The sequence below is a fragment of the Acinonyx jubatus genome, chromosome A1 (assembly GCF_027475565.1).
Source record: "Acinonyx jubatus isolate Ajub_Pintada_27869175 chromosome A1, VMU_Ajub_asm_v1.0, whole genome shotgun sequence".
NCBI classification, from domain to species: Eukaryota; Metazoa; Chordata; class Mammalia; order Carnivora; family Felidae; genus Acinonyx; species Acinonyx jubatus.
This window is the reverse complement of record NC_069380.1, coordinates 181,027,090-181,099,178: the sequence shown is the minus strand read 5'-3', so window position 1 is coordinate 181,099,178 and position 72,089 is coordinate 181,027,090.

Here is a 72,089-nt window from a genome sequence, read left to right as displayed (position 1 = left end):
ATATTATACTTTTAACACTTTTGTCGAAACACCTATTTCACTTTTATAAAGGTAATTCTCATAGAAATTAGCAGTGAACCATGAATAAAGCAAGCAACAGTGAAAAGGAAAGAGGAAGAATATTGAAGAAGCAACGAGAGAGCACTGTTTGAATTGGACTGTGGATGAGACAGGAAACCTCTCTGTGACTCAGTTTCTTCATCTACCAGATAGAGATAATAATAGTACCATGTTCAGAGGTTTCTAATGAGGATTCAATGTGTTAACTCCTGTAAAGTCCCTGGAATAGTTTCTATCTTATAATAATTACTCACTAAATTTAAGTTACTATTAAGTGCTATTAAATGTTGTTTTTGTTGCTATTCTTATAACTCTTCTGGTATGGGTGACAGATGAACTCAAAAAATATGTAAATAACATAATTTCAGAAAGGGATAAGAACCACAAAAATAGTAATGGGACAGAAAATAGAAAACTGGAGTTTATGTTAATGAAGGTGAAGTGGTCACATGATTTGAAACAGGATTATTTTCATAAATATGATATAAAGATTTGAGTAATGTTACATAACAACTCTCAGTATAGATTTATAAATTAGTCTGGAGCAAAATTTAAACAAAATTAAAGAAAACATAGCTATTATACCTAATGTGTTTGCTATTTACATATTTAAATAATATTCTAATATGCCTTTACGTATATAGTTCAGATATTGAATATAAAACAGGAATTAAAATGTTGAAGAGATTTTTTCTTTGTTTGGTTTTTGGTTTTTGGTTTTTGGTTTTGTTTTGTTTTTTGTATTTGTTTGTTTTTTAAATTTAAATTTTTTTTAATTTATCCTGAGAGGGAGACAAAGAGAGAGTGGGAGGGGCAGAGAGACAGGGAGAGAAAGAGAATTCAAGGTAGACTCTGAATGAGTAGTGCAGAGCCCAGCATGGGGCTCAAACTCATGATCATGACCTGAGCTAAAATCCAGAGTCCAATGCTTAATCGACTGAGCCACTCAAACACCCACCGGTTGTTTGTTTGTTTGTTTTATAAAATGCTGAAGAGTTTTAAATGAACATGTTAGTTATCCATAAAAGTGTGGAGAGATCATTGTTTCAACTTTATTATAGTAATGAAAATGGATCTGTGAAGTTAGCCAAGCTATATATGCTGTATGGAAATAAGCATTCATTGTGCTAGCCATAAACTCATGTAAGGAGCTCACCTTTTTATGTATCAGTAGGTACAAATGTACAAGATATTTATTATTTCACACTCTAATGTGTTCCAGATAGACTCAGACTACATTTGTGTTTATGCAAATGTGAAAGTTCGATTGAATTCCTCATATTTAGGTGTTTGGTGACCAAATACAAACCAACAACAACAACAAAACCCCCTCCTTTTTAACAGTGTTGAGACTTGAATTCACTAGTTTTGTTTTCTATGTTCATCTAGTTGATTACTTTAATAAAAAATGAATATAGCTAACTTAGATTCATTCTTAATAGTCAGTAAATAATATATAAACCACAGCACTTTATTTTTAATATTTAGGAAATGTGAGCATGGCAATAATGAACATACCTATCTGTAGGAAAGATTAAGAAATCTATCCTGTGAGAAGCAGGCTCATAAGTACTTAGAAATACAAATGTTAAATCAGAATAAAAGTGTCTCAGCAGTTTAACCTGGAAATGTGTATCTGGAGGTTCTTTCTTCTTTTTTATAAATAACTGTTTTGATGGTTTTAAGACACAGTTGTGTAATAATTGCATGTCTATGATGACTGAAAATATGAGTAAAACAAAATCTGTGCAAGCAAGGGCACTCCCCCAACCCCATAGTAAATTGCACATTCTGTCATGTCTGATTGCTTAAGAGTACAAAATGTAAAAGCAAAAATAGACTCCACAAATCACTTATACTCAGAAAAATTTGAAATGAAATCATAGTAAGTAAATATTACTAGAATAGTCTCATATTTTTCATGAATTACAAAGAATAAACAATGCATATATTCCTGCTTTACTTATTAGCTAGTATTGATTGACACCTTACTAAAATGTAGAAGAGTTATCAATCGATAGAATTTAACACTGCCTTAGAACTTTTTGCTACAAAGAATTTTAAGAAATAATGTCTGACTTCAAGGAGTTTATAGTTAAGTTCAAATAAAATTTTAGTCCTCACTATTACATGAAAGCAATTTACAGATTCAATGCAATTCTTACCAAAATTCCAATCACCTTTTTCATAAAAATGGAATCCACAATTCTAAAATGTATATAGGACTAGAAAAGATAGCCAAAGCAATCTTGATAAAGAACAAAACTTGAGGTATCATGGTACCTAATTTCAAATTAAATTACAAAGCTACAGCAATTATAATAGTATGGCTTTGGTATAAAAACAGGCACATAGTTCAGTGGAGCAGAATAGAGAGTCCAGAAATAAACTCATGCATACATGGTTAAGTAATTAATGACAAAAGGACCAAAATGTAAATGGCGAAAGGACAGTCCTTTCAATAAACGGTGGTGTGAAAACTGGACAGCCACGTGCAAAAGAATGAAACTCAATCACCATCTTTCACCATACACAAATATTAACTCAAAGGATTAAAGACTTGAACATAAGACTTGAAACCATAAAACTGCTAGAAGAAAACATAGGTGGTAAGCTTTTTTGACACAGGACATAGTGATGATTTTTTTGAATCTGACACCAAAAGCAAAAGCAATTGAAAGCAAAAAATAAACAAGTGGAGTACAGCAAACTAAAAAGCTTCTGCACAGCAAAGGAAACTATCAAACAAAATGGCAGCCTACTGAATGGGGAAAAAATTTGCATATCATACAACTGGTAAAAAGCTAGTGTCCAGGGGTGTCTGGGTGGCTCAGTTGGTTTAGTATCTGACTCTTGATTTTGGCTCAGGTCATGATCTCACAGTTTTGTGGGTTGGAGTTCCATGTCGAGCTCTATACTGATGGCAGGGAGACTTCCTGGGATTTTCCCTCTCCTCTCTCTCTCACCCTCCTCTTCTCTTTCTGTCTCTCTCAAAATAAATAATAAAATTTTAAAATAAGAAGCTAGTATCCAAGATGTATAAAGAACTCATACAACTCAGTAGTAAAAAACCAAACAATGTATGTAAAAAATAAGCAGAAGATATGAATAGACATTTTTCCAAATGAAAAATAAATGGCCGTAGGCACATGAAAAGATGCTCAACATCACTAATCATCAGGGGAGTGCAAATCAAAATCACAATGAGAGAGCACCTCTCACCTGTTAGAATGTCTGTTATCAGAAAGACAAGAAAAAAACAAGTGTTGCCAAGGATGTGGAGAAAAGGAAATCCTAATACACTATTGGTTGGAATGTAAATTGGTGCTGCCACTATGGTTTATCAAAAAATTTAAAATAGAACTACCATATGATCCAAGAATTTCGCTTCTGGATATTTATCTGAAGAGAATGAAAACACTAACTCAAAAAGATATATGCACACCTATATTCATTGCAGGATTATTTACAATAGCCTAGATATGGAAACAGTCTAAATGTCCACCAAGAAATGAATGGACAAAGAAACTGTAATATATATGTGTGTATATATATATGCATATATGTATATATATGTGTGTGTATATGTATATGTATATATATATATATATATTCAGCCCTTATAAAGAATGAATTCTTACAATTTACAACAACATGGATGGACATTGAGGGCATTGTTCTAAGTGAAATATGTCAAAGAAAGATAACCATATGATTTCTCATATATGTGGAATGTTAAAAAAAATCATATACACAGGGAACAGAGGCAGGGAGGATAGTGTTGGGAGTGGGAGAAATGGGTGAAGGGATTCAAAAGGTAAAAACATTCAAATGAAAGAATGAATATTATGTCTAGATTGCCTAAAATAAATTACAATTTTAATCTTCAGTATTACATTAATGCTTTTTAAGGGAGCAGACATTAGTCTAATTAAAAAAATTATCATGATTGAGTGCTTTAGAAACTATAGAAACAGTGTTTTAGAAATGGAAGGGACAATGTCCATACACATATGTATATGGACATAAACTTGTGTTCTCATAACATTACTGTTAGTTAGAGTTGAAGTCCAAAGACATAGAATGTGGTATTTTTGAGTCTGTTAAAAGCATCTCCCTTATATTTTGATGATTAAAGAAATTCAGGCATAGAATATAATCGTGTTTAGTTTTTCCAAAGGAAGAAAACATCTCTAATAATGTGACCCAAATAAGTTCAATTTTATGAAAACCATTGTTTTCTAATATGGAAAATATCACCCATTGTGTTTTCAGAAGCAGAAAAAAAATATTTATTTGGCTAAGTTTATTTTCTTATATAAACTTGCTATGAGTGAACATATTCTAACATTATATCCCAGTAATGGAAGCTGCATGACAGCATGTTACAAAAAGACACGTGCATTATTAAGTGAATGAAAACAAAATGAAAACTTCCCTGGCACTTGCCTTGATTCTCTGCTAACGTGTAGTCTATTATCTATCAGTAGATTCCTCTTGTCACTTTTATGTTGGTATGGAGCTATTTTTTTAAGTTTATTTATTTATTTTGAGAGAGAGCAAGGAGGGAGGTGCAGAGAGAGAAGGGGAGAGAAGAATCCCATGGAGACTCCATGATGTCAGTACAGAGCCTGACTCAGCTCGAACTCACGAACAATGAAATCATGACCTGAGCTGAAACCAAGAGTCAGGCACTTAACCAACTGAGCCACCCAGGTGCCCCTGTAGTCAATTCTTAGTGTATAACTTGACAAGATAAAGTAATGGGTCCAAAACTTAATAGAAGACCCAATTCATGTTCTAAAATAATCTATAAAATATAAGTAGGAAGAAAGATTATTCATTTATAATTGAAACATCCAAATATGGAGTCAATAAGAAGTGTGTGCGCTAAATACTCTCAAGCCAAGAGAGAGCAGGAGACACAAGAGTGGAGCTGAGTAGAAGTTTAAAAAATAAAAAAGCCTTCTGGAAATTGCTGGATTTAAGCTACTCTTGAAAACAGGAAACCATCAGAGTTCACATGGGATTGACGTACACTAAATACCATGCCAAGGAGAAAAAAATATATTTAAAACTATGAAGATAGCAGTAAGGCTAGCTTTTTGCACAAAGGATAGCATGCTGATTACAGTTGCTGCTAAGGAGCATTGTAGAGAAGAGAAATATGAATCAATTCGAAGAACTCAAATAATATAAATAATAGTGAAAATAAAGGAATAACACTTTGGTGATATTAAGGCACTTATTTAACTATCAGACTTTAGTTGAAAAACTATTATGACATTTTTGTAACATTTATGCCCTAAAATTGATCGATGGTGTTGTTGTTGTTGTTGTTGTTGTTGTTATTGTTTTATCTATGGTTTTTGTAAAGGGAGAATTAGACTTTTTATGTATAGCATAAGGGTTAGAAATAGAATCTCTGGTTGAAAGTAATTCAATAGTTGCAGAAAAGCAACTATATTAATTAAAACAATAGTATTCACAGATAAAGCTGGATGACCTATTTGGTCTCCAGAGTTCCCTTTTTCTGGAAGAGTTCATTCAATAACAGCATTTTTTCAGAGATACTCTCCAAAAGGCTCTCATATTGCACAATATATGTAAATAAATCAAAGAATACCCAGAAATATATAATGCTTGCGTATGAAAAAGCTATTTGGATGTAGTTTTCTATTAAAAGTAAAGAGATTTATTCATTTTTCTTTCTATATCATTGGAATAGTGCTCAAGAATTCTGAATCACTGTGACATTGAAATAGAATATGATTTCAATTTATTAATTAACTGTGGAATTAGTTCAGGTTATTTTAGTTGCAACAACTCAAATAGCATACAAAGTAAAATAAGATAAAAAAAAAAGTTGGTTCATGGAGTTGCAAGTTCCAAGGTTAGAGATGACTCAGGAAATTTGTGAACTTTAATGATGCTATTGGTCTAGAATTAGTCTCTTTTTTTTCTTCTCCTTTTCCCTCCCAAATCCTATCAAAATCCATCGTTTTCTTGTTTTGTTTTGGTGTGTGTGGGGTTTTTTTTTGTTGTTTGTTTGTTTGTTTTCCTCTTGACTAATTTTGTTTGTTTGTTTGTTTGTTTTAGTCATATTTTACTTTGACCACACACTGGTCAAAGGAAGGAGTTCCACATCTTTAGAGTTGGTAATCTAAGAGGAAAGGGAAAACTTCTCTTTCCCTTTATTCAAATGTAGTATCCTAAGGGGAGACGTACTTGTCCTGGATTGGATTATTTCCAACCCAGAAATAATCACTGTGGCCAGAAAAATGAAGTACTATGATTGATCTAGTCTGTGTCATATGTTAACCACACGAAGGGGAGACTGGGACTCAGGAGGACAAGGTGGGATGGTGATTGGTAGTTGCTGTGGGACCACAAATATTTTTGGGGGAAGACAGTTCCCCAAGAAAGTAAAGTAAACACTATCAGAGTAATTGAGCAAGGGATGCTATCTGGGTCAGAACAGTATATGTTTTTTGCCATATCTATCTGTCTATCTGTCAATCAATCAATCTATCCACCTATCTGTAGGTCTATCCCTATAGAGAAATTTACTAGAAAATTTACTAGGAAATTAACTAAAAAAAATATTAAGTAGTAACAAGGAATTATTTTCTAAGAGGTCTAAAGTCCCAAGAATGCAGGAATAGTAGATGTAATGGATAACTGTTACCTCTAATGTTGAGGCAGGAGTATCCAAGGAAGGAATCAAGTTGGAGGAGCTCCATATCCTCCACAAAACTGAGATTTAAACTTTGTTGCGAGGGGTGTGTCTCTCCTCCTTTCAGTGGTGGAAATGGTTGCTGAGGTGTTCTTGACCAGGAATGACAACAAGAAACCCCACACTAGGTTGCTTGAGGTACTTTTCGACCAGTGGTGACACTAATATTGAAGACTCACCAAGATACTGGTGAAACTTACATGGAAGTATCCCTTTCAACTATGATTAAAACTTACTGGGAGACTTCTAGTAGGATGCTGGAAAAAGTCACTGGAATTTGAACACCTCTGAATCTCCTGCACACTTTTTTTTTTTTTTTTTTTGGCAAGAAAGCAGCATCTTAGGTGCAAGAAAACAAGTACCACACCAGGAAGAGAAGCCCCTTCATTTTGCCCTACTCTGTTGGTCTAACATTGTGCCAGCTGGTAAAGGGGGAATGTGTACAATATCTAGCTTCAGGTGCACAGAGTTGTATAAGAAAGGATAGAGTTCGAGCCAAGAGGCAGTAAGTTGATAACTGGTACATGTCGTTTTTTCCTGATCAGTCTATTTCCCTTGTATGATCAAACAACATGGAAAGCTGAATCATACCTGAAAAACAGTTTACTAATTTTCCTTAAAACCTCGCTGTCATAGAACAAAATAAATACTCAATTCCCATGAAATATTACCACTATTACTACTACTACTTCTAATAATAGTAACAGTTCCTGTTTTTAATATATGCCAATTTTTGGAGCAAATGCTTTATATGCATTATTTTATTTAATATTCAAAACAGCTTTATGAACAGCTATAGTTATTAATCCCATATGAATAATTAGTAAACTTAGATATAAAGGGCTTGAGGTCAAGGAGTCAAAGAACCAAGATTAAAATGTAGGATTGTCCATATACTACAAATGCATACACCATAAATAGCTTCTCATGAGAACCCCTAGATTAGTAAGCATGGAATCAGAAATATGGGACATAATGACCTAAATGTTAAGTAGAATCTGATGCAGAAAGCTCAGGCAGTTATTTTATCCCATGTGTAATGAATGCTTTTGTAGGCATAGTATGGAGCAAACCACATCAGTTGTCACAAAATGCCTACTGGAGCCAGGCTGACAATGCTGAACATTGAAATTATACTGTAATAAACTGTTAACCCTTCCTGGAGACTGCAGAGCGTGTGCCACTATCTAAAGGAGCAGCTGCCCCTCAGTGTACTTGAATGACGACACTGGAAAATAAAACCAAATCATCTTGATTTTTTAGGAGAGGTTAAAAAAAATGTTTATGTGAAAAGTAAAACAGGTTTAAAAAGACAATATGTGGGGGAACCTGGGTAGCTGAGTCAGTTGAGCATCCAACTTCCCTCGGGTCATGATCTCACATGCTTTGTGGGTTCTAATCCCACAATGGCTTGCTGCTGTCAGCACAGAGCCCACTTTAGATCCTCTGTTCCCCTCTCTCTGCCCCTCCCCTGCTTGCACTCTCTCAAAAATAAATAAAAACATTAAAAAAACACACTATGAGGACCAAATAAGACCTGCCAGCAATCTTGTAGTCAACCAGTTTGATGCCTCTGTTCTTTAGTCATCTCAGGATAGAAAACATATTGTCACTGAGAAAAGAAATACTGAGGATCTGATGTCGAAGACTTCCTGATATCTTGATAATGACTGGATAGGCACTGTCAGTGTCTGTCTCTCTGAATCCTCTTAATTTTACAGCCTTGCTCATGAGTGCCATATTCTTTGGTTTGATAATCCAGTCCATCAGGATATAGAGGACTCTGGCTGGCTTGGAAATGATTCTGTCTTCTAATGGCTTTGCAAAGCTTTGGACTGATTCACTTGATATTGTCCTTTGAGCTTGGCTTCCTCATTTTGTCATCATGAAAAACTTTAAATATAAAATGTCTGAAAACTAGAACAGCCCCTATATATTCATTATCCAGATTCAGAATCATTAAGGGTTTGTCACATTAGCTTCATGTGTATCTTTGCTTACTTTTACTGCATCGTTTTAACATAAAATCCAGACATTATGATACTTAAGCCTTACATATTCCAGTGTATCTCTTTAAAAAGTCATGTTTTCTTACAGAAATCATTGTCTCAGTGCCATTAGCCCAATTATCAAAATTAATATTTCATTCATTCCAGAATGCCCCGTGTTCTGCTTTTGTCTCTTTGCTTCCTTGTAGCGTTATTTACTATGTTCTTTTCCCCTCCTGGTTCTTGGTAATGGTTGTTATTGCTAGAAAGTTTGATGGTTTAAGTTTAGTAAGAATACTTCAAGGATTCCTGGGTGCGGGTGGGCTTTTTGACAGCACTCCTATTGCTCTCCTCTCCAGTTTGTGGCACAGCAGTTCAGGGTATCCCTAAAGTGTCAATAACCACTTTACTTTCTTACAATGCTGAGAATGTCTTATTTGAAATCACAAGCAAACAAAGCAAATTTGCAGTGGCCAGTTTGCTTTTGATCTTTCCTTCCTTCTTGTCTGTGACCATCAGTCATCCCGTGCTTTTTCAGAGTCTTCTTCTAGGACATATTCCATGCTCCCTTCTGAAATGTCTTGAAAATTGCCTTTCTCCATTCCCAGATAACAGATGCCTCTGGAATACATGTATTACAGGAATGCATCTAGCAGGGTATATAATTACAAATGACTACCCATCTCAAAACAGCTCAGCATATATTCATCCCCTTCATCTATAGTCACTTTTACTTTTATATTTGCTAGTATACAGGAAAACAGTATGATAGGATCCTTTTATCTTCACTGAAATGTCCTTTGCTATAGAGAAAAGTCTTGGGAGATTAAACTGCATGTTTTAACAGCTCGGTTGATGTTGGTATGTAGATACCAACTGACCTCACTACTTTTCAATGAGGGTGATTACTGTTACCCATTAATTACAGTGGAGGAGGCTTATCCTAACTATTCCTTTTAGAGCCTATCTTATTTTTGTGACTTTGTTAGGTTAAAAGAACATTGCTCTTTCCTTTGTTAATTATAATGCAACTGCTTTGGGTAATTATTTTAGACCATTTTCTCAAATAGATAAACATCACCATTTTTCCCTTAATTGTTCCCAACTATCCATCTTTTGATTCCTGAATTACCAATTTGAATACCATTCTAAACCCTGTATTTAATAAAAGACTTCATTGTTTCTCTGGCATCTTCTCGGTATTATCTGTTCTTTATGTTAATCTGTGTGTACAGTGTGAGAAAGGTACAGAATGTGCCTAAGGAATTTTGAGAAAAGAGATGACATCCTGTATTAGCTAGTTCATGCTGCGATAACAAAATACCACACACTGGGAGGCTTAAACAACAGAAATTTATTTTCTCGCAGTTCTAGAGGCTAGAAATCCAAGATCAAGGTGTTGGCAGATTTTTTTTTTCCTGAGGCCCCTTTTCTTGGCTTGCAGATGATCACCTTCTCACTGGGCCCTCACATGGCCTTGCCACTGTGCACACACATCCCTGATGTCTCTTCCTCTTCCTTTAAGGACCCTGGGATTGGATTAGGGCCCTACTCTTATGACTTCATTTAATAAGTATGTCTTTAAAGGCTCTATTTCCAAAGGTAGTCACAGTGAGGATTAAGTCTTCAACATATGAATTTGGAGGAACACAATTTAGTTCATAACCCATTTTAAGAGTATTTTTTCTGGTCTATAAGTGTTTGTATAAAATAAACCATCTAAACCATACTGTATTAACTTCAAATTCTGAATATGTATGCAAAAGTCTGAATATAATAAATATGCATTTATTAGCAGACGTGGATCACAGTCTGTCTAATTGTTTGCAACTGAATCATTTAATTTGATCATAGTTGATTGGGGAAACAATTCAGGTGTTATCCTGGTGTGTGTGTGTGTGTGTGTGTATTCACACAGGTGTGTGTACACGATCATTCACTTACGTATATAGACATTGATTTAACTATTTCTGGTTTTGATGATTCAGTAAAATAATCCCCTCTACACTATTACTCTTACCCCCTCACAAAGAATGTGCAAAACAGATATTTGGATCTGTCTTTATGTCTGAAAATCTACTCTCATATTTTTTTAATAGCACTACTCCTCTAAAGGGTAGCACTTTTTTAGCCATTTGCCTCTGTGTTTACGTTTTAAATCCTTTCTTAGTGCATGTACAATGAGTTAGAAAAGTGATTGGTAGTTTCCATAGTTCCTCGAAATACAAAGGAAAAGGAGGCTCAGATATGAGCAAGAAATTAAATCAAAGAAAGTCACACTGATAATGAAGACATAAAATAGGACAGTGACCTACATATAAAAATCTGAATGAAAAATGAGTGAATTGATGATTGAATTTTACTAAAATTATGTCCATTCCACATGTAAGTAATATTCCTAATTGAAAAATGGTCTAGAAGACTCTTAAAAGTTTTGGGGAATCAATTCATGTTATGATTCAGGTTGTATATAATATTCATTTTTCAATGTCAACTATGTAAAAAAGCTATGTGGGTTGTTTAGGGCCCAAACTGTATTTTTTTGAAAAAAGTTTTTATTCCTACTGAAGAATCTTGCTAAACATAGCTCACATTCATAAATTCTGATGATTATTCCAAGTTTGCAACTTAGGACAAAACTAAATCCCAAACTGTCTCCTGTCTACCATGGGTTAAGACAATTAGTAACAATTTAGAGTAATGAAATGAGACACTACTCAGGATAAATGGATGTCTTTGGTTTGCATGATAAGCTGTGACTCTGTGATTGAGTGTGAAAGTTTATATGCCAGACAGAGGATATTGTCACCTTGGGTTTTTTTGTTTTTTTGTTTTTTTTCCTGTTTTGAAGTCTTTCCTAGACCAGTTCAACTGTTAAATTTCAATTAAACTAAATTTGGTCAAAAAAACAACACACAAAAAAGGTTGGAAATTTAAGTCTATTTCTTTTATCTAGCCTGAGCTGTTGGCAAAGCAAACTGGCTTTTCCATACTTGGCATTTATTAATAATATTTTGAATACCATTGCGCTTTTTAAGCTGAGTGTGGTGGAATTCTCTTGTGGGATTATTAAATGAGTCGATTTGCATTCTAATGAGAACAAATGTTTGGGATTGCATTGTTAAAATGCTAAAACGGTGTGTGTATAATTATTTTGCAGCTTAGATTCGCAGAACTCATTTCCCCAAACTCCTTTTTTTAAATAACTAAAGAGTCAGAGCCTACTGACGGCTGGAGGGGAGGTGATTAGGGTAATTTAAACTGTTCACAAATGACTTTGCTACGGAATGAAAGCATTTCTTTGGCTTTGCCGGGGCTCCTTTCATTATCTTTAAGCGGCCGCAGTGTTGAGTCCCATAAGAAGTCTCACCAAGCTCTCTTTCCTTGTACAGTTTCTCATTTGTATTGATTAATCATTTTGTAATTCCATTCTAGGTTGACTTGCTCATCTTTAAGGCATTCGCTGCTTTTTCTTTGCTTGTCTATCCTGTAACGGTTATGTTGTCTGTTCTAATACCTTAGCTTTATCACTGCAAGTCAAGCTTTAAAACATTAATCCCTTCATGCTTTAATTTCATATTCTATTACCAGAATGAATGCAAATACTGCTTCCTCTTTCTCCTTTTTAATCATCTTTACTACAGCTTTTGCATATGGGGCAATAGTGAAGCAAGCTTTTATTATTTAGAGTGTATCTCGTTTTTTAGTAGTTTTTCAACTCCCTTTCTTTCATTAGTTTTAAATTCTGTTGACAAAATACACATGTTTACTGTGTATGTTTGTAGCCTCAGAACTTAATTTGTTTTTGCCAATTTTTAATAAAATATACATGTTATAAATTAACAGTCTTAAGCTACTAATAGTAACAATTGAAATGTTTTATTGTCACATTTCCAAGTATTTTCATTATTAGGCTTGACCTGAGGAGTTCATTCTTATGGCAAAGCATTGGAGAAGTGATAATTTTAGATTCCTTACATCAACAACTTGAAGTTGGGGAAGAAACTAGCGGGGATATAGTTCACCCTTCTCTTCTTGTAGATAATGCTTATGAATCCAGAAAATGTAAGTGATTTTACTACAGACACAAATAATTATTTTATACATGTTTATTTAAAAAAAGAATAGAGCTGAGTCTTGTTTGTAAGTTTATATTGTGATGATCAATGCTTTATTAGGCTAAATGATACTCTATATATATTGCATAAATATGTATTTTATAAATGTATACATAAGACAAATAGAGTTATATTGATAAGGATATTACTTTGAAAAACACAAATGTTTGAAAATCGTTCAGTAAAACTTTATTTTATGCCTGTTGCTAATGAATTCAATGGAAGCAGGTGGCTTTATTTAAAGCAAATGTTAAAATTTGATAATATTCAACTATGAAGAAAATGCCAATTAAGTAATGTGCTGATGGCTATTCCCTGCTTGAGACATTAATTAAAAGCTCGTGATAATTGATGTCAAGACATTTTGTAATCTAAAAATTGGTACTTTTGTTCAAAGTCAATCTTTGATGATTTCAATTCAAGAACTTAAAAAATTTCAGAATATAGCATAATATATTTTAAAATAGTAATATAGTTACAAAAATGGAGAAGTTTAAATAACACTAATTTAGCTATTCCTAAAGGTTTACACTGAGAGATCAGTTAGGATTCATTTGTTTGCAGCAGGTAGCCAGAAACATGACACAGACAAATTTAAACAAAAAAAAATGGAAGTTTTTTAGCCCAAATAAATGACAAGACCAGAGATGGAATTAGTTCAAGCTTATTGGTTTATATAGGTTATATGAATAACAGATAAATAAATATTATATAATTGATATTGGGTCGATCTAGGTTAGTTATCTCAGCCTAAGACAGCCTGCTTGGATCATGTGGTTTTCTAAAAAATATCAGTAGTTATTGAGAAGGACTGGGAATGGATGCTAGCAAGGAAGCCCCAAAATATCTACTATATAGAATTATCGGCCAAAGTTTCTAGATTATTATATATTCTCCAAATTATTATGCAGAACATAGCTGTAAAAACAATGGGCTCCACTTCCCCACTTTCTCTTGTTTCTTCAATTCTTTTACTGTTTTTTTCCCATGTGCTTTCATGTTGGGATTCATAGGGTATGTGAAGGAAAGGGGACTTGAAAAAATGATTGAAGGGAATGCAATTATTCCATACTAATTTCGTTGTGTTTTCAGATTTAAGGTACATGGTAGGTATATGCATCACAAACAAACCTTCTCTTGTATACAGAAAAATTACAAACTTTGTTCTCTACAACTTTGAATCCTTTAATCTTTCTGTGGATGAATAGCTTCCTCCTCCTGCCCCCCGAAGCCTTAGTCTGTCATGACCTTTCATACCTGTTTTGTCTTTAGAAACAGCTTTGTAAATGTCACAAGCTTAGGATTCTTTTCAGGGGCTTTGGGTTTCAGCTCTATAACCACTGAGTAATCAAATTCAAGTTGGCTGTGGTTCATGATATTTATTGACTGCTAGTTTGGCTTTAGGACCCTAATGCCATGGGTTGAAGTGCCATATTGTCCTATTATCAAAGAAAAGTCAAAGGCTGTAGATCTTGTTAGAATCTTTTGTTTTTGTCATTTTCTATATATATTTTTTAAATTTCCTAACTTACTGCAATCTTAATAGTTTTAACTTTATGATTTTTCTTCTATTGATATGTAAGAAAACGAAAAGAAACATAGGCTTTCACCAGTTTGCACCAGGATAGTATAATCCAAAGATTGAACTAAAGAATGATGACCAAAACTAGGCCCTCAAATGAAATTGGCAGGAGGGAAGAGCCACTAGGTATTTATACAGTCATAGGGAAAGCTCTTAACTTAGATCATAAGCAAAGACACAACTGAAAATTAAAGGACCACTGACTGCAAAATTGCACTACTGTGGGTGATGTTAATATTTCAGAATGGCTTAGAAAAATTATTATTCTTACAAGCACTAATCTAATTTTTGAAATATAATAAATTAAGATGAAATCTTTAAAAGTAGTGATAATCCAGGTAATTGTATAAAATATACTAAAAGCTTCATGGTTGAGAAATTTTACTCAAAAGCCAGAGCCTGTTCATATTTGGCAAAAATCATGATTAGACTGGAGCAAACAGTATTGGAGTTGATTAAGCAGCTCACCCATTGTATGATTGTAGTGAAATCTGTTGCCCTGAACTTGTTTTGTTGGTGTTTTCTGAGCAGGTGTGCTGTTCAAAGGTTGTTCATTAAGTGTATTTCATATTGTGTGCGTGTATGTGTGTGTGTGTGTGTGTGTGTGTGTGTGTGTGTGTGTTTGTGTGTGGTTGAATCCATATTTCAGGTTTGCCAAATGGCTCCTGATATTTTTGCGTTTAAAAATAAACATAAATTTCCTGGAAAACATGTAAATCGTATAATATTTAGAGGAAATTTTGTTTCTGTTCCTTTTACACCTAAAAAAATAGAGAAGCTTGTCTTAAGAGCATTCATATCTTTATTTTTCCTGGCTTTGGGGCCTTTAAAAATTATAATTTTGCCAAAACAGGGCTAATAAATTTACTAAAATATTTAAGTGAATTCAGAACTCTGACGATGCTGATTTGCAATGGGTATTTATCTTGGCAAAGCATATTTTTCTAGTTGTAATAAATCCAATTACTCAAAAGTACATTTATTATGCTTTTCTCTTTTTAAAAATTTCTCTTTGCTTCTTTCTATCCAGGATTAAAATGCTTAGTAACACTATAAAGGTATTTAGCTAGCTTTAGGAATCCCCTACTAGTCTGTAAAACATGGAAAAATAAAGCTTCAGTGTAGACAAGCAAATTAATATACTTAGGAAAAATTAATCCCAAGTGGTTTTCTAAGTTACTGGACTCAAAACTATAAATTATGAGCTATGAGGGGATTTTAAAAGCTATTGTGAACCATTGGCACAATGTTCTACTTTAGTCAAAGTCAAAAAAATTAGGCAGCTTATCGAAAGCAAAACAAATAACATAACCACATTTTTTTTTTTTGCTTTACAACTTAGAAAATGCTTTGACATACATTTTTATATTGTGCTTGCAAAATCCTTTTGTGGCAGGAAATTTATGAATACTTGTCTTTGTTTACAGATTAAGAATCACAGTTACAATGAGATTAAGTTACTACCTGAAGCCATACAGATTGCCGCAGGTAGATCCAAGACTATAGCACATGTGTATCTGTGTTGTTTCTATTATACTGAACTGCTTTCCAGATCATTACAATCATGGCTGATCAGATAAAAGCTCAGCAGATCTAAAGAAAGAGTACAATGAAAAGATCAGGAAATTAACAGAGGTTATAAAGTCTAACATATGTCTTACTCAAGTGATACATACTAAACACTAAATTAGGTGTGTAGTATAGATAAAAAAAAAAAACTGGTAAGTAAATAAGGATATCAACTTATCTTTAGATAATTCATATGTAATAGTGAGGAAAATGCACATGCAAGAGAAGAAAACACTCACGAGGTTTGGGTGTAAAATTTTGGGGGTAGGGCCTTGAGGAAGATAAGTTGATTGCATAACAGAGTCAGGCTATTGAATATAGTAGTCACACGTGATTATTGAATACTTGAAATGTGGCTAGTGTAAATTGAGATGTACTGTGTGAAATACATAAAGATTTTGAAGACTTAGTGTGAAATATAAAATATTTTATTAATTTGATATTATAAATGTTGAAATATTAATATTTTGGATATGTTGGGTTAAATGAAATATTCATTAAAGTCAATTGCATCCCCTTTATAAAATTCTTTAAAATATGGCTCCTAGAAGATTTAAAATTTCGCCTATTGCTCACATTATAATCTTACTGGGCAGGAACTGATATAGAGAGAGTAGAGAGCTCCCCACAGCTGGTGGGAAGCATGAGAGGAGGAACAGATATGGGAGGAGGAGAAAAGCAAGGAATCAATAGACGACTCTTTGACGACACCTTCCATATCTCTAAATCTTCAATCCAGACTACTAATCACAAACCTTTCTTGTGAACACTTTTGTGAAAAAGCTCAGTTTTGTATTTAAGACAAAGGGGGTTAACTATTCAGTATTACATGAAAACATAGGAAGCCATGGTTGAGGGGGCTAGAAGAGTATAACCTAATCTCTGTCCACATCTTGAATTAAATTAATAGGAAGAGCTTTGGGATGTCATCCCATTATAAAATAAAAATTTAGTTGATTGAAGAATTACACGACCACTTTCTAGCCTCTGGGCTAAAAACACATTCTTAAGAAATATAAATATCAATTTAAATACCAGGTTAAGGAATACATTCAATAACATATATTATATACTTACCAAGTATTTTATGTAGTTAAAACAGAAATGAACTCCACATCAGTGATGTCATGGCAGCTGATTTAATATCTACACTACATAGATGAGCAGTGAATGAACACAAATCTAAAGGAAGTGATAGTGAAATAGAGAAAATAAGACTCATGAATCTATTACTGTAACATAAAGAGAAAGTGGCTACTGTTATGAGGGCTTAATGGAAAAAGAATTTCCATCTGGAGTTATGATGCAACTTCATAAAGAAGACAGCATTTAAATGATTCTTAAGGAAGGGCTTGGCTATAAATATGTATACATTTTTTGAAGAGTGTATTGTATATATGATTAACAAAGTTAACATAGAAGAGAAACCTTAATAGGAGTGAATAGTTTAAGTTGATCAAAAGAAGAGATTTTAAATTAGTGTTCAATATAGATAAATAAATTTGGGGCATATCTTAGAACGCATGTAGTAGTAAGGCAGTGAATTTCATTGAGGGGGGATAGGATCATATAGCAGAGATAGAATCATACAGTGGCAATGTTAAAAACATAGTAAATAATAATGACAATAATAATAATGGTTTATTTACATGTATGTAGAAAAATAAGCCAATGGTATGAACTTGTTTTGTGACTCCTGGATTAATTTAATGGAAGTTACAGTAATAGTCCAACAATAATGAAACAATTAATCAGCTAATATTTCACCTAATTTTAGATAATTCCAAAAGAATTACATTGAGAATGCAGCATTTGCTAGTAGTTTCTCAGATTTTTTTGTTCTTCTTAATTGGTCTAATACATACGGAATCATTCCTTCACTCTTAGACATGGTTGAGATATTGTACCACAAACCCTAGGGTCTGGCTTCTTGTGTAGCCCCTGGGGAAAAAGATGGAACAACCTACAAATGGAAAGGCCACTGAGAAACAGGAGACCAAATGTATCCATGCAGATCTATTTTTCTTCTGTTGTTCCCTTTGTGTACAGTATCCAAGTGTGGTTCTCTACAATGAACATTCCATTGAAATCCCACATGATGGCAAACATACTTATTTGCCGTGTGACATTTTGCATCTCTTTGCAGCTCATTGGAAAGGAATAGACATCACAGTAACATATTTCATACTTTTCCTTGCCTCACTGTCCTCACTCAGGGCTTATATTTTTTCAAATTAATTATCAGCATTTTAATTTTTGTGTCAGTGTGTTAATTTTTTTTAAGAAGATACAGGCTAAGGAGGGCAGGCATATTGACAAATGTGATTAATCAAAAAGGACAACAGCAACACTAACTTTTTTTAAGTGCTTTCTGTGTTCCAGAAATTTGTTTTTAGTACTTTTCACAAATTGTCTTTGGTAATATTCACAGTGAGTCCATTATTTCCATGAGGAAATAGTTCAAAAATGGTAAATATATTACTCAAGGTTAAATAGATAGTAAGGGAGAGAACAAACGCTCAGAGAGTTTAGGCAAGTTCTTTAAGGTCGTCGAGGTGGCAGAAGAAATAAAAGCTCAGAGAGGTGAAATAACCAGTTTCATCCAAACCCAAGTTAATGGGGGCAGAAAAGAGTTTCACAGTAAGACATGACTAACTCCATAGACTGAGATCTCAACTGCTGTCTTACTCCCTCTTCCAGAGAAAAAAAGGGAGATAAAGAAGTCTTAAAAAAAAAAAAAAAGAAAAAGAAAAAAGAAAACAAAAGACTAAAATGATTAAGATGTCTACAAAGAATAAAATATAACTTCAGGGGACAGAGGAGCTTTAAAATATATGAAGTGTTTTCTTATGAAAAAGGCATATCAGACTTAGTCTATATAACTCCTATAGCGAAAGAAAAGAACCCATTTTGACTCATTATGTGGAAAAACCTTTCTGAAAATTGGAATTACTTGAAAATGCCAAAGGCTTGTGATTTTTTCCCATCATTGATAGGGAGTTGGAGGGATCAAATTAGGTCTGAAAAATTTTCGTAAACCATACTCTGGAGACGTAGTTGGCCTAACTTATCTTTATAGTAGTCCTTCCTAATGCAGAGATTGCATGATCTTGTGATTTTTGAGTTTGACTAATGTTTGAATGCACTAACATTTTAAAAGCAAGGCATTCTAAATTGTTACTATGAATAGATACTATGACCATTTGCCCCCAAATTTCGGCTATGCAAAGATTTCCTTTTAATCATGCAAACGAATACTGGAAAATAGGCATCTCATTTACAGTGTCATGAGTTTTTAACCTTAAACTAATACAGAGCCCACATCATTTTGTGACTATTTTGGAAAGCATTAATTCTTCATTTTATAAAAATAATTGTATTAAGGTCAAGGTAAGGTTTTCATGCTTGATAAAGAATGTGTTGGCGTCAACTTTAACCCAATAATTGCCCTCTGTTACTAAGAGTATTACACATAAAACTTCAGTGACAAGTGAAACATATATTAGCTTTGAGTAGGTAGTAAAAATACCCAGGGAGAAAATGTAGCTTTTCAGATCTAGATTATATTAAAAGATCTCATTATTTAAAATATGATTGTCAAAACTAGATTTTCAATCAGATTTCATTATGGAATGACATAATAAGAAGAGTTTATAATTATCATTAGTATCAATAATTTGTTTATACCTCCAAATAAATTAAGGGCTCTTTCATCATAATTATTTCACATGTCACATAAAACATGAAGAAACATGAAGTTTTATAAAGTTGGCTATTCTGAGAGAAGCAGAATCTTTACAAAGAGATATCCCAAGAAGGTTATCCAGTAGGAGAAAAGAAGTCTGAATTGGAAAGAGCTTCTTACTATAAAAAGGGAAATTGATTTGGTTGAACACTTCTCTTAACTTTGAGGGAAAAAAAACACATTTATATAACTTGTGTCTTTTCCTAGGTTTATTAGGATATCTTAGAAAGTATGGCCTTACAAATTCACAAAGAACAATGTCTTACACACTGCCCACTGCATATGATTTAAACTTTCAATTTAATCACCTTCCTCTGATATTTTTGAAGGAGCAGTAAAAACAACCATAGCCTCATCTAAAAAGTTGCAGACATATCTGCTTTTTAAACCAAATGTCTCATGCACATAATGAGAGGGTCATAGTCTCTCCCACCCCCACCAAGGGTATTACTTGTCTTTACCAAAAGAATCTTTTAATGTTTTCTTTCAGTCCTTCCCCTACAAACATTTACTATTGAAAATTATTTGCTCAAAGTAGGATGCTTTTCCTCAAATCTTCACTTTCAGTTGATCGTGCATCATAGTCTTTCACCTTCACCCCCGCCTTTTCATGCATCTGATAACCAGAGTGAAAGAAATAGAATCCTGTCTCAGGGGTTTCCCCTTGAGTTCCTCAAAGTGTGTGGAGTATAGCTGTTTTATTATCTACCTCTCATGCCAACCTAATTCCAGTTGGTGGGTCTTCTGGAATGTGTCTGGCTTGTTGTGCAAGGCAGGTTACTGTTTGCAGGAAGTATATGAGTAGTTTGTATTCTCTTGGAGATCTGTATGCTCAGAGATGGTATGCCTATGAAATATAATAGGAACAGCCAGAAGCTGATGAAATAGATATCTACATTGGGTTATCTTGTCTTACAGCCCAACATTATAAAACATAGACACCTTCAAGGTGTCAAGTAACAAATGTTTCTATTGTTTATGGCTCTGTTTTCAGCAGGATCTGGATCACAGAGTTCTTTCATCCTGATTTGGTCTCTAGAAATTAATAAGTACGACATGACCTTTCTCACAGTGACGTTACAGTCTATTTGAAATAGATTTAAGATTTTACTATTCAAAGACTGAGAATAGCTACTCCTGTTTGGTTCCAGAGCACAAATTTAATATTGTAGGAGAGAATAGAAAATTTGAACAAAAATGGGTTTGTTAAGACTAAGTGACTTGAGAGTAATGTAATCCTGATGTAACTAATTTTTTTGGAAACCTACTCAAAAAATAAAATTATTTGACTTAGCTTACTACAGTTAGAACTTTTCCTTTTGAGTAACTGACAGTATTTTGACAAAAGTGATAACTTAAAGAATACAATACTCTCTATGGTAGGTAGGGTTTTAGGTTTTATGTTCTCTCCCCTTCCATTACTCCTGCATATGTTACCTTCCATTGCAAAAGGAACTTTGAAGATGGAACAAATGTTATGCACCTTAACATGGGGAGATTATCCCGAATTGTCCAGATGGGCCAATGTAATCACATGGGCCTGTAAAAAGCTTGAGAAGAAGACAGAAGTGTCAGAAAGAGAAATGAGTCTGTTAGATAAATGTGGCATGCAAAGTACCAAGCCTGCTATTACTGGCTTTGGAGATGGAGAAAGAAGGCCATGAACCAGGGAATATGGGAGGCCTTGAAAACTGGGAAAGGCCCTCAGCTGACGGTCAGCAAAGAAGTGGGGACTTCAGTGATACAACTGCATGAAATTGAATTCTGCTAATCGACCCAAATGAATGTGGAAATGAATTCTTCTCTGGAGCTTCCAGAAAGGAACACAACCCTTCAGACACCTGATTTCTGCTTGGGAGACTCCAAACAGAGACCCCTTTGAGCCTCCTAGACTTCTGATATACAGCAACTGTGAGATAATAAATGGATATTGTTTTCAACTGCTAAATTTGTGGAAATTTGTTAAGGCAACAGTCATATACGAATACACTATCCTACAGTTTTAGGCAGTCATATCACTGCCCCTATACTTAAACTGTGTGTGTGTGTGTGTATGTGCATACATGTTTTGGAGTAAATGCACTCAGATTGGAATGCATTGGAATAAATGTGTGTGTATTGGGATAAATACACTCAGATGTTACAGTTTCATTTCTTGAGTGTGCACCTGGGATTGGAAAATAGTTTCTGTGACTTCTTTTGCAATTTGGATTGAAAGTATAAACTTATGCTCCTATTTATGCTCGTTTTTAGACTATTTTGTATATGGGGAAGAAGAAGAATATAATCTATTTCATTGTGGCCTGACTTCACAGTTCAAGATCCTTCAAAAAAAAAGCAGATGCACCTAAATTTGCATATTGTTTCATATTAGAAGGATAATAGCAAGGCAAATACGCCAAAATAATGTCCTTATTTCCTTTTATGTAGACATACTGCTAACAATTTATTGGGACATTATTTTGAGGGTTGGATATGTTCTTATGAAACTATTAGCCACACATGAAAAGTTATAGATCTTGTTAGAATTCACTAATATTCTCACTCACTATAAGCCAACCACTCCAGGAAAAATTACCATAACAATATTAGTATTGTTAATGCAAAGTACTGTGCCTCTCTTGCCAAAATTCATATGTATGTCTTTTACATGTATCTCCCACTGGAAGTCTGTGGATTTAAAAAGAAAGAAGGAAAGCCATTCATGTCATTAAGCTACACTTGTGTTTGTTTCGCTCCGGTGCTATGAGCCAGGAATCTTGTGATATCCTTTTCTACCTATCTGCAGCATGTTTCCTAAGAGTTTCTCATGACCCTTAAGAGAACAAGGTATTTCTTCCTCATCTATTGGGAGATTCTGGGAGTTTGATTTGAGAATGTCTCGTTTCACATGGTGCGGTACTTCTGCTCACACTGGTAACTCACCAAGGGCCCAAGATTTTATTTCAGTCTGATCAAGCTGTAATCTACCACATGGTTCCATAAACCAGTGTTACAATGGTACACATTCAAGTAAAGCACCAAAACCATTAAGGCTAAAGAACTACTTAAATTAAAAAAAATGGGGGAAAATCTTTCTTCTTCCCCTGTTCTGTAAACAGCAGATTGATTCAGACATCTTCCTCATTAGCAAACCACCTAAAAACAATAGGCTATAAGGAGGTAAGTTGGCAGCTTCACATTGGAATATAGCTTGGGGGTGTGTGTACTTTTGGTAAAGGAGTGTATTATTACAGAAAAAAATTTAACTGTATCAAGTTAAAATCTCGGTGACAAACTAGTGCTAACTAGCACATGTCTCCATGTCACCATAGGTGGCTGTGCCTGACATTTCCTAAAGGACAGCCTATAGTTAAGTAGTATTGAAAGGCACCACAGGCATTATAGCAAATGTATAGGGGACAATGAACAACAATGGGGCATAATCAAGCTATTTGAGCTAATGGCTGATGCTGTGTTCAGTGTATTATACTTTTGCCATTCATATCACTATGGCTAAGGTTGTGTCAGTGTTTTCATAATAGAGCTACTATTTTAGAGGTTTATAACCTGGCAATAAAAATTGGCTTCCGGCAAAAACTTGACATACAGGACAAGACCTCAGCAAGAAAGTGATTTTTGAGAAATCAGATTTTCTTGAGGGGAGATGGTATGGAATAAGTTTCGTTGTTTCAGATTCCCAGAAACTCAGAATACAGCTCAGAATTCGAAAATGGCATTTGTAAGTTATTAAACTACAAGGAGGAATCAAATTGGTCACACAATACTAATGGGCTTAGTGCAGAACAGTTTTATCTTTGAAAATGTTCTTTCTAGACTTTTCAGTGGGAGTATATGTAATGATTCACAGCCCTTTATTTTGATGTATAGAAAGGCATGGTTGCGTGAAGATCGAGGAGTTAAAATGTATTTTCAAAAGATAATATATTATGATATGGTGCTTATTTTTTTTGAAGTTAAACTCCTTAATAACATCTAATTCATTAATCCTATTATTAAATGTCATAGATTTATTGCATCTAAACATTGGAAGGAATCCAGCTTCCGCACAGAGCTGGAAGATATATCACTGTTATCATTACCATCATCATCAGCTGTTCACTGCATCTTCAGTCTGTAACCTCTAGTGTGTGGGAGACTTGGATGCACTAACCTGACATCCAGTATTTGACCTCATGGATCTTAGATTCATATGTTGTCTTAGAGAGATATATACACAAAGAAGAGATAAGGTAAAACGGAATAAAATTTACAAATATATATGCTGTTGTATACTGAAACCTAAAGATAGTTTTCAGGCTAGACATTTTGAAGCATTTATTTTAAATGTTTACAGTAGGCATGGGCGTCAGTCATTAGCTTGTGTGAATTGAGTTACAAAACAAGAGAGAAGAGAAAACGTTGACAGATTTGGAAAAAGAGAATAATGTTCAAAGGGTAGAGAGGAGGATATTAGTAGAATAACTATTCTTGACATTGATGTTGGTATTTTAATAGCTATTATTAATATTTTATTAATAATAAATGGTATTAATTTTATCAGCCATTTTTACTGATGATCAATATGTGTTAGGCATTGAGCTGCTCTACAACTTTGATAGGGAACTATTGATAAACGATTGTAGTTTTCTCACAAACACTGTCATTTCACATTTCTCCTTAGACCATGTCTGTCAAGCTTCAGAGTATAGAACAGCAACAGGTATATCAGGCTGAACTTGAATCCCCATTCTATTTATATATCAGTGCACTTTCCAAAGGGAGTGAAGGAACTGGAGGGGCCTTAAGAAAGCCAGACCCCTGACTTTAGTCTAACTGACTAAAGAAGTTTTCTGAAAGGCCTCATAAAACATATTCTCTGTCGTATGATATGGTGTCATTATTGACACGTTAGCTCAATTGGTTTAAATAACGGGCATTTATTATTCCAGCTTATGTTAATATGAAATGGAAAAAATATTAGCAATCTTTCAAAAGTAGGATTGAAGAATTGAGATAGAACTGAAAATAAATTGATTTGACCCCCTTTCGTATTTGTTGAGAGTTGTAACAAAGACTTGACTAGATTAGAGAAAGCCCATTTGTAAATTATTTTCATGAAAGAGACAGAATCATCTCTGAGGTTATAGAATTTTTTTCCCTTCATTAATGAGAGCTATATCTTACCTTACTTTAAACTTTTCCACTTGTGTAAGTCTTTCAATGTGACTCTTTGTTTAACACTGAATCTCACATCAGAGACTTGACAAGTTGAGAGGTGAGTTATCTGGAGCAAAAAAAATTAAGCTTGTCAGAAGCAGTCCTCCCACACAGAATTAAGACAAGATCTCAAATTGTTAAGTTCTCATGATAATAGTTCTAAGGAGATATTTTTATCTGTACCACCAATACTGAGTAGATTGTGGAAAAAACAGGTTTTCTCTCTTCTGTTTGAGAGTCACTATTTATACAGAGACTCAGATTTTTTTGTTGTTGTTAAGTTTGCCCTAAAGATATCTATCTATATAGATAGATATAGATATAGATATAGATATAGATATAGATACACATACTTCTGGGATTCACAGTTATTAGAAGCTAGGAGGCAATGGGAAACACACACACACACATATACATGTACATATATGTATATACATATATCTATGTATTTCTTTTTTAACCACTACTTAGTGGTTCCCAAGAAGTGAATATATATATTTATTATAACACGGATTGAAAGGAGAATGGAAAATTCATTTAAAATGAATTGATCTACACATGGAAATGTGCAGTTCAAAAGGTAAAAAAGCAATACCAGGTAATCTCCAAGTTCCAGAAGGAAACTCAAACCTATAATAGTGAGCTAGAGTTGAAGCTGAAAAGACTCACAATCAGGCATTGATTTATTTTTTTAATGCTTATTTATTTTCTTGAGACAGAGAGAGAGAGAGACAGAGCATGAATGGGGGAAGCTCAGAGAGACAGGGAGACACAGAATCTGAAACAGGCTCTAGGCTCTGAGCTGTCAGCACAGAGCCTGATGCGGGGCTGGAACTCGAACTCCCGGACTGCGAGATCATGACCTGAGCTGAAGTTGGACTTGAGCTTAACCCAGGCACCCCAATCAGGCATTGATTTAAAAGCTGGATTCTCAAGACCCACACAGAAACCTAAACAGGGAAAATAGACCGTGTGCATAGCAGAAAATGGGAACTGGCCTCCCTCCATAATGGCTAACACCATATAGGAATTATCCTTTCTGTGAAACAAGAAAAATACATACATACATACATACATACATACATACATAGAAACAAACAAACAAACAAACAACCAGCCATGGGACTAGGCACAAAAGCAACTCATTCATCCTGCGTTTTGGATAATGCTGGGTTACATGTGTGACTAAATTCAAGCCTGCCAGTGTGAACATTGCAAATAAAAACTGGCCATGATGTAGTAAAACCCTTCATGTTCCAGCAATGGCAAATATGAAACCACTGTAATAAAGAAGCCTCTGCTATCCTTGACAGAGAAGGGAAAATGGTAGACAGAATACACAGAAACCCAGGAACCATATTGTAGACTTGAAAGTATTTAGAAGATTCCCAGGTGAACAATTCATCTGCATCGTATGTCTTCATTTGCCCCTTCCAGAATCCAGTGACAAAGATCAAGAGTGTAAGTAAGGAAAAGGCTAGCATCAATTCTAGATAAGAGGAAAAGCTTCCATGCATGTCTTAGAGATAGTAAAAACAGTGTAAGATTGAATAAAATGCTCACTTTTTAAAAAGTCACAAACTACCAAATCTCACTCAAGAAGAAATAGATAACCCAAATCATTCTGTAAACATACTGAATTTTTAGTTAAAAACTGTAAGCCTGTATACATACAATGAATAGATAAACAAACAAACAAAAATAAATTTACAGCGCTAGATGGATTCACTGGAGAATTTTCCAAAAACATTTAAAGAAGCAAAGATCATACTCTATCCAAACTCTTTAAAAAATAAAATAAATAAAGGAATAAGATGTGTTCCCCAAATTATTCTGTAAGGTCTCAATTACCCTGACACTAAAACCAGACCAGAATATTACAGGAAAACTACAGAGAAGTGTCCCTATGATATAGGTACAAAAATCTAAACAAAATTTTACGAAATAAAATCTTAAAAAAAGACAAACGATAACACATCATGACTAAGTAAAATGTAGCAAAGGAATGCAAAGTTGATTTAACATTAGAAAAATCACTCAATGTAATTCTGGATGAAGTAAAACCTATGTCGTCATCTGGATGGATAGAGAAAAAGCTCTTGAAAAAAACATTTCTTGATTAAAAAAACGATTAAAAATTCTCGACAAAGAAGAAAGAGATGGAAAATTGTTTGACTAAAAAACACATCTATGAAAAACCTACAGCTCAAATCATAAGTAATGAAGAAAGCTAAATATTTTTCCTCTAAAATCAGTAGTAAGGCAGAGAGGTCTGTTCTAGTCACTTCTATTCAACTTTACTCTGTACATTCTATCCAATGAAATAAAACAGTAAGGACTGATCAAGATAGTAAGGCAGTAGAGATATCTTAAAAAGTAAGCAGATTAGGAAGAATAAACTTTTATTAAAGTTGATCATCTATACAAGAAAACCTCATAGAATGTAATTAAAAAATAAATAGCCATCACTATTGAATTGTAGAATATAAGATCAGTATACAAAGATCAATTTAATTTCTACATACTGAAAACAAATAATTGGAAATTAAAATTTAAAATAGCCTTTAAATTAGATTTAAAATAGAATCAAATACATGGAACATTTATGGATGATATGAAAGAGATCTGCAAACATGTACTTTGAAAACTATAAAACCAATGAAGAAATTAAAGAAAAGCTAAATAAAAAGAGATATGCATCATAATCATAGATTTAATTATTAAATGCCAATTCTTTCTATATTCATAGATTTACTACGTATCAAAATCCCAAAAGTTTTGTTTTCTTTTGCATAAATTGACAGTCTGATTCTAACTTTTTTATGGAAATACAAATAACCTTCTCAGAACTTTGAAAAGAAAAAAATAGTATAGGACTTAATCTCATTTTAAGTCTTATTATAGACCTACAGTAATCAATGTCCTGTGCTATTGACACAAAGGTAAATAAATAGATGTTTTGAACAGAACAGATTCATAAATATATGGTCAGTTGAATTTCAACAGAAATGACAAAGTAATTGAATAATTAAAAGTAAAATAATGACACATTCAACAAATTATGCGGAAGGAATTTAATATCTATATGCAAAAACAAAAACAAAAATAAATGAAAACCTCCATCTTTATCTCATCCATATTCATGGCTTCAAGTGTAAAACCCAAAAGTAATATAGACCTAGATGTAGTACATACATACAATAAAAATATAAATCTCCTATCTTACCAGAAATAATTTAAATAATCAGGAAAATTATAAAGTCTCAGATATAGATATTACATATATTACAAACTTTTGATAATATAAAATGTTTATCTTTTAACTTTAGGATAAAACACAGTACTAACAATAGTCTAATGGCCAAAATAAATTGCAAACATCTAGTAAACCAATGAAGCCATGTTCACTCTCTTTTTGCCAGTAGTTCACCTCTAGGTATTCATTCTTTAAGAGTTGTCATGCATGTGCGTTCATGTGAATGAAATTATCATAGCATAATAGCAAAAAGCTGTATACAAATTAAACGTCTGATCTTGTAAGATTGGTTAAATTGTGGGCCATCCTTGCAATAGAATAAATAATGTCATTTCGTATATCTAAAGAGATAGGAAAATTATGGTGCCATATTTATTCTCACGTTGTTCCCAAATATAACTTTAAATACACATAGAAACAGGCTGGAGACTTGTAAAAAAATATGTTAATGATAGTTTTTTCTGACATTGTAATTATGGCTATTTTCACTTTCTTTTACTTTTTTTCCACACACTTCTACAATGACCTTGGGTTACTTCCTTAGTAATAAGTAAAAGAAAAGTGAATATGGGGAGTAGAAATAAAAGAAGGTTAGAGGTTAACAAGTGCCAGGTTATGACATTTTTAAAAATTTTATAAGCAATGGAAAACAATTGAAAGGACCAAAGAAGACTGTTTTCTCATGATTCATTGTTGAATTCTGTATGCGACCTTATATGTCACATATATATGACTCTTGGGATAACAATGAGATCGTTAAGCATTGGGGCTCTTACAGTCATCTTTCTACCCACAGAAACTTATACATAGTTAATGGTCAATACATACGGCAATTTTCTTTTTTTTTTCTTTTGTTAAAAATTTTTTTTCAATGTTTATATATTTTTGAGAGAGAGACAGAGCATCAGCAGAGGAGAGGCAGAGAGAGAGGGAGACAGAATCCGAAACAAGCTCCAGGCTCTGGACTGTTAGCACAGAGCCCGACGCAAGCTCGAACCCACCAACTGTGAGATCATGACCTGAGCTGAAGTTGGACCCTTAACCAACTGAGCCACCCAGGCACCTTTTTTTTTTTTTTTTAACAATTTTCATATTAAAAAAACACACAAGAAATCTGAGGAAAATGACCATATACGTGCATTTTGCAACTACTGCCAAACCCAATACTTGAAACCATGTTGAAATTGACTTACCAGAAGGTAAACTTGAAACGATATTATGAAACTAATGAGGCTAATAATTTCAGGTTATATTACATTGGAATGGTTATAATAAACCTTCTAATTAGTTAAAACATTTTACTGATATTGGCAATTCTAAGTGGATATATGATCATAAAGCATGTGGCAAGAGACATGTGTAATATTGGGGTTAATAGGGTGGAAAGTTCAATGAGAAAATAAAATTAAATAAAACCTGTAAGTGCATGAGACCAAACTAAAAAATGTATACTAGATTATATCTAAGAAAATTATGAAATTTTTTTATGGCAATGAGTTAAAATCGTTGGGATGAATGGAGAGGACAGGAGGGGGAGGGGACGGATATACAATATAATGGAAATGAATCAGTCTCTCTGACTTGAGGATAGAACTTCCCAATGAGTATTTTTTCCAAGGAAGTCAAATATTATAATCATGGACTGCCAACTAAGTATAGAGTATTCTTGTGATTTATTTCACCAAATCATGAGCATTAGGTTTAAAATACTTCAGCTCAGCAAATAAGCAAAATCTTTATTAGCATCCCTAGGTAGTCAGGTGAGTAACCTTAAATGCCATGGGAGACAGTAAGCAGTTTATCATGTTCATCATTAATCTAATAAGGGCCTTACAAGGAGGTAGAAAGTATTTAATTTGCAAAATTTCACATTTGTATTATAGACAAAAGAAGGACAAATATATATAGTTCTCTTAAACATAGAAAGGATGGCTCATTATAATTTTTATGGGTAAATAATTTACCTATAAGATAGAGATAAAATATTTGTTTACACATTTATAGTCTTATTCTGTCAGTTTTACTCAAATTATTTAAATTAGAAATAAGTACCCAGAATGCTAAGATATTACGTAGTATTTCATACCAGTAGACAGTGTTCTCTACTCTTTTATAAAACCTGATGTCTGTTCTTTAATTCGGTGAATATTTATTATGTACTAATGGAATACTCAGAATTTTATTAGATACTATGGAAAATGAAAATGGCAGAAAATACAAGCCTTGTTTTAAGTCAGGTTTCTGAGAAGCAAATCCTAAAAGTGACTGACTGAGGGAGTGATCTTTAGGAAAATCCTCTAGAAGCAAGGGAGTGATACCAAATGTGGTAGGAAAAGGGAACTGGGCAAGGATGTGGTCTCAGGCAAAATGTAGCCTTGGTCTGATCTACATATCAGAGCCTTACAAGTCTGTACTGCAGAGTTGTTCCCTCATGGGGCAAAAGGGCTGACTCTTTATTCCCCACTTCAGTCAATCATCAGCCTTGAGGAGGCTTTCAAAGGTGAGAAGCTTAGTATCATTTAGTCTAGGGATATTCTCCAGAGGAAGGGCAGGTGTGAGCCACAAACAGGAGAGTACACAACCTGCTAGAAGGAATAGACACCAGATCTACTACAAGTCTTTCCTTTTCTCTTTCTTTCACTTGGCTATTTACTTCTTAGTCTCCTATCTTTCCAACAGTCCCAACACACACTTTCTATAAAACATGCCACCATTTTCATGTTCCTCACCCACATATTAATATATCTTAGTGAGATGAACTGGTACCTAGTCCTTCATTACTCCATTAATGACACTTATGCTAATGAGATTGCTGATTGGAGTCAGTGCAACTCAGATATAGTTTGACTTTCTAATCCAAACCCTTGAATGACTTCTCAAATCATTAAGCATGGTCTATAAAACTCTACAGATGTATATCTCCTACATTTTTCTCGTGCTTTTTCTTGTCACCCAAAACCCAACACACCCATTCCACTCCAATCACATAGCCTCTTTGTTCAAACATGCTCAGCATGCTCCTGCTCAAGGTCATTGCAATTGCTGGGCATTCTATCTAGAACATTCTCCTTGTCCAGTAAGTTTACTCACTTTCTTTAGGTCTCTGATCAAATGTCATTTTGTCATTTGGGTTTTTCTAATTACATAATCCAAAATAACGCCCAACTTAAACATGTTTATCACCACCTGGAATATGATATATTTTTTATTGATTGAGTGGGTGGCTGTCTAACCAAATTAGAATGTAAGTATACCCATAAGAACAAGGACATTGTTCTGATCACCACTAGTTCCCCTATACTTGGAACAATGTAAAGGCCATAGCATGCTCTCAGTGAATATTTGGTTAATGAATAAATAGGTACTGAAGGAGCAAAAAAGATAAAATACTCTATAATTGTCAGAGAAAGTTTTGCTGGAATAACTTTGGTGCTTACACTTAACAGGTAAGGAGCATATTTATAGGTAGGAAAGTAGACAAGGAATTTTCAGGCAGAAAAGTGATCTGGTGCCTCTGAGTCAAGAAAACACAAATGTATCTGCAATAATTTGCCCATATTCTCTACTTTAGAGGGTTTATCAAATAATCATAGGAGTTTTCTCTATGAAGATATTTCTTGGAGCTATATTCTACTTTCTATTACACAGAAGGTGGCTGGGTATTTCCGCTTATATGGTCTGTTGTCACCTTAGGAAGACGACTCTTTTTGTATTTATTGCTGTCTTTGTGGCTGTGGTATTAAAATTACAAAATACACCTCATTATCCCTCATTTTCCTATTTCATTATTCATAACTTTCATTGATTCTTTTCTTATAATATCCTTTATTCTCCCCAAACCCACTGCCACAGCTATATCCTAATCTGTCATGCTGTCTTTGTCTATTGACTGTTTTCTGCGATTCTAAACTCTCCCTATTTAATTCATTCTGTGCAATAACACCCCCTGCACAACTATGCCACTCAATAAAGTCCTGGAGAGATCTACAATGTTTACTTCTAAAGTCGAAACCTGTAGTCAAGACCAACTTCCCACTTTGTTCTCTTTCTTCTTTCTATGAAGTCTCAATTTTTCTCACATTTGTTTTCACTTAAACTTGTCTACTGTTATACTTTTACCCACTGTTTCCCATCATCTTGAATGCTGTTCTATCCCTCTAAGTTTAACCTATCTTTTGAAACCTGGTTTGGATCCTCCTGCTACACAAACATAACTGCCCTGACAACCCATTCTAAATTCTTTGAATGTCTCAAATTTCATTTTTTATTATTCACTTAGGAAGTAATTATTTATTTCCATGGAATGTATTTCCATTATTTTATAGTGAAACATTATTTGAATTTATTATTTTATTTTACCATTTCACTTTACTTATTTATTTTTTTTTCCTCCAAGAGGATTTTAAATTGTCTTTGGGTCAGGGATAAAATCATGGTATAGTAACATGCTGCCTAGTCTTCCCTGCCCCAAGAACTCTTGTACAATATTATCAAATTAACCTCGCTAAATACAGCTTCTACCACCCACAACAACACCAGGACCACTTATAAGATAGAACTACAGTCAGTATTTATGTATGTTACCTTTTCAAATTGAAAGTTTACTTACTACTTTTACATGTCAATTTCCCACTTAGCCTTTAAGATTCACTCAGGAACCTCATTTAAGATTTAGCTAACCTTTCCAGGTAGCTTCTGTTTCTACTTCGTTTTTGTTGGCTCTGCACCATAAGATTCCTTCCATTATAGCTATGGATTATATGTCATTGAAGATTTGGATTTGCAGGAATTAAGAACATAGGCTGATTCAGAGTCAAACTTAGAGTCAAACTTGACTTTGCCCCTTTATTGTTGCTATAACTCAGACCGGCTACATTGTACTCACTCCAATAACTTTGGGCGGAAACCAAAATGTCTTGTTGTTATTCTATAGGCTCATTACAGTAAATGGATCCTGTGGCATTTTTTTCTTTTGTTTAAATTTAAAGGGTATATATAACCATGCACAAACTGGAAGGAAATGGATAGAGAGAGTGTTGTAGATTGGGATAGCTACTCTAATTAATTCTTCAGGGAAAACACTCTCAACTTTGTTTTACATAATTTTATTCTGATTAATTTTCATTGTCGTTCTCTTGTCTGACACTCATCTGATAACAATGTGTGGTCGTTTTCTATTGCCTTTGAGAGCTCTGGATGATATCTGGTTTCATTACAAAACTTTCTTACAAAAATAGCATCAAAATACATATTTATATTTAATGTTAGGAGAAGCAAATCTGGAATATTGTTACTCACCTTGCAGTTATCTTGCAATTAAACCTTTATTTTCCTAGAATATGCCAGCATAGGTAATGTTATTGAATTTTATTTTATGTCATATGATCTCTTTATCTTTTGAGAAGTAAGCTGACAACTTCTGTTATCCTAGATAATATTCATTTCTTCCAAGCATGCACAGCTCTAAAAATATTTAACAATGCAACAAATATTATTCACTGAAAAAGGGATACTTCTTTCAGCAAATTAGGTTGAAAGAGTATTATTTTTGTCAGTTGGAATGTTTCTGCCTTCTAATAATAAGACCTCTGGCTCAAATGACAAATAATAAGGAAAATGTATTATTGGTGTAACAGGAAGTCTTGATTCATGATGGCTGTCTGAGTTGTTTGATTTATTGGCACAAGAAAGTGATCACCTATACCACTTCTTTCTATTTCTTGTCTTTGCCATCATAAAAATTTGCTTCACTCAAGATGGATATAATATTTTGAGTCATCAAATCCGGAAAGAATAATAAGAGGAAGTAAAGTTATCATTTCTTTCTTCATCTTCTCTTAAGAAATAAGAAAATTTCCAGAAGCCAGTGAACAAACTTCCCCCTGTCCCCATGTCTTATTGATGAAATTTTGGCCTTATAACCATTCCTAGTATAATCAGGATAACTATTTAAGCTACCACAGGCCAAATTCCCAGGGCTAACCTCATGGTCATGAAGTCTGTACAGTAACATGGGACCTCTGGCTTAGTTTAATATGCTGCTAGTGCCATCTTGAAATTCTTAACAATTTTTAACAAAGATTGTGCATTTTCATTTTGCATTGAACCTTACAATATATGTAGCTGATTCTATGTCTTCCCCTGAGATAATTAGCTGTATGGAACAGGGGTGAATACCTATATAGAACTTGTAAGTCTCTAGGAAGGGAAGATGTGATATTGGGTAGGCAGCCAGCAGATTCTACTTCATTTATTATTTGATTTTAGAACTGGTTTGACTCCATTTTAAATCACCAAGAACAGCCACCATTGGTGAAACAACCAGTTTCATTCCTACTAGGGAATGAATTCCTTAGTTTAAAAAAGCTGCTGAGTACAAACTGGAAATTGTGGGGATTGAAAGGCAAGGGATTGAGTTAAAGCGTTCCTTTCTACATTGTTTAAAGCTCTGAATAGCACCTAAAAATCATATGTTTACCCTACCAAACTAATTGTCTTTCATTGATACCTCTTTCCCCTACTTGATGTATTATCCACATGTAAACACACACACACACACACACACACACACACACACACACACACACACACACATTTTTTAATGCTTCTCACTAATATAAAAGAAAAGCAGAAAATCCTTAGCCCATATTGCAGGGTCCAGCATTATTTCGTCATTCATTTCTCCTCTATTGTGTAGCACTTTTTGCTCCTGGGGTCTCTGAGTTCTGGCCACCTGGCCCTTTCAATTTCTTTAGAGCTTCATGTTGCCTGTAACTTAGGAACTTTTGTCATGGCTATTCTTTCTGCTTCCTTTCCCTTCCCTTCTCTTTATCATAGTGAACTTTTACTCATTATTAAAATCAGATTTGGAATAATTTCCTCAGAAAACCTTTCCTGCACCCAATTCCAGACCCAATTATTTTGTTATCAGAACCTATAAAATTACATTGCTTTTGTTCTAAACCGGTGTCTCAGTTTGTATGTATACTTTTATCAGTGTTTGCAATGTGTAGATAAATACCAAGAAAGCTTAAGCCTACGAGATCAAGGATGGCAATCAAAAATCAGCTTTATAAAGCTTTTTCAAAATTTGGCTCAAGTCCATTAGAACCACTAATGAATAATATGCAAAGATGGAATTTGGGTCACATCCATAACTAGAGATTTTTTTTGTGTAGAGGATGTGAGTTAGATTAACTAAGCTTCATAATTATAGTTAAATGACATTCCTGTTTTTTCACTCAAACATACAACTTTGAGTCACTTATTTTGTGATTTGGACCTAAACAATCACCTATTTTAATTTAGGTAGGAAAGTAACAAAGTATATCAGAGTATCATGATTCAGTGACAGACCCATCTATGTTCTTTTGGTTAAATAATTTCTAAGGTACTTTGAGGATTCTTTTAAACTGTGCCCTTTAACCTTACTACTTCACTGAGTGCCTTCCAGTCATTTTATTATCTTTTGAAGATTCTTCCATTGCTTACAAAACTCAAACGTTGAAGTGCTTATGGATCTGATGGGCTTGAGATACTTTCTAATGAAGGCTGGGGGATATATTTTTCTCTCTTGGCTCGTTGTCCTTCATTAATGACATTAGACACAACGTTGAATTCATGTTTTCATTAAGGCCTCTTTTCAAGTGCTAACAATATAGTTGGTGATCTGATTGCTAATTAAAGGTCTGGAGTTAAAACCACAAAATTTTAGTTTTAAAAATGCACTAAGTGTGTATGTTTGTTTTTTGTGTCTGTGTGTGTCTGTGTGTCTATGTCCACTCGTATAAACATTCTTAAATACACATTAGTGACTAACTTGTATTTTAGAACTCAGAAATTGTACTGAACTCATTTATTCATTCACTAGAAATTTTTTGAGTATCTACTATGAGTGCAGGTACTCATCTAAACATTAGAGATAGAGTAGCAAGCCAACAGATAAGGTAACACTGTCAAGTAACTGATATTCTAGTGAGGGAGAAAAGGTGACAAGTGAATCAATAAGTTAACATAATGGTAAGCATTATGGAGATGATATATTGGGTTAGTGTGGTAGTTATATAGTGGAATGATTGAGATAGGGAAGAGTTACTATTTAATATAAGAAGTCAGGGAAGATCTATCAGTAATGTGATGTTAGCAAAATGATTAGAAGGAATGAACAGTTTGAAAATTTCAAAAAAAAATTAGCTGGAAGTAAACTTAGCCCAACAATGAGGTTGAAATAAAAATACCTTTATCTATCTAGAAACGTTAATTGGTTGGGACGTATTTTCTAAGTTCAAGCAACTTTGGCATTATCTGTTTTTAATTGCATGGAAGGGCAACACCTGGCTGTTACTCACAAAAGTCAAAGACACTTCATTCTTCCTGGCTGAAATCCCTGACCTGGTTGCCTCCGACTGACTATGCCATCTTGTGCAAATTACTTATCTTCTTGGATGCTATTATTAAAAAAATACTCAAAAGTTTAAAACAACAACAAAAAAATAACAATGACACCTGTCCTGTTAACTTGTCAGAAGGTAAGTTGGTAAGAGAAACTACAGGGTCATGCTTAAGAAGATTTGGGAATAGGATATATAACTCAGTATCTGTGAAAGCTTGGACAAATTACTTAGCATTTCTGAACTCAGTTTTTGATCTGTAAATTATTGAAAAATAATAAAATCCACATAGGAGCTACTATGAGAGTTAAAGTAGACTATTTTTGGAAAGCAACCTAACATATAGTAAGCACTATCAATAAATCGTAGATATTATTACTATCATTTTAATCAGAAAAGGTAGTGACCATGAAAGTTTTTGTAACTGAAAGAAATTGTAAACAGAGGATATAATCATGTATTTGGTAATTAGTCATGCAACAAATGATTAGGTAGTCGCCTTAAGCATCTTGCTGAATAATTATATTTTTATCTTAATTTGCGATTATTTTGAATAGAGAATTGGGCTCTTTCAGAATCATTATATTCCACCATAATTCATCCCTGTTTTTCAGAATTGCCTCTCCATAAATATCCTTTTCACTTGGGGTACTAGACATATAATAAATCAACATATTTATTACCTCCAGGGAGTTAAGTATTTCTTGTCTTCTTATGGAGGAATGAATATTTTCATCTGACAATCCAGTCTCAAAAAGACAAAGAAGTATTCCATTCCTTATGCACTAGGTACAAGGTGAATGAAGATAAATGGAGACGTTTTTAGCTACTCAGAGGAATAAGTACAGTCAGAATAAAAGGGTCACTTCCATTTTTAAGCTTAAGAAAGCTAGCGAGGCCACAGTGAATAATTATATATTAAATGAAATGTGCAATTATTAATGGTACTGTCTCACTTCTAGCAATTTAATTGTCTACCAAAAGACTATCCAAAGATACTACATTATATTCTCTAGTATTTTACTTCTTTGCCTACTGAAGCTTTTATAATGATTTACATTAGTAATAGGCTTTCTCCAGTTCACTTAATTTAATCATTCTCAATTTATTCTTCCTTTGATGGAAAGTAACTAAGGGAGTGTAGAGTTCCCCCAAATCAGAGCCTTCACCTCTGTAGACACAGGTAGATGATATCATACACTTCTCAGCTGTGCTGTTTCTCTAGAAGTTCTGTCTATAAGGCAAGAACCATTGATTACACTCCTACTTTAAAGGCAGGAAAATGATCTTGTTTTGTAACATTAAAAAAAGTAATGGCAGACTAATGATAATAGTTAGCATTCCTCAGACACTCATTATATGTCACACACTGTGGTAATGTCTCTGGGTAGATTTCCTTATTTAATCCTCATTTCTAAACTATGAAAAAGGAATAACTATGATCCTTATACTAAATGGGCAAACTGAGGCCCTAGAAGTAAGGTAACTTGCCATGGCTTCATAGCCAGGATAGTTGCCATGCCATTCAAATGCAGGCACTTAGTCTGTCTTTAGAAATTGTGTGTGTGTGTGTGTGTGTGTGTGTTTTACATTTATTTATTTATTTATTTATTTATTTATTTATTTATTTAGATAAAGGGTTAGTGAGGAAGGGACAGAGAGAGAGGGAAAGAGAGAATCCCAAGTAGTCTCCATGTTCAGTGTGGAGCCTGATGCAGGGTTCATACTCAGGATGGCAAGATCATGACCTGAGCTGATATCGCGTCAGATGCTTAACCAACTGAGTCACCCAGGAGCCCCAGAAACTGTGCTTTTAACCACCATTGATCAATGTAAGTCAAATTATGTTATTCTCCCATACACGACTTTCCAAAAGTTTCCATTCAGACTTTGTACTTTTTGGCCTCAATGCCTAAAAACCATTTTTCAGGTGTTCATATATTTTACTTCCTCATTTCATTCAGGTCTCTGCTGAAATAGTAATTTCCTGGAGAAATCTTCCCTGACCATGCTGTCCAGAATAATAGCCCCTTCCTCTCTATCTCTTAGCTTGCATTATTTTTTTTTCCTTCATGGGTCTTCTTATTACTTGAAAGTATAATTATCTATTTGTTTAGTTAACATTCCCTCTACTACACCACAAGGAACTTGAAGACAATTTTTTCGGTGCTGAAAGCACTATACAAACCCAATAAATATTGATTGGAGAAAGGTATGAACAAATAGTAAATAATAAATAAATGAGTGACAATATTAAGCACAGTGCCTGGCACAAAGAAGACACTTAATAAAGGCTGGTTCATTTATTTTATAGTAAAAAACAGTAATAATAATTATCATGATAAAAAGTAATGAAAGAACACATATTAGAGGGTAAAGAATAAAATGCTACTTTCACATCCCCTGAAGGGATTTAGAAAGTTGAGATAGAGCCAATAATAGAGATAATTTTTGTTAAAGAACAAAAACACCATATTATTTTCCTGGAAAAGAAAAAAATATTTTAAGTCAAATCTTTTCCTTTTAAAATTATCAGTAATTAACACTCACTTCCAAATTTACACTGTAGACTCTAGGCACAGACAAAATTTTAACACATATATGACAATAACATTCTTCCTGGGATTGGAATTTTAAAACTTGAAGTATATCAGCCCTAGTTAAAGATATGTTCTGTAATTTAGTTTGAAATATGTATACATTCAAGTCATATGGTTAGATAAGATAGAACAATATAAACTAGAAGATAGAATGATTTATATGTATTTGTGATATACTTTCTTCAACAGAGAGTGTAATTAATTGTTCCTTATATTCCTATATTCTTAAAGAATTAGTTTAGTCAAATTATAATAAACACAGGGAAGACAACTCAGTGAATTACTAAAATGATGTTCACATCTTTTATGACACATCACTTCATTTATTACTTTTATGACAACCACACTGATTTTACTCCATACATTACTTTTTAAAGATGTTTTGCTAACCACAATGCCACTTGGTTGCCCACCACTATTTTCCATAGTATGCTAAAGTGAACTATAGATATTAAGTTATCACAATTTTCTGAAGAAGCAATAAAACACTAGTAAATTTCCTGAATCACAGAAATGTCACGTTCTATTTCCTCAATTCAGAAATACAGATGTATTATCTAGGGAAAGATGACTAGACTGTCTCTGACAACACTCTGAATTGTGAGAAAACATTATATGATTAACTTCTAGACTCCGGAGATGCAGTGATAAACAATGCCAACAAAATCCTTTCCATTGTGTAGTAAATTTCTAGTAGATATGAATGGCTATTGCTGCCTGGTACACCTACTTCTTTTATGGGAACAGAGGAAGTCTATAGTTGCCAGAGTCCTGCTCTATTATCTTTGATTCTCCCATAGCTGATGTTTCTAGAGATGGATTCTGAGAGTCATTCCCTGTAACTTTAAATACATATTTTTTAATATGTATTTAAAATATACATTCTTTTAATCTAAAACTAAGTTAAAATTCTCCCTTTCTTCTTTGATGGTACTAGCTAAGGGATATGAAGCTTCTTAACTGCCCACAGCTAAATCTCCATTTAATATGGATAGAGTGGTTAAAGCATTAAAGTGGTTAAAAAGTTAGAGATTTAAGCCACTGTGCATAGAAAATGGTTAATTGAAGCATCCCAGAAGCATAGAGATCCTGTGTCCAGTTAAACTTGAAATCCAGATGTACCTCTGACCTTGTAATGTTTTGATTATATGAGAGAGTACTTTTGATTTGTTTATTCTTAATATCTATCTATCTATCTATCTTTCTATCTATTTATTTACTTTAGTACTTTTAAAACCAGTATTCTTTGTCTGACCTGAACTAGTTTGAGTTAGGTTTCTATCACTTATAACCAAATAAGTTGTAACTAACATCATTAGATCTACCATGTACCTACTCACATCCACGTGTACAAATAAAGTTATAAGCATAATCAAGAAAGTAATTTTAAATGAAAAAAAATATTTTTTTTAAATACAGAAATCATGTGTAATCTTGGTCAGTAGGCATAATGGAAGTTGAAACAATTAACTACCAAAATAAGTGGCAAAATAAAGAAAAAAAAAAAAACTGAAGAAACCAGTATACAGAAACTGAAGGAAAAGCCTAAGACCTTTCAGTAAGAAAACATAAATATTGAAATGGGGAATAATGAGCATTTTTAAATTTAAAAAAAAAACACTTTTATTTATCTTCAAGAGACACAGAGAGACAGAGCATGGGGGAGACAGAGAATGGGGGAGGAGAAGAGAGAGAGGGAGACACAGAATCCGAAGCAGGCTCCAAGCTGTCAACACAGAGCCCGACATGGGGCTCAAACCCACGAACTGTGAGATCATGACCTGAGCCGAAGTCAGACACTTAACCATCTGAGCCATCCAGGCGCCCCAACATTTTTAAATTTTTGAAGGAGAGTGTAGATTTCTACTAGTCCACTCAGTGCATGGATGGTAAAAACTTAAGCACATAGAAAATAATTCAGAACTGAATTCATTGTGTACTATACTAACAAGATGAGTATAGTGGATAATGTATGTTGTCAAAAAAAATGTATTCATGGCTATGTAACATATGGTGACAGAGGTCTGATGGGGTACAACTGAAGCAATGGAAAGGTAACAAATTAGATTTAACTGTCAGAGTAGCACAGAACTAGTATAAAGAATTAAATTTGTATGGACCAACTAAAGTAGTCTGGTGGGACTTGAATAGAGAAAGATGAACTTGAACCCTACATAACATGGGGGGAGGTAGAAGGCAAACAGTTCAGGATGAGTAACGAGTCTTAAGTGCTCCTAGCTCATAGCACTAACATGGTGTACTTGGAGGATATCTGAGGAATTGACTGTCTGGCAAGGATGTTATTGGTAACAAGTAAAATTAAATCCCTCTCTTCCTCCAGTCAGGTCATTCATTTCTCTCTTTTCTCTTATCTGGGTAAGGTAGTCACTATTCACTATTCCCACCCCCTTTTTTATTTTGCTTTCTTCCCCCCAACTTCCTACAAGCCACTCTACTCATTTTCTTATTCAGAGGTCACTTGTGACTTTCTACCTGTGAAACCCAGAGATCTTTCATATACCACCCTCCTTGACTATCATGTTTGTCTATGAGAATGGGCAAAAGCACACCCTCAAAGGTAGACCTCTGGGATTTGGAAAGTGCAACAAAATCTCCTCCAAGGAAATTATTAAGAATCTCCACGTCTGAAGTCTAGCATTTATGCATCCTATCTGTTTTGATTCTGTCTAGTATAAATCCAAACTAACCCACTGTTTGCATTTTGTGTTGCCCCTAACGTACTCATAAAGCACTTTAAAACAACTGGTTCTATTTGAAGGGAAAGATGGGTTAAGGAAAGCTGCACATAGGAGATAAAACTTCCCTTAACTGACCTTTTCTCTTGAAACAGATTGAGTCAGTCCCTTTAATGGCCACATCTGTCTCAGGTTTTACTCCTTGCACTGTAATTATCTGTTTGTTTTCTATATTCTCCATCAGACTATGAGGAAGTGGAGAGCATTGACCAAGTTTCATTCATCTTTAAAATTTTTTTCTGATTTTTTTTATTTTGAGAGAGAGAGAGAGAGAGAGAGAGCAAGCAAGGGAGGAGCACAGAGTGAGAGAGAGAGAGAGAGAGAGAGAGAGAGAGAGAGAGAGGAGAGATAGAATCCCAAGCAGGCTCCGCACTGTCAGCACAGAGCCCAATGCAGGACTTGATCTTACAAACCATGAGATCATGACCTGAGCTGATATCAAGAGTCAGAGGCTTAACTGACTGAGCCTCCCAGGTGATCCTCATCCATCTTTAAATTCTTATTAATTAGCAGGCAACTTGCCACATTGTAGGTACATAGTGAATTTTGGCAAAACTGAGCAGAATTGTGTCGTTAGTCCTACAACATTCTTTACAACTTTCTATTATATATCTAATACCCTGTATTATAATTTATTTTCTGTGAATTTATCAAGAGAAAGCTTCCCAATTTATTCACATTTTTTTCTTTATTTCCTAGTACATAATAGGTATTTAAAATATTATTGCATGCCTGAATTAAATAAATGAATGGGCAAACAAATTAGTGAATAATAAATAAGAAGTCAAAATGATTATTGAATTTTGTGACATGAGAATTAAGAGAATGACTGGGAATTGGCAGATAATATATATCTTGCTGGAAAATATTCAGTTTGAGATACAAGGGAAATCCAAATGGACAGAAACTCTAGCTCAGAATCATCTGTACTCTTTCCACTGTAGTTCAGTTGCACATAAAACTGTTTCTGTAACTCTACTTGCATTATTCATCCACCTGGAATAACCCTAATTTTTCATTTTTTTTCTTTTTTTCCTTAAAGACTTTCCTTAAAGTCTTATTTGTCCTTCAAGATCCTATTCAGATCCCACATACTTTCCTGGCTTTGTCCAATGGCATGCATTTTTCCCTCATCTGGACTATTCATATATCAGATTGGTCTTTATAGAAACATTTAATACAGCTACCCTGCATGTGTTTATTTGTTCATGTGCTATCATCTGCAGTAAATACTGAGGCCTTGAAAAGCAGAAATCAGGTTTTAATTTTTATTTACAATTCCTAGACAGTTTTGCATAAAGAAGATATACCACATATGTAAATATATATCTTGCAATATATTATCTTTACATTTTTTTAATGTTTATTTATTTTTGAGAGAGACAGAGACAGAATGCAAGTGGGCTAGGGGCAGAGAGAGAGGAAGGCACAGAATCGGAAGCAGGCTCCAGGCTCTGAGCTGTCAGCACAGAGCCCGACCCAGACCTTGAACTCACGAGCCGTGAGATCATGACCTGAGCCGAAGTCAGACGCTCAACCAACTGAGCCACCCAGGTGCCCCACAATATATTATGTTAATAGTGGTTACAAATATAAGACTGGAGATTATGTAAAAGCTCAGCAGTGTAGACACATTAAACACTGTATACACATTTTAGATATATTAGAATAATAGATGTAGTAGATAAGTATGTGTGGGAGCATTCAGCTTTGGCTGGTGACCTGATTATTGCAACAAAATTAGTCATTATGTTGGAGGGATCAAACTTGTGTCACGGGTAGTATAATTTTTATTTTTATTTTTTTATTTAAACAAATATTGTTTATTTTTGAAAGAGGGAGGGAGGGAGAGAGGGAATGAGAGAGAGAGAGACAGAGAGAGAAAGAGAATATGAGCAGGAAAAGGGCAGAGAAAGAGTCTTGAGCAGGCTCCAGGCTCTGAGCTGTCAGCACAGAGCCTGACGTGGGGCTCAGACTCAGGAACTGTGAGATCATGACCAAGCCAAATTCAAATGCTTAACCGGCTGAGCCACCCAGGAGTCTGCATAATTTTTAACGTTATACGCATTTTTACAAGATAGAGGCAAACTTTTTTTTTTTTTTTCTCTTCAGCTCACAACTGAAATTCTGTATGTATCTGTATTGCTGACCAGGATCTCAGAGAATGTATGAAAATATCATTCATTCATAGGGTTTGCATAAGTTACATTCTAGGTTTTTTGTTGCTGTTGTTGTTCCCAAATGGTTTATCAAGCTTGGGAGAAAATATTATACATAATTGCTAGACCTTAGATTGCAATATACTATACCAAACTAATCATAGATATTTATAGCCTGCATAAACTCTGTGTGCCCATCCATGGCAAGCATTTAATAAAGCTAGTTCATCTGGAAAGGAAGTTAAATTAAATAATCCAAAATGAATGTGATGCATATTCACAAAAAATGTCGTGTTTGGATTGAGCTAACAAAAAGGAAGTCAGGCCCCAGCAAGGACAGACAAGTTAGAATTCAATCTTTCTCTCTATATGAGACATTAGGCTTTCACTCTATGTCCATTCTTTTTAGACATTGTGCCTCTACCATTTTATTAAATCCTCTAAAATCCAATACGTCTCTATTATATAATGCATGGATACAATAAAACATTATCATCCAGCTGCTGTATAGAAATCTAAAAACTATATAAGGATATTCAAATGAAATTTTCAAGGTAGATTTTACTTTCTTAACATGAGAAGAAAATTAATTTAAGTGTAAATGTGTTAAAGCTAAGGGAAGGATGGTGAAATAAATTCTGATATTTTCATTCTTAAGATACTATTAAATTCCCAAACACTTGAGGAATCATCACACTGTAGTAATTATCTATGTAAAAGAAGAGACCCATGGCATTTAATAGAAGATCATTTTCCACCACTGTGCAAACTAATGAAAAACTTACTGCAATGTTAGGCAATGTTATTTGGTTCATGAACAGGCTATCAGGGTATGATATAGGTCTATAGTTTATTATCTGTAATTCTAAAATCCAAATAGTCTTAAATAATATAAATATAAATATAAATATAAATATAAATATAAATATAAATATAAATAAATATGAATATACCTTAGTGAATCATTTGGTGTCAAAATATCCCTTGACTTGAGCTGACAGGAATAATACACAGTCTTATTTTTACATTTTAGTATGAATAGTCATACATTTTGCTAGCATATTAATGTGGTGTTATATTGTATAGGATGCTCTCTTTTTAAATTCAAAAACATTTTGAATTCTGAATTCCATCTAGCCCCAAAGATTCCAGATAAGGGATTTTGGATGTGATGAAATCATTTTCCCTTTCAAACTTGCAACCTTATCTCTCTCCTTACTCCTCCCATAGCAGCTCAAATTTCCATTTGCTTTTGGTGATTTGAGAATGTTTTTGTTTGCAGAGTTTTGAGAATGGAAGTAGAGAAATTGAGAATATATTTTCTCTTTCCCTACTCTAGTCAAATGAGATTTGAATTTGTATATTGAGAAGGGTATGGACAAGCAGTTTAAAAAAAAATGATTTATTTATTTATTTTTTGGGTTATTAAAAATTTGGGCCAAAGCAGATTTCTTTCATGATCCCTGTAACAAAGTATGGTATAGATCTGAGGAGAAGTGAAGTATTCTCATCACTCTCCCATTCTGGCCAGCATCCGAAAGCTGCTGTGTTGGAAACATAAGGAAATAAGATTCTTGACGTAGCCACTGGTGTTTAATTCCTAAGACCCATGAGCAATGACAAAAGTTGAATTGGAAGTGATTTGTCTTCAAATGGATTGGAAGGCATTAAAAATCAATAGGTGAATTTTAGAGCAGGCAAAGAATATTCTAGACACAACTTGATAACTCTGTGACACTAAATTGTGAGTCACATGGAGACATGTCTTTAGGGAATCTAAGTAATAAGTGGGGGGGGCATTTTTAGGGAGCTAAGTTCTTTGTAAATGTATGAAACTCAGCATTATTCTAATAAGCACATAAATATAAAAGTGAAACTGATAAGGCCAAGTGACATTTTGGTTTGGTAGGTTTGATTTTGTTTATTTTTACCATCAATAAGAAAATACTAAGTCTATGATATGGGTAACACACACAAAGACTGGTACTCCTCAAAATACCACTACTCACATTATCCTTATTAGTATTATTCTCTATATATTTAGTTAAAATTTTCAAACCTCAAATTAATTATTTTACTGTAAAAGTTGGTGTCTTTAGACAATTGGTGTCCAATTATGGAATCCAACATATATTCCCAACTTTATTATTAATCTGACCTTTCATCCTATCACCCTAAGGAGATCCTTTACCAATCAAGATTACTTACACTTTGTATTTATTCTCCAGTGCTCACTGTTGTCCACTTGGAATGAATGTCTCATTTTCTAGCCTCCTAATGGAACAAGTCCAAACCTTAGTATCCAGCTTATGTGGATTTATTTTCTCCTTTAAGAGGTTGACAAAATTGAAGAAAACCATCTTAACAGAGATTTCTTTAAACAAAAGGATCCTTAGTACTCCTAAGCAAGAGGGAAGATATTGTGTACGTATACTGTAGACCTCAATAGAGATGTGTCTCAGTTTGCCTATTAATCAAAACTTCTTCCACCATTTTTCTTGTCACTTGATGAATAGACTTTGATAGGTTTCCATCTAACTTTTGGAATGAGGTAGAAAATGGGCATTTTGTTGGTGAGATTATATATGAATGTGACTCTGGTTACTCCCAAAACTTTCTTTTTGGTCAAATTTATAATTTTTGCAGAACTGGAAGGGCATTAGTTAACAGTGATACTTGACCACTTACGAATTGTGCATTTTGAAAAAGTGATTCAATTGTCTCTTCAAATCCTAGTGAGCAAGGAGAGGGTAGAAAAGTCATTCATTAAATGTACTTCAGGTAATAGTGAAGGTTTAGAATTGAATGTTCTCTTGAAAACGTTGCTTGTTGACAGATGAAGCCATCAGAAGCAAGGGGTTAGGGGTTTTAAAAATGTTTTTGTTTGAGGTGCCTGGGTGGCTCAGTCATTTGAACATCTGACACTTGAATTTGGCTCTGGTCATGATCTCAAGGTAGTGAGATCGAGCCTCACATGGGGCTCCACGTTGAGTGTGGAGCCTGCTTGGGATTCTCTCTTTCTCTCTCTCTCCCTCTCTCCCTCTCCCCCACTCACTTTCTGTCTTGCTCTAAAAAGAAAAAAAAAATAAAAATGTTTCTGTTTTTCTTCATTTTTGTTACTGTTATTTTATAAGAGGAGAAATATATCCCAGATATTTAGCTTCTTGAAGATATATCCAGTGCTATGTCTTTGATGTGAAAATCAGAGTCATTTCTGAGTTACAAAGATAGTATGTTCATGCCATTGAAGACATTTAGAGGCATTTAGAATGGCAGATACCAAGCCTTTCTATTTGTGGCATGTGACTATGTATGTGTGTGTGTATGTGTGTGTGTATAGGATTTGTGTGTAAATATTAAGTACTTTAAATACATTTTATGAATAATTTTCAATAATCTTCCCTCATTTGTCTAATTTCTGTTAAGTCTGTACATCACACCATGTTCTGTGGCCTCTCTCCACCAGTCAATGGCGCCATCCCTATTTCCTTGGCATCTATACATAGCTAATTATGGTGTGTGTAGGGTGATTTTATTTCTCTCCCAGTTTGCTTTCCTGTTTATAGAAAACTTCCATTTAAAAATTATAGACTCTAACCTGTCTGAAGTGAACACTGCAATATGTTTATCTGTTTTTTATTTTTATTAATTTATTTACTTTGTAATTTTTAATGTTTCTTTATTTTGAGAGAGAGAATGCAAGCAGGGGAGGGGCCGAGTGAGAAGGAGAGAGAGAGAGAGAGAGAGAGAGAGAGAGAGAGAGAGAGAATCTCAAGCAGGCTCTGTGCTGACAGCATGCAGCTCAAACCCATGAATCATGAGATTATGACCTGAGTCAAAACCAAGGGTCAGGCGCTTTACTGACTGAGCCACCCAGCTGCCCTGTTTTTGATTTAAAAAAAAAAAAAAATCATTGCAAAGTTTGTACATATGATCCTTTACATATAGAGCAACCTTTACATATAGAGCATGATGCATTAATAATTATGTAGTTTTGGACTATGTGAAAACTCAAGTCTCTCTTCTTTTGAAAATAAAGTCGTATTCATAATGAATATATAAATGTATTGAACTGCAATCCGTGCATTGACCATTTTAAATTAGGCCTTTTTTCCCTTTTAGAATATACTCTCATTGTGAGTGAAGGCAGAGAGTAAAGAAGAGATTAAAAACAAACAAACATAGAAACTTTGTGCTTCCTGAAAAAAAAAAAAAGTAAAAAGTAGCTTCTGAGAAAAAAAATCAAATACTGCTTGCTTATAATATAAAAACTACATTCACTTGTTCTGTAGGTTCCTTTATAAGGTGGAAGCAAGAGAAACTTGGAGAAAAATTTCAAACAGTAAAATACACATATAGCAGAATGGTCTAACTGGAAAGACTGGGCTCTTTTATACCTATCTTTTATTTAGTGTGGGAATGAAGCTAGTACTGTATTGCTTTTTCCATGCCCCAGAGGCCTCTGAGAGTTGGATTTCACTTGGTGTGACTTCTCAGAGCTCCTGGCGACCAGTGAATTCTCCAAGGGGCCTTACTGATACTTGTTACAATACATTAATCAGAACAGGGGCTCTCTTCATGAAAGGAAACTGGGAGGGGAGAGTCTAAAGTCTAGAATTCTGTAAGTCAAAAGCTTAAAAACAAAATATTCTTACCTGCATTTCCTCCTACAGGAAGCTTTGGAAAGGAAAGTTACCGTGTATAACTTTTCAGAGGTGAAAGAGTTTACTTGTTCAGAATCCCAACAAACCATATTTCCTTCATGTAAGACTTATGAAGAACAACTATAAAATTGTGTAACTCTGAGTGGGAATAGGTCTTCTTTTGTGAAAAGGGCAAATATTCCTTTAATAAATGCTTCCATTGGCAAATTGTTAAGGGGGCTATCATGAAGGGCTTATACGATGATCCAGGAGATAATTGAGAAATTTGGGATGCTTGTTCTTTTCTACCAAATCTGGCTTATGTTATTTCCGAGCCAAGCTGTTGACCTTTTCATACTCCTTTTGTTAAGCTCTGGCACCAAAAGGATTACGTATCCAAACAATTTTGAGAAGCTTTTCACCATGAGAAAAGTAGGGGGCTTAAATTTATTGAATGCTGCTGCATTTAACCTATTTAATTGGGATACGTTAATTAGATCTAATTGCAAAGTTGTTTTAATTGGAAAATCAAGCATTGCACTGATATTGGTGTGCATGATTAAACAAAGTAACTGAGGTCACCAGTAGATTGTGTAAGATTCATTCCTGTGATTGATTAAGTATGAAAGTTAATCAATTTAATTTATGTGATTGATGTTAATTCTTTCCTTTTGAAATTGCCTGTTCCTATCTTATTTTATCAAGATATCGTGTGTGGAATGTCAACTAAACTACAGTAGCTCTTCAGTTTGTTTATTTTGGTATAATGATGTGTTTATTTCTGATCTAAGTAATTTTAACATGGTTTTTGTGTCACTAATTAAGATTTTCAAGTTACTGGAAATAAAATTAGATTTTCTATTAAGAAAATTTAATTTTCCTTGGGAAATAATTCAAGCAACATGGGAAACTTAACCTATTAGTTCCATTAGTGGATTTGGTAGTTTATCGCCTTAAAACATATGCCACACAACTCAGGAACAAAGGTGTCCATCTTTTTAATCATCGCATTGTCAATGTGTTTCATGCTTCCTCATCATGATGATAATTGTAATAATAATGAGAAGATGTATGGTACTTTGTATAGTACTTATTATGTACTACTTTTTACACTTATTATGTGCCAGGCATTGTTTTAATTTCATTAAATATAATAACCCATTAAATAACTTATATTTTGTAAATGCATTTGCTTCTGTGAATTTCCTTTTATTAAATTCACAGTTGTAATATCTTCTTATGTATGGGTTGCATCTTTGACACATTGGCAAACATACAGTTAAGTCATAACAAGATAAAACTATTTGCCTAGGTCGTATATTTAGTAGATACTTGATTCATTTTCATATTTAACATTGCAAAAGTTGAACCTATTTATATAATTGGATACATACTTTGTATCAGTCAGGATTATCCAGAGAAACAGAACCAATAGGAGATATTTATATCTTTATTTATCTTATCTATATCTACTTACATAGATACCTGCCTATCTATGTATCTATAGAGAGAATTCTTTTAAGGGTTTCTTTTAAGGAATTGTCTTCTGTGATTTGGAGGAAGGAATGGGTTGTAATCTCACATTGTAGGGCAGGCTGGCAAGCTATACACTCAGAAGATGGCGTTACAGTTCTGAGATGAAATCGGCAGAGAGGGCCACCAGGCTGGAAACTGATGCAAGAGTTGATGCTGCAGTTTTGGAGAATTTCTTCTTCTTTGGGAAACCTCAAGTTTTGTTCTTAAGGTCTTCAACTGATTGGATGAGATCCACCCACAATATTGAGGGTAATCTACTTTGCTTAAAGATAATTGATTATAGCTCTTGACCACATCTATAAAATGCCTTCACAGAATACCTAGATAAGTGATTGATTAAGTAACTGGGTACAATAGGCTAGTTGAGTGATATATAAAATTAACCATCACATAACTTAAATTTATATGAATGGTTTATAAAGATGAGCAGGAATCATGGGAATGAATACATACTTAACTATACTGAAACATCAATATAGGATTGTTTTGCAGTTAGAGAACAGTACTAATAACTTGGTAATAGTTTGTAATGTCAAAGTTGTGACAGATTTTGAAGTTTATTTCATGGACAACCTTTTTGAACTATTTTCTTCCTTTCTTTTCAATTTTCCAAACTCCCTTGTGCCCTGAGGGCCATGACACTAAATTTTTATGCAGAAGACATAACTATAGCTCTACTGAGGAAGGGATGTTGTCATGGGGAAGATTTATCATTTTTTTCCCTAAATAAAGCATAAAATAAAAATAAAAAGTAAAAGCTGCTACACAGATTTCTTCTTCCCTTTCTTCTTGCCCAAGCTACAGAAATGAAGCCTATAAAAGCAGCAATCACTGACAACCTAAGTACAAAAGCTAACACACCAAACAAAGATGGCAAAGCTGTGAGATAGGAAAACTAGCTTCCTGGAGGACAGTGCTGAGTTGTTCTTGGCGAATACATCCTGTCATTGGACTTCTTGTTATATAGGAAAAGCAATATACCCTGTTTTATAGCTACTACAATATGTGTTCCTTGGGTTTATTTGCTTGTTTGTTTGTTTTTGTTCTTGTTAGTATATGGACACAATCCTAACTAAAGTTTTTTGTTTGTTTGTTTGTTTGTTTTACTATTTTTATAGTAAAAAGGGAGAGTTTGTTTATATTTATTGGATATCCAAAACAAAACAAATTGTGGTATAGCATTGCATCATAATCTTCGGCAATCAATGTCATTTTATCAGAAGGGGTAACTCGAAAAGAATGTTAAAGCATTACAGACTTTCCAAAGCAAAATCAAGGGCTGTTATAAGAATATGCAATGTTGACTATGAGGGACTATGAAATCGTCTACATACTGTTTTTCTCTGAACTGAATTATTATCCATGTTCCTCAGTAACTGATATTATTTAGAGTTAATTTCTATTGTAATGGATAATAGAACCTATATTTCTGTGGAATCTTGGAAGGGAACACTCAGTAAATTTAAGAAGGGGAAAGAAAGGAGATAAGAGGCAAAGGTAAGAGTGAGAGTAGGATACTTGAGAATTAATGCTATATATATTTTTTTCAGCTGTTTAGAGTTTATCTCTTTCCCTCCCCAGGGTTGAGAAGGAATGATAATGGTATCAAAAACATAATCTTACCTTTGCCTTGTTCTTATATTGCTTATTGTCTGGTACACATTCATGAAGAAATATATACTGGGTCATTGAATGAATGAAAAGCAAACTAATTAAATATCAAGGTACTGGAGATATTCATGTCAGAAATGCTTACAGGAGAACGCACAAAAAAAATAACAAGAACTTAGCCTAAAAAGGAAGTTTCAAGTGGATAGACATGAATTCTATGAAATCTTGAAGTGTATAAACAAGGCGGGTACCATTTTATGTAGTAAAATCAAGATTACAAGGTTAAAGATCACTTTGTTCAATTTTAAGTTAAAAAATTATACAGTGATATCTTCTGAAATTTTGAGATTTTAAGTTATACACACACGTGTGTGTGTGTGTGTGTGTGTGTGTGATATGTGATGTAAAAAAGGAATAAAGAGGGAATCTTTATTTCAGGGGTATTCACAATCTTGAGGGATAAATACAGGCAAATCTTGGCATTTCCATCTATTATTTTCCATGGGTTTGCAGTAATTTCCTTCATTGTTCAGAAAACCATGGCCTCAGTGTCAGGCACTTGACACATAAACAGCCAATATTGTGTGTCGTGGAGAAGTTGCTTACAAACATAAGATCAACATTTATAAATTTGATGACTTTACATAAGATTCCCTACTTCTCAGTTCTTTTGAACCACAGAGAAAATGTGTCTGCCTTCTAAAATACCATCAGTAGTCTGGAGCTGACAAATGGATGTCCTACTAGATCAGGCATGCAATTAGAATTCACTCCAGGGCCCACCATTCCCTGTTTTCTCCTAACAATGAGACATTTAGTCAGTTATCTTTAATCAAAGAACCTGAATTGTTGTTTGGGTTTAGAGAAACACAGAAATGTATCTTTATAACCACTACTATCTATAAGGAAAACAAAATACAGACCAAAAGGGCTTTTATGGTTCAAGGAAAGCAAATAAAGCATATTCCACTAAGGAAGTAAAGAATATTATAACATGTTTGATAGCAAATGGACAGTGTAATCTAGAATTATACTGTCCTATATGATATTCACTAGACACATGCAACTATTGAGATCTTGCAATGTGGCTAGTCCAAATCAAATATACAGTGTAAGTTGAAATATACACTGAATTTTGAAGACTTACTGAAAAATAATTTAATAACTGATTATATGTGGAAATAAAATATTTTTAGATCATGAGTTATATAAACTATATGAAAGTTAATTGCTACAGGTTTTAAAGCTATAGAGGCTATGTAAGTGTTTGCTCCCTGAGCTCCCATTATTAGCACAAGTAAATTAGCATCTGATTTGCATTCCTTTTATTTCTTTTTCTTGCCTCATTAATATAGCTAGAACCTGTAGTTCAGGTTGATGTGGTATAGAAGTGATGAAATGGATATCCTTACCTTATTCCTGACCTGATTGGCAAAGGAAAGAAAAGAAAAGAAAAAAGAAAAGAAAAGAAAAGAAAAAAGAAAAGAAAAGAAAAGAAAAGAAAAGAAAAGAAAAGAAAAGAAAAGAATCTTTAAGCATTAAATATGATGTCAGCTGTAGTTTTTTTGTAGATGACCTTTATCAGGTTGAGAAAGTTCCCTTGTATTCCTGGTTTGCCGAGAATTTTTACCAGGAATGGACAATGGATTTTCTCAAAGGCATCTTTTTTTGTATTTATTGAAACAGTCATATGTTTTTCTTCTATCAGTTTGTTAATGTGATGAATTATATTATCCTTTGCATGTTAAACCAGCATTGCATTCTATTAAAAAAATTTTTTAACATTTATTCCTTTTTTGAGAGAGAGCGAGAGAAGGAGAGTGAGTGTGATTGGGGGAGGGGCAGAGAGAGAGGGAGACCTAGAATCAGATACCAGCCTTGCATTCTTCGGGTAAATCCCATTTAATCATGATGTATATTCATGTATATATATTCCTAGACTTGCTAAAATTATGTTTAAAACTCCTGCATCTATGTTCAAAAGGAATATTTGGTCTGTAGTTTAATTTCCTTGTATAGTGTTTGTCAGGTTTTGTATCTAGGTAATTTTAGCTTTATAGAATGAGTTGGGAAGTATTCCCTTTCTTACAATATTCTGGAAGAGTTAATGTGGAAAAATTTCCCCCCTTAATTGTTTCATGGAAGTCACCTGTGAGTACATTGGGCCACAGTATTGTCTTTGTGGAAAAGTATAAACTACAACTTGAATTTCTTTAACAGATGTAAGGCTATTCTGATTACTATATTTCTTTTTCAGCGAACTTTGGTAATTTTATCTTTCAAGGACTTTTTCCCTTTTCATCTAAGCATGAATTTTATCGGCAAAAAGGTTTTCATAATATTTCTTGGTGTTTTTCATTTCTGTAAAATTTTTGTTGTAATGCCACTTCTCTCATTCTTGATACTGATACATTTCTGACATCTCCTTTTTCCTGATTGGCTTAGGAAATGAGTGGCCTATTTCAGTAATCTTCTCAAGTAACCAGTTTTGGGTTTCTTTGGTTTTTAAATATAAATTTTTCTGTGTTATATACAAGTAATCCCCACTTTATCTTTATTACTTTATATTTCTAAGTTGGATTTCATTTTCTCTTATTTTTCTACCTTCTTACAGTATTGATACTGAAGTTATTAATCTAACACTTTCTTCTTTTCTAACATAGGTTTTTTATTTTGTAAATATTCCCCTAAGTATTGCTTCGTCAACATCCATCATGTTTACTAAGTTATATTTTCATTTTTGTTCAGCACAAAATATGTACCACTTTTTATTTTTAATTATTTTTTGGCTCATGGGTTATTTGAAGATATTTTATCTAGTTTACAAATTCCAAGAGTTTTTTCCAGAGATTTTTCAGTTTTCAATTTCTAATTTAATGCCATTGTGGTCATAGAACAAACTGTGTATACCTTAAGGCCTTTTAAATTTAATGAGACTTGTCTTGTGGAACCAATATGAATATCTTGGTAAATGTTTGGTATGTACTTCTGAAGACTGGGTGTTCGGGTGGCTCAGTCAGTTAAGTGTCCAACTCTCAGATTTCGGGCCAGGTCATGATCTCAGGCTTCCTGAGATCAAGCCCTTCCTTGAGCTCCATTCACTGTATGGAGCCTGCTTGGGATTCTCTCTCTCTTTCTCTCTCTGCCCCTCCCCTGCACATGCTACTCTCTCTCTCTCTAAAGGTTTATTTATTTATGATAAACTTAAAAAAAATAAAGAGTTGTTGATTGGTTGTTTAAATTTTCTATAACTTTACTATTTTTCTGCCTACTTATTGTTTCATTTATTGAAATCTGATACTGAATGAAATCTTTCATTCTTATTATGAATTTATCCTTGAAGTTTTGTATCAATTTCCATTCCGTGTATTTTGAAACTTTGTTATTAGTGCCACAGAATTAAGAAATTTTACATTCTCCTGATTAATCAATCTCTATCATTTATAAAAATAACCTCTTTATATCCCTGGTAATCTTACTTGATCTAAAATTGTTTTTGTCTAAAAAAAAATTGTCTTTGTCTGATACTAGGATAGCAATTCTAGCTTCTTTTAGATTACTACTAGTATTTAATATCACTTTCTATTTTTTTTTACCTTGTGTCTATTAGTGATTTCATATTTAAGGTATGTTACTTATAGGTAGAACCTAGACAGATTATGCTTTTTTATCCAATTTGATAATTTTGGCATTTTAACTGGGAGCCCTACGACTACTTATTTTAAAGTAGTTATTGACATGTTTAGGTTTAATTTTTTTTTTTTAACGCTTATTTATTTTTAAGACAGAGAGAGACAGAGCATGAACAGGGGACGGGCAGAGAGAGAGGGAGACACAGAATCTGAAACAGGCTCCCGGCTCTGAGCTGTCAGCATAGAGCCCGACGCGGGGCTCGAACTCACGGACCGCGAGATCATGACCTGAGCCGAAGTTGGCCACTTAACCGACTGAGCCACCCAGGCGCCCCGACATGTTTAGGTTTAAATGTGTCATCAAACTGTTTATTTTTCACTAGTCCCTGTTGTTATTTGTTCTTTCTTTTTTCACCCTTTTCTGGATTAATTCAGTATTTTTATGATTCTATCACTGCCTTTTAAAATTATTTCTCTATAATTGTTTTGTTATTTTAGTGCAGTAAGTGTATCTTAAACATAGGGAAAAGTCTAGAGCATTTAACACTTAGATTTAGCACTTAGATTCAACATTTTACTGAAGGTCTTGATGTAATAATGCATGAAATGAATAAACTATAAGAAGATTATAAATGAAGAAAGAAAACTGGAATTATCTTCAAATGACTGCTTATTTAGAATATTCAAAAGAATCAATAAATTATTCAATGAGGGTTGCTAGAGTTAAAACCATTATTTAAATGTTTGCTTTTACTCCACTATCAGTCCTTAGAAATCATTCTGTTACATTGCATATTTATGTTGAGCATTTAACCGGTTTTGGAGGGAGCATCCAAAATTCATGGTTGGATGTTTCTCATAGGTTTCTCTACCTTGTTTAGTTATGGCTTTGTCTGTAAAGTTTATGTCCTGTAAATTCCACACAACCATGACACCTAACTCTTTTTTTCTTAATGTGTATTTACTTTTGAGAGAGAAGAGCAAGCAGGAGAGGGCAGAGGGAGAGGGAGACAGAGAATCTGAAGCAGGCTCCAAGCTCTGAGCTGTCAGCACAGAGCCCGACATAGGACTTGAACTCATGAACTGTGAGATCATGATCTGAGCCAAAGTTGGACACTCAACTGACTGTCACCCAGGCACCCCACAACTATGATAACTAACTCTTGAAGTTACTTTCTAAGTTCCTATCTTCACTCAGTCACTTAAAATTCTTCACAATGAATCTTGTGATTGAGAAGGACTTATTCAGTAATTTTAGTTGTTCTTAATGAAACAATTTGTCCATTTTCCATCTGCCATATTGCCAAAAACTTAACCTGTACAATTTTCACAGCTGTATAATTCACGATGTACAATCCTTGCAATGCTATAATAAGGATGATAAGAAAAGTTTCAGGAGCTCCATCTCAAATATTAAAATTACAATTAATAAAACAAACAATTTACTGACTGTCTCATAGTTTCTATAGGACAGAAGATAAATTAGAATTTTTTTGTCTTTTTGTCTCATGTTCTTAAGAGTATTTAAATGTAATGCTCTGAATTAAACACTCTTTACTGTATTTCCATATATTTATATACGTTTAACTTAAACTTTCATTATATTTTTCATTAAGTCCCTTTTAACTTAATTATTCAATAAAAAAATGTTTGAGTGCTAACTGCATGTTTGCTCCCGATAAGTAGACAAATCGTTAGGCCACAGACTTTTCTCTATTTGGCTATGACTCCCAGGTTATAAATAATGAAAAATTTAACTTACTCTGACTTAAAGATAATTAATTGATTTACATAGCTGAAAAATTTAGAAAAATCAAAATGATTTCAGACACGCTTTGAGTCAGTCATCAACTCAATTAAGTAGGCTGGAATCTGGTTCTTTCTGCTTTGATTGCAGTGGTGTTGGCTTCTACACTAACCTCCACATCGTGTTCCATTGGCCCTGCTTTTCAAGGCTTTCCTTCATGTGGTAGAGTCCAGGTTTCATAGTCTCATTTTACATCTTTCATAATTGTTTCTGATAAGAAAAGTTTAAAAGAGAAAGTGAAAAGTTTCCCTTATAGAAAACCTCAACAAATATATACTCACGTCACATCACATGAGCCTGTTTAGAATATTAGTCTGTCCCTGAACTAGTTATATGTTGAGGACATGCTGACTGGCATGAGCCTGGAACGGAGGGTAGTTTCAACTATATCTAAGCCATATGGCTGGTAACAGTGGTTGAGAGACAAGGTGTTTTGCAAAGATAATTCAGAGACTGTTGAGAATGAAGAAGGTCTAATTTCAGTGAGGTGGATGGAGGTAGAGAGTATCATGCTAAGTGAAATAAGTCAGAGAAAGACAAATGCCATATGATTTCACTCATATGTGGAATTTAAGAAACAAAAGAAATAATCATAGGGTGAAAAATGGCAAACCAAGAAACAGGCTCTTAACTATAGAGAACAAACTGATGGTTACCAGAGGGGGCATGAGAGGTGGGTGGGTGAAATAGGTGATGGGGATTAAGGCGTGCACTTGTGATAAACACCAGGTGTTGTACATAACTGTTGAATCACTAAATTGTAGACCTGAAACTAATATTACACTGTATGTGAATGAACTGGAATTTAAATTTTAAAAAAGATTTTAAGAAAATAAGGAAGGTAAATAGAAGCTGGTGACGGGGTGTGGGGTGGAGAGATAACTACTGCTCTCTGTGCCATCTTTTAGTAATTTTTTGAATTGGGAACTTTAAATCATCACTAAAAATTGTTGAATCATGGAGTGTAGTCAAATAAAATTGTCCAATTTTAAAACAGCAGACTAATAGGCTAGACTTCTCTTTCTCATGATATGTTTCACTCTGCTTTTTAAACATAATCACATGATTTAGATTTATTTCTATAAATTTTATCCTCCTGGTTTTCCCTTGCCATTCCTGCTTGTTGAGTTGTTTCAGATCTTGATTCTGTCAGCTGTCATATTAACTTACCCTTCTAGACTGAGGTCACCTGAAAATGTGATAAGCATACCTCCTTTATGTTTCATAGGACATAGATAAAAATGTTTCATAGGACAAGGCAAATATACTGGTTGAGCTTTCTTTCTTTCTTTCTTTTTCTTTTTCTTTTATTTTTTATTTTTTATTTTTTTGATCATGGGCAAACACTTGAAAAAAATAACCTCTAGTACATGGTAAAATTAGGGTAAAAATATTCAGTTTTTCTGTTACTATCCCTGTCAGCTTGACTTAGTAGTATCAATAGTAAGCATTCACAAACATATATGATTATAGTCAGGTTTGGGTAAGGATAAGAAATAAGATAAAGGTCAGGTTTATCTTTTGTACAGATTTCATGGTTAAAAAAGAGAGAGAGCAATGATTTTACATTTTGATGCATCCATTTTGACTGTATCAAAGCAGACAAAACAGCTCAATATTTCTGTGTTAGAATGTCTACATACGTGGCACACATCTGTAGGAGGGCTGACAATATCGACCCCATCCTTGGCCCTTCCTCTTGTTAATGTTGATCAGCAACCTCTCTGGGGTGTTGTGTCCCAAGGCCAATTGGAGATTAACATACATACCTTAGAAATAGTTGCTGAGGCGGGAATGGGAGGAGGCTTCTTTGGCCTCCCGTGAATCTGTTAGAGATAACGTAGTCTTCCCCCTTAGTAGTGCACAACCGCCACAAAATCTAACTAAAGGTTAGCTGTCAGTTAGGTACACGAAAGCCTTTGAGGTGCATGTGAACCCTTTGATATTATTAAGCTGTCCTTCTGTGTGTCCCTTTGCTCTATAAAATTTGTGGACTTAAGTCTGGATTTGGTGGAGAATAACTGTACACCTGCTGTAGATCATCCTCTGCCTGATCCCCACCCCACCCTCTACTCCCATCAGTGTTACCCTGAATAAAACCCCATGAAAACTGTATGGAGTGGCCTGCTTCATTTTCTGATCTAAAGTGCCTTCTTAGTTTGGGGTATATTTTCTGTCTGTCTCTCACCTTCTAACAGCATCTGTTGGTTCTTGTTCTATAAAATTACCTGCCATGAGAGTTACTGGCCATATACAGATAATCCACTCTCCTTTCCCAATCTGTCTGGTGCTTTGATAGTGTAGCTTCTGAGTTCTGATTCACCCATTTGATCTTTCAGGTGACCTCTTTTAGTCCTGCCTATTGACATTTATGACTGCTTAATCTACCAATATACTTTGTAATCCCAAATTTGGTGGGGCGTGCTGTGTAAATCATGTAATTTATTTTTGATGATGCACTTCTCTAGATAAAGGAAAGATACTAGCTTAGGAAAAATGCAAGTATAAGGATTGGAACAGCAAAGCTTGTGAGTAAAGGCTCACAAATTTTTAAGGGGAATCCTTTTTTTTTCCCCGCCCACAGCCAAGGTCAGAGCAGGAGATTTTCCTTAGTGCCTCTCTTGGCTAGCACTGTTTTATTATTTTTCACTGTTATTTTCATTTTGTTTGTTTTGTTGAAGCTCACACCACATCCACACCCAGATCAAAGCCCCTGTCTCATGTCCTTGAATGACCATTAAAACTCAAGCCTCTAGATTAGATACTGTGAATTATTGTAGGATAGCTGTAGTAACAGCTCTCTACTCTGCTTTTCAGCTGCCTTTCTTCATTTTGGCCTCTTTCATTGAAGTACTCCCAGTTCCATGGAGTGCCTGGGTGGCTCAGTTGGTTAAGCATTTAGCTCAAGTCATGATTTCACGGCTTGTGAGTTTGAGCCCCGCATCAGGCTGTGCACTGAGAGTGTGGAATCTGCTTAGGATATTCTCTTTCTCACTCTCTCTCTCTGCCCCTCCCCAGATCATGTGCTCTCTCTCTCTCTCAAAATTAATAAAAAAAGAAAAAAAAACACTTAAAAAGAGAGAAATACTCCCAGTTCCTTTCATCATTCTTCATTTGTTTTCTTTACTATCTTTACTAATAACAACTGAGAACCTTCTAATATTAAAGTATGAAATTCAGACCTAATTAACTACTGCAAGTCTAGGTTGACTGCAGTAAAGCTACAGTATTCTTTCATGAATTCTTATTCTGATTATTGTTGTTGTTGTTATGCACTTACCTAAGTGTTCATAAGTGTTATCTCAATTCCATCATTCTGTTCAACTCAATACAAGGTAATTTCCTTTTAAAATTGATCTTTGTAGTTATTTTATTTTGGGTAGCACAGTCCAGTGTTAAGATATTAAAAAAATAATTTGCCTTGGCCCACTTTGAATTCTATCTTTACATTATGTAATCAGGTAATATTAATATTTATGTTTAAAATAATACACATATATGTTAGGATGTTTTAGGATATAATTAATTATGTTTAGTATTCCTTGCTTAGATATTTGATTCTTTAATATAGTATGATTAAGCTTATTTGTAATTTTTGCTACTGAAGATTATTAATTTTAATATATTTGTGAGTGTGGTTTTCTCCTAGTCCGTATGAATTATGTAGAATCTGCTCAGCAAATTCTTTTACAAAAATGTTTATGTACTTCATTCCGTCAGGAATTCAGAGATAAAATACATAGTAAAGGAAATTAAGTTTATAATTCCTGACTTTTAAAAAAATAGTTCTTAGCCTGTGAATTTATATTCTCTCCTGTTTAGGCTCTCACTCTTCAGATTATATGTATCATTTAGAGAGAGAGAGAGAGAGAGAGCACCACTGAGAGAGAAAGGTGAGCACCCCATCCTACATTCATCAAAATGGAATTCTCTTATCAAAAGTACACTTTTGATGATTTGGTAATAGATTTAGAGCTCAAAAAAGAATTAACCAAGTAATTCTCAGAATAAGAAGGCACATTTTGGCCAGCATCTGGACAACATCTACTTAACTACTTTACACAATACTCTTTTCACAATTCAACTTGACCTTGAATATGATTGCTTTTTTAGCTGCAAGTGCTGTTCTTAAACATATGATGCCTACTGTGTTGTCAGATGGGTTGCTGATCTGCAATGTGCAAAATTAGAATGAGATGTGTATACCCAGGTGCATAGAGTTTGTGAAGAGCAGATCTAATCCTGTTGTGATGAAGTGTTAACTTGAAAGGATTGTTAGCCATAAAAAAGTCCCCCACCATGTACTCAGCTACACCTAAATTCAGCTAGTTAATGTGGGTTCCATTTCTTTGCTTGAGGTGAAATTCATGTGAACTGTAAATGCTTGATCAGGAATATTTCACTGGCTTTGCCTGGCCAGAGAGACCCAGGGAGAGAAAAGCCTTAGGCCAAGAGGATCCTGCTGACCAATTGTTGCTAGTCTGCAGCTTAGAAATGAGGAAAGAAACAGGGCATCGTTAGGGTACGTGGAAACTTTAGGCTTTTTGACATTATGTTTGCAATTTCTCAATAGTGTTGATTCATGTCGATTTCGTTTCCTGCCCCAAACAAACAAATTAAAAAAAAAAAGATAAATTAATAAACAACCACCACGATGACAAAACTTTCATTGTGGAGATAAAGATCTCCTTTCTGTTTTCCATTTGGAAAGCACTAATGCTAAATCACAAGAAATGCTAGGATTGATCTGCTTACTTGCAGTACCGGGACCAGAGGCATGAACGGGTTCTTAAAAGTAAAGGTTGCAACTGGAACTGTAGGAGAATCATTAAGCATAGATTTGGGAGCGAGAGCTACAGACCTAAATCCGGAGAAGTGGGACTAGGAGAGGATGGTGTAGTTATACAAACACAGAAACCACTAGTAAAATAGGACCTGCCCTTTTCAAATGACTTAAAATTGGAGAAGTGATTTTTTTTTTCCCAAAGACCATGTACCAAGATATCACCTAACATAAATAGTGATGCTTTGTTATGCTTTTCTCTCTAAAATAGGAAATGAAGCTACACAAGAGACAAGGATGGAGCAGAACAAAACAAATATGACAATGGCACATTAATGGGTAGCTTAGAATGTTTCATTCCTTCAATAAGCATTTACTGAGCCACTGTTGTTGTTGTTGCTGTTGTTGTTGTTGTTGTTTTTCCAGGCACCATGCAAAGACCTGGGGATACTACATAGTTTTAAACCAAACAAAAATCTCTGAAATCTTCACTTAAGTAAAAAAGAATGACATACATAAATATAAAATCATAGCTTTGGGGCGCCTGGGGGGCTCAGTCGGTTAAGCGTCCGACTTCAGCTCAGGTCATGATCTCGCGGTCCGCGAGTTCGAGCCCCGCGTCAGGCTCTGGGCTGATGGCTCAGAGTCTGGAGCCTGCTTCAGATTCTGTGTCTCCCTCTCTCTCTGCCCCTCCCCCATTCATGCTGTGTCTCTCTCTGTCTCAAAAATAAATAAACGTTAAAAAAAATAAATAAAAAGAAAATAAAATCATAGCTTTATGTTATTATTGGTAAGGACAGTGGGGTGATAGTGATTAAGAGATTAGAATAGGGAAGACACACTGATATACAGGTGATGTTTCCTTGAGAGAATGAGCTAGGACGATAGTGAGCTAGCTGAGATAGGAAGAAAACGTAGGAATTAGTTAAGTGGAGAAGGCCAGGGGGAAAACATTCTGGGCAGAGAATACGGCCTGCCAGAGACTCTGGCTAGAGGTAGAATATCAGTGGTAAAAATTAAATATATGAAGCTAAAGAAAGAAAACAGGCATATAAAGACATGCAGACCCCAAATTTGATTATTCAGGGTCTTGTGAGCCACATAAAGAAACCTTGCCTGTATCTTAAGAGAACTGGAAGCCAAACTTTAGTGTGAAGAATGAACTTGCTATCAGGGAAGAACAGATAGAGACTGACTGGTAAGGAGGCTGCTTTTAGGAATGGAGAGGAATGATGATGATAGTTTGGTTCAGAGTGCAATTGGAAATGGATTAAGAGGATGGGGAAATGTGGGATATATTTGGGGAAAAAATTCAACATGCAGATAGGTAAACAGCAATCAGGTAATGCAGGTAACACATGCCACTCCCACTCCAACGCCAACGTTTGTCACAGGTTGTTCACAGTACTAGGGCCAGTACCTGTTCAAAATAAATGTCACTCTCTGGTTCATATTCAGAATTTGTACATGGTCCTTACTGTGATAAGAACAAATCTTAGCACAGAAAGTACAGGGGCAAGGAGGTAATTGAGGGTACTTCGGGAGGAGAAAAGTATGCGTGTGGGCAGAGGAGGAACAAAAGCTTTAGAAGAAAATTAAATTACTTATTTCCTTAATACTTTTTTTTCTTCTGACGTGCATATAAGTAATATTCCCTGCCTGAGCTTCGTGTGATTATGTTTACAGAGAAGGAGGATGGTGTATAGAAGGTGTATAGAAGAAGGAGTATAGAAAACTGACACTTCGTAGAATCTCGCTATTCATTTTGTTTGCTCTCTTCAAGGTTTATTAGAACTTTAGAATCTCAGGCCCAAATGCAGTCCTACTAGATCAAAATCTACATGTTCACAGATCTCTAGGTGTTTTGGGTGCACACTCAGGTTTGAGAGTCACTATCGGAAAGAAGTATCTAGTAACTATCCCAGAGATGGGATGGAGCACTGTGCCACTATACATTGTTTGACAAATTGTAATCCCTTTGCTGCTCAGCCTCCTTTGACGCACACATTCACACAAGATGACCTGAAGTTCATTTTTAAGTGGTGCATGCATGCTCAAATACCACATTAGTCATATGTCTAATGCTATTCAGTACTGAAATAAAAGTGCACCAACTTTTGAAAATGATAATGGATGAAAGTAAAAGAAGTTGGTGATGACAAATGAAGAAGAAAAAATTAAGCCATAGCTCATATTTAATAAAAAGAGAATTCTACCTGAAATTTTGAGAAAGAAGGTGCTGCTAACCACAAACTTAAGCGAAGAGATCAAAAGCCTTCTTTCAAGTTGTCTGTCCATGGAGGTTCTTGCAAATTTCGTCTCTTTTCATTCAAAAAAAATTTGCCTAACTTTCCAGTTACCTACTGCTACATAACAAACCAACCCATAATTTAGCAGCTTAAAGCAACAATTGATCACCATCTCTCATGGTTCTGTAAATTGAGTGGGCTCATTTGAGTAGTTCGAGGTTAGGGTCTTTTCAGTCAAATGGAATCTGAGGTTGGGGACATTGAAGGCTTGACTGGACCTTTTGTCTAAGGTTATTCATCATGTGATTAACAGCTGGTGCTGGCTGTCCTCTGCTGGCTCAGTTGCTGATTCCAATGACTCCCCGTGGTCTCTCCATGCCCTTGTCTTCTCATTGTAGAGAGAGAAGGAGAGAAGAAAGGAGAGACACAGAGAGGGAGGGAGAGATAGTTCTAAAGAGCATTTAGACAAACTTAAGCAGAATTTCCTCAGGTAGAATGGAATATATAATCACTACAAATTAGATGCTGTTTTCACCCCTCCCTAAATATAGATTTCATTTGCATCATCATCTCGTCTGCTAAAGGTCATTTTTTAAATGTGAATTTTTAAATGTCAGCTAACTAGGAAGTTTGACTACTCAATCTCTCCTGTTATTCTGACTCCATCAGTCTATTATTAAGAACATTTTAGTAGTTGATTGCTGATATTCCTAATTAAGCATTGGTTTGTGTAAATTGATTTGAGGAGACCTAATTTTTAAAAACTCATGTGGCACAGAATCTGCCAGATAGTTCAGTAGTCTATCCCTTTCTTGACCAAAATGCATTAAGTGGATTTGGGCAAAGAAATATAATTGTAATATAATTGTCGCAACCCCCACTGATCCACAGATTACGTATTCTTAAAGACCATTGGTCAGGGGTTCTATAGAAGGAAATTCTGCATCGGATGGAAGAATGGACAAGAAATCTAGACAAACTAGAAAACCTTTAAAGCCTTTCTACATTGATGATCCTATAATTTTAGCACCCCTTCTACATTTAACTTGGGCAAATCATAGTGGGCTTTCTCCTCAACTCAAGCCCCTTAAATGCTTTCTGAAAGAGACTCAATTAATTGCTGCTGCCATTGTCACAATCAAATTATCTATCCTGTGAAAAACCTGACTGTCTAATTAATGTTGTAGCATATGTGCATTAATCTGTCTGCTCCTCCAGTTCTCTAATGAGACACAAACTCACTACAAGATCTTTCTTAAGGAATAATAAGCTGACTGACTCGGCATGACACCATCACCTAATTAATAAAATGGTGACAATTTTGAAATCCCTATGCTGTGATTTTTCTTTAAAGAAAACTGTTTTGCAGATTTGCAAAGGGACACAAGAAAGGATGTAAATTTAGCAGTTAGCAACCTTTGACTAAGCAAACAAGGGATTAGATGGAATCAATACTGGCAGAAAGAATTTCTTCCAAACAGTCCAGGAAATCTGGAAATGCAAGAAAATAAATCTGCATCAGAAAGAATGGTCTGTTTATACTGACATCTAGTGGTATTCATTTTCATGTTCGCCCATGCCCAAAAGAATTCCCCAGGAAGATAACAAATACAGAAAATTTATTCTGTTTTTTTAAGTCAGTACAAACATATAATTGATATAACACGTAACTGAAGTAACAGGAATTAATATGTCATAAAACTCTAGAATTGGTATCACCTGGTGATTTGAAGACCTATTTTTGTAAGTGGTAATGGTGAATAGATTACAACTGACATGATGACCGTAAGACCTAAAGGGATAATGTCTGCCCCTAGGTATAAAAACATGAATTTCTTCGTGTTGAAACATGTGGCCATGGAATGAATGAATATATATATATATATATATATATATATATATATATATATATATAAACAAAACCAACCAATCAGAAGTTTCATGGTATAGGGGCACCTGGGTGGCTTAGACAGTTGACTTTCTGACTGCTGTTCAGGTGATGATCTTGTAGTTCATGAGTTTGAGCCCTACATTGGGCTTGCTGCTGTCAGCGCGGAGCCTGCTTCAGATCCTCTGTCTCCCCATCTTTCTGTCCCTCCCTGCTCATGCTCTCCCTCTATCAAAAATAAATAAATATTAAAATTTTAAAAAAGTGGTATAAATGATGGTATAAATAACTTTGTAAAAAATAAATCATCTGTGGCAGATTCATCTTAAACTAAGATAATTAAAAGGACTTCATTCCCAAAAGGTTATAATGTAGAATACTGTCAACCTCTGTTTTCTGATAGTTTACAATGGAAGAATTTAACTAACTCTGTTATAAATGTGTATATGTATGTGGGGGTAGGGAGGTGGTGATGTAGAAGTAAAGCATAACTGTAAGTCTGTCATGACACTTGGGGTAGATTTTTGTTTAGAACACATTTTTTTAAAAGGTGGAAATTAAGAGAAGAGAAAAAAATTGAAATAAAATACAGTTGCTAAATAGGAAATAACACTTGATAAAAATGATAGGCTTGTTAAAATCAAGGGACTTATGGGGCGCCTGGGTGGCACAGTCGGTTAAGCGTCCGACCTCAGCTCAGGTCACGATCTCGCGGTCCGTGAGTTCGAGCCCCGCGTCAGGCTCTGGGCTGATGGCTCAGAGCCTGGAGCCTGCTTCTGATTCTGTGTCTCCCTCTCTCTCTGCCCCTCCCCCATTCATGCTCTGTCTCTCTCTGTCCCAAAAATAAATAAACGTTAAAAAAAAAACTTAAAAAAAAAATCAAGGGACTTATGAGATTGTTAAGTAGTATTCCCTCTAGCTACTTCAGAAGAGAAGAAATGTTGACAAGTAACACTTTTTCAGAGGAAGGTTTTACACTGCACCAAATTCTGACATTTGGCCTTCTGAGAAAGCCTACAGAGAATTCCATCCCCTGCATTACTCTTTTCATATCTTCTGGATCATTGTAGGGCAGATCTTATCCATTATGGATAGATGACCTCACCCAACAATTCATTCAACCAGCTATCCGTATACCAAGCATTGTAACTGAGTCTGAACCAGTACAAACTCTTAATTCTTGAGAGCCCATGTCTTTACTTCTTTACCAAAAAGAAGTCTTGCCTTGAGTTACACAATTTCTTTCTGCAGCACTGTTCCATGGACTATCTTTCAACAGTCATCATCAATATTCTGTGATATTAAATATAAAGTTTTAGAATGTCCTTGAAGTTTATGTCTGTCCACTTATACCTCCTGTACTTCAAGGCACATAGAAACTGCTTTGACCTTTGAGAATGTCTTTTTTTCTTTGCAAGATGAATCCCACACAGCCTGACACAGTAAGCATTACTTCAAAAGCTCGTTACTCTACTTTATTCTCCCATGTGATAACCATTTTGCCTGTAAGTGTCATGGGTGAATATTTTGAAAGACTAAATGTGACGATAATACCTCTAAGTTTTATTCTGAGCATTTTAGAAAACACCTTCTCCTTAGAATATATAATGAAGTTAAATAACTTGACTTTTCTGGACAGGAAAATTTATCATTGAAGCATTGCTTCGTTATACAGTGGTATGATTTAAATACCACTTCTTGCCCACAGAAGGGAATTATGGTAAACAGATTCATAGAATTTCTAGCCTAAAAATTTGCCTGGGTGTTCTAGGGCATAGCCACAGGCAGGTTTCAGAAGCCTTTTAAATGCAGGAATTTAAAATGCTTCATACATGTACCTAAGGATAAGGAGAAAAATTTACTTTTAACATCTATCCACAGGCTTGAATTTGACTGACTTACAAAATCTTCCTAAAGGAACAATATTAAGATTCAGTGAAAATATTTAGTGATGCAACATGTCAAATACTCGGTGTACATCTGCAACCTTAAGAATAAGTGCACTGCCTCCTATCACCTTTGGTTTAACTGCGTGCTGAAAAATGTAGCCACTGCTTGGCAAAGTGTCATCTTTCTCAGTGTCAAACAAAATCGCTGAGATTTTGTTATCTTGACAGTGGCCAGACTCTCTGTAGTATTTCGCGAAAGGTATTTTGATGGTAGCAAATAGTCAACGGTACATATGGGTGTATACATGTACATATTGAAATTTATCAGTAATAATTTCAAATAAGTGAGGGGATATTTATCTTAACCCTCATGCCACCCAAAGTGTCACATACTCCTCCATTAATGAGTGTAGTAAATATCACACATGTCTTTTATTGCTTTACTCAAATAATCAGCCATATGTAACGCTATTTCTCATTTATTATATAGTATATAAAATATACATGTATTTATATTTACATATTTCATATATACTTATATCTTTATTTCATATGAATGAAACCAACCAATCTAGAGATTGATGCTAAGATATCTTTGTGAGGGGCACTTGGGTGGCTCAGGTGGTTAAGTGTCTGACTTCAGTTCAGGTCACGATCTCACACTCTATGAGTTCGAGCCCCGCGTCGGGCTCTGTGCTGACAGAGCCTGGAGCCTGCTTCAGATTCTGTGTTTCTCCCTCTCTCTGCCCCTCCCCTGCTCATGCTCTGTCTCTGTCTCAGAAATTAATCAAAACATTAAAAAAAAAATACCTTTGTGAAGAACAAATCATGTCATGACAGATTTATTTTAAACTAAAGTAACTAACATGTGAATGTTAGTCAGGTCCCAACCTCATTGTTTTGTTCCCTGATTTAATTCTCTAGAGTGAAACTTGGGTAAATGTATTTTTTAAAAAGCCCTGTGGTGATTCCAATTGTACAGCTATGGTTGAGAATTCTGGCATCTTTTTTCTGTTCTGCCAGTAGTACTCACTTTTCTTTTTTGGAGAGAGGGCGGGTGAGGATGGGTGATAGAAGCCAATAATACAAAACTACAAAGATAGAAAACATATCTAGTGAAAAATAAACCTTCTTCTTCACCCTAATTCCAAGCCATTCAGCTCTCTTCCCCAGGGGCAACTACCATTACTAGCATCTTAGACCTACTTCAGAAATAATGTATGCACAAGCAGACATGATTTTGTGTTCGACAACTCTTCTCTCCTCTGCTTTCCCCTTACCATACAAGAGCTACTCTACAAACTCATATGAATATTGCTTTTTAAAATATTTATTAATACATATAAATACCTCTTTATATCAGAACATGAAATTTTGTTTTCTTGTTTTTAACAATGGCACAATATTCCATTCTATGACTGGGGTGTAATCTACGGTGACTGCTCCCCATTCCGATATTTTAGGCTATGTGTTTGCCTATTTAACACTGTATCAGATTTGTGAGAATATCTGTAGAACAAAATACTTGGAGTGGATGCGTGAGATCAAGGTATTGTGCATCTCTCATTTTGATAGATAATACCAGGTCACCCTCCAGAGAGATCGAAAGGCTTGACATTCTCCTCAACAATATGCAAATGTTTTTTTCCTGTCTTGCCAACACAACACATTAGCAACATTTACGTAACTTCCAATTTGATAGGCGGAAAAAAAAAAAAGTTTTTCCTTGTGATGCTAAAATGTTCATCTTTTTTCCTGGATGAGGTTGAACATCTTTTCTTATGCTTTAAGAACCATTTGGATTTTATTTTTTGTATAATATTTGTTTGTATCCTTTACCCATTTTTTCTTTTGGATCTTTAGCTTTTACCTTTTGTTTTGTTTGTTTTGTTTTTGTTTTTTTTTTAATACCTATGTAGCATTTTTTTTATTCTTCTATAAGTAAATTTCTTAGTTTGGTTTTAATTGGTTAGGTTTTGAGATGTAATAGAAAAGATCTCTGTACTCTGAAACTATTTAAATATCATAAAAGCTTCTTGTTTATATAGTTTTGCTTTTACATCATTACATTACAAATATTTGATCAATTCAAAATTTACTCTAAATTTATAATTAGTATTTTTAGAATTGGATTTTTATATCTCAACATTTATTTAGTTATTTACATACCACCCCTTCTGTGTTGGATTTAAGTTTACATACCCACATTAATACAATATAATACATAAAATGAGGTTAAAATGAATAAAAAAACATGAAGAAAAAAATTGATATAGGAGTGCCTGGGTGGCTCAGTCGGTTAAGTGTCCGACTTCAGCTCAGGTCATGATCTCACAGTTAGTGGGTTCAAGCCCTGTGTTGGGCTCTGCGCTGACAGCTTAGAACCTGGAGCCTGCTTCCGATTCAGAGTCTCCTTGCTCTCTGCCCCTCCCGCACTCGTACTGTTTCTCTGTGTCTCTTGAAAATAAATAAATTTTAAAAAATTGATATAAATAAGGCAGAGAAATATGTGACTTTAGTATAAAAATTACATGTAATAAAGAAAACTATTCCATTTAAAAATGGAGCAGGGGGCGCCTGGGTGGCTCAGTTGGTTAAGCATCCAAATTTGGCTCAGGTCATGATCTCATGGTTCATGAGTTGGAGCCCCACATCAGACTCTCTGCTCTCAATACAGAGCCTGCTTTGGGTCCTCCTTTCCCCCCCCTCTCTCTACCCCTCTCCTGCTTGTGCTATCTCTCTCTCTGTCACTCAAAAACAAATAAACATTTAAAAAAATGATTAAAATAAAATTTAAAAAATGGAACACAAATATGGCCATAAGCCATATAATAGTGTGAGAAGGAACTATGATATAATATAACAAGTTATTAAATTTACAGAATTATTAAAATTAATATATTCTAACTAACAGAACATATGTACACACACATAGACACATGTACACACATATACATATACTTTTTTGATTAAGGGTATCAGAATATTTTCCACCATTGAAAATAAAAAGAAATTTATTCCCTGAATTTTCAGGTAAAGAATATTAAGTAAGTGATAAGCAAACCTCTGGGAAACATCCTTAAACCCTGAGAGAATTCCATTAATCCTTTTATTTATTGTCACTTAGTAAGTCTGGCAGCATTGAACTAAAATAGTTTAGTAAACCAGTGCTACATATGTTGGTCCCAGAAATGATATGATCGAGGCATAGATTTTTTTTCGTTGTTGTTGTTTGTTTGTTTGTATTTTTTTAATGTTATATGTCAAGGAAAAAGTTTTTTTAATCCAGAGGAATGATGAACAACATGTTCAAATATTCTTCAAAATGATAGTTTCTCAACTTAGTTTTTAAAAGTACTTAGCAGGGGCGCCTGGGTGGCTCAGTCGGTTAAGCGGCCCACTTCAGCTCAGGTCATGATCTCGCGGTCCGTGAGTTCGAGCCCTGCATCGGGCTCTGGGCTGATGGCTCAGAGCCTGGAGCCTGTTTCCGATTCTGTATCTCCCTCTCTCTCTGCCCCTCTCCTGTTCATGCTCTGTCTCAAAAATAGATAAAACGTTAAAAAAAAAATTAAAAGTACTTAGCAGACAAAAATTTCAAAATACACTTTTTGAAAGTATACTGATTCTAATTTGCCAATTAAATGCAGGGCATAGTCATTAATTTTTATTCTCTGACACATTCTATAAATAGATGAATCCTTACCTACATTGTAAGATCCTCAAAGACAGAGATTGTATTTATGTTTATGTTTATATTTATATATTTATATTTAAACATCCATAGTACATAACTTCAGGAAAATGGTTGGTTGGTTCTCAATAAAATTTAACTAATTCATATGAAAATTACTCTATGTCTATGATAGATCCTACAGATAGGAAGAGATACCATT